At 34.5% G+C, this 72,089-nt stretch overlaps 5 protein-coding genes and 2 long non-coding RNA genes across 11 annotated transcripts; 4 read left to right on the forward strand and 3 right to left on the reverse strand.

The window, feature by feature from the left end:
- Window positions 1-11,990: 11,990 nt before the first annotated feature.
- On the forward strand, window positions 11,991-21,757 carry LOC145126745 (SPX domain-containing membrane protein At4g22990-like). Of its 3 annotated transcripts, none has more exons than XM_079062050.1 (11): window positions 11,991-12,116; window positions 16,522-16,599; window positions 16,693-16,813; window positions 16,938-17,252; window positions 17,874-17,978; window positions 18,057-18,514; window positions 19,375-19,673; window positions 20,390-20,553; window positions 20,657-20,847; window positions 20,936-21,069; window positions 21,363-21,757. In XM_079062050.1, exons 2-11 carry the CDS (start codon window positions 16,547-16,549, stop codon window positions 21,599-21,601), a joined length of 2,079 nt encoding a protein of 692 aa, XP_078918176.1. In that variant the 5' UTR covers window positions 11,991-12,116; window positions 16,522-16,546; the 3' UTR covers window positions 21,602-21,757. The 3 variants fall into 3 exon arrangements, with proteins under 3 accessions (XP_078918176.1, XP_078918178.1, XP_078918177.1); XM_079062052.1 differs by having other exon boundaries at window positions 20,987-21,069; XM_079062051.1 differs by lacking the exon at window positions 11,991-12,116 and adding an exon at window positions 15,779-16,092.
- Window positions 21,758-23,113: 1,356 nt separating this feature from the next.
- LOC145125002 (ATPase GET3A-like) lies at window positions 23,114-26,691 on the forward strand. Its single transcript, XM_079060490.1, has 7 exons — window positions 23,114-23,718; window positions 24,080-24,204; window positions 24,546-24,696; window positions 24,764-24,874; window positions 24,941-25,079; window positions 25,175-25,290; window positions 26,330-26,691. The coding sequence occupies exons 1-7, from the start codon at window positions 23,449-23,451 to the stop codon at window positions 26,504-26,506; spliced, it is 1,089 nt and encodes a 362-aa protein (XP_078916616.1). The 5' UTR covers window positions 23,114-23,448; the 3' UTR covers window positions 26,507-26,691.
- A 15,211-nt stretch (window positions 26,692-41,902) lies between these two features.
- Window positions 41,903-43,559, forward strand: LOC145126396 (uncharacterized). Its single transcript, XM_079061771.1, has 4 exons — window positions 41,903-42,112; window positions 42,195-42,545; window positions 42,617-42,833; window positions 42,913-43,559. The coding sequence occupies exons 1-4, from the start codon at window positions 41,903-41,905 to the stop codon at window positions 43,557-43,559; spliced, it is 1,425 nt and encodes a 474-aa protein (XP_078917897.1).
- A 2,926-nt stretch (window positions 43,560-46,485) lies between these two features.
- LOC145125935 (uncharacterized) lies at window positions 46,486-48,234 on the reverse strand. Its single transcript, XR_013716224.1, has 3 exons — window positions 47,301-48,234; window positions 47,087-47,225; window positions 46,486-46,955 (listed from the first exon to the last, which is right to left on the reverse strand). It is a non-coding gene; the product is annotated as an uncharacterized LOC145125935 (long non-coding RNA).
- A 6,088-nt stretch (window positions 48,235-54,322) lies between these two features.
- Window positions 54,323-56,214, reverse strand: LOC145123837 (uncharacterized). Its single transcript, XR_013715352.1, has 2 exons — window positions 54,905-56,214; window positions 54,323-54,823 (listed from the first exon to the last, which is right to left on the reverse strand). It is a non-coding gene; the product is annotated as an uncharacterized LOC145123837 (long non-coding RNA).
- Window positions 56,215-57,486: 1,272 nt separating this feature from the next.
- Window positions 57,487-61,608, forward strand: SSE1 (shrunken seed protein (SSE1)). Of its 3 annotated transcripts, none has more exons than XR_013716141.1 (8): window positions 57,487-57,873; window positions 58,263-58,320; window positions 58,758-58,983; window positions 59,561-59,826; window positions 59,955-60,205; window positions 60,337-60,404; window positions 60,494-60,725; window positions 61,360-61,608. XR_013716141.1 is itself a non-coding variant. In XM_079061162.1 (8 exons), the coding sequence occupies exons 1-8, from the start codon at window positions 57,805-57,807 to the stop codon at window positions 61,419-61,421; spliced, it is 1,062 nt and encodes a 353-aa protein (XP_078917288.1). In that variant the 5' UTR covers window positions 57,487-57,804; the 3' UTR covers window positions 61,422-61,608. The 3 variants fall into 3 exon arrangements, 2 of the variants coding, with proteins under 2 accessions (XP_078917288.1, XP_078917289.1); XM_079061162.1 differs by having other exon boundaries at window positions 60,494-60,555; XM_079061163.1 differs by having other exon boundaries at window positions 57,813-57,873; window positions 58,263-58,336; window positions 60,494-60,555.
- A 7,853-nt stretch (window positions 61,609-69,461) lies between these two features.
- LOC145125067 (uncharacterized) lies at window positions 69,462-71,598 on the reverse strand. Its single transcript, XM_079060559.1, has 2 exons — window positions 71,359-71,598; window positions 69,462-70,727 (listed from the first exon to the last, which is right to left on the reverse strand). The coding sequence occupies exon 2, from the start codon at window positions 70,723-70,725 to the stop codon at window positions 69,610-69,612; it is 1,116 nt and encodes a 371-aa protein (XP_078916685.1). The 5' UTR covers window positions 70,726-70,727; window positions 71,359-71,598; the 3' UTR covers window positions 69,462-69,609.
- Between the last annotated feature and the right edge of the window lie 491 nt (window positions 71,599-72,089).

A 72,089-nucleotide genomic window follows, 5' to 3' on the forward strand; every position in this document is an offset into this window, starting at 1 on the left:
TTATATAATTTATTTTACACAAAACTGTAAAGATAGTTATGTGGTTCGTAAATTTTTTTAGATAACGGACGTGTTTGATATGGAGTTTTTGGAAGCGTTTGAGAGTATCTAGCTTTTGACAAAACGCTATAGTTTAAACAAAAAACTTCGTTTGACAGTACGAACGTTTAGCTTTTAGTTTAAAGAAAACGTTCCAAATCTAAAAGCTACTTCATGTAGCGTTTAACAAAACACTACTGAGCTTTTGACATCAATTTCAATAATTACCCTTGAAAATATATTTATTTATTTTTAATCAATTATCCTTTTATGTAATTTTATATATTTCAAAAACTTCAAACTACTTTTTTCAAACACTCATATAACAAATAAAAGATACAGCTTCTCGCTATCAGCTACCCGCTACACGCTACCAGCTACCTGCTACACGCTACCAACTACCCGCTACCAGCTATCCGCTTTCAGCTAACAACTACCCGCTACACGTCCAAAAATCTTTGGATTTGTAAAATTTAGTCTTTATTTAATAATTTAATGTGGATATGGTCTTTAAATGTTAAGATTGATGAATTGATGTTTTGGCCCTCCAATTATATATTTTTATTAAATATTTGACATTATTAATATTATTTATTTAATATTTCTATAAAAGAGCTATTTGATAGATAAGAAACATCATGGAACGAGGGAAGAAGCGGCGCTACTTGTCGTGGTGGTGCGATGTTGTGCTATCGGCGACGACAACAACCAAAGAAGAGCATCATGGTGGATCATCGAAAACCATCTTCGATTTGCTTGAACACCGACAACCATCTCCGATCCTTTTGACATCTGCTTCCCAAGTCACCATCTTCCACACACACTCTCTCTGTCTCCTGGTATATATACGAATAAAAAATATCATTTTGTATTGTATCGTTAGTCAGTGCATCAACCTGATTTTTAGGTAAACCATTAGTTTTCATGCTTGATTTTGTTTGTTTTTGCTTGTTTTTGATTCAATGTTTGTTTTACTAATTGTTTTGTTAGTTGATTTAGCTTCAATTCTATCAATTTCTTTTATTTTATATTGTTATAATTGCCATCCTGATTTAATTTTGGTTAAATTGATTTTGATTGCTAAAAATTGGAAGTCTAGATTGTTGACAGTGTACTTTGTTAAATTTGATTTATATATATTAATATGTTGGGTGTTGTTTTTGGTTCTTCCATCTATGTTTATCGGAGAATGAGGAAGTGGTGGGTGGGTTGTGATGGCTGCCATTGGAGGAGGGGAGTGGTAATGGTGGCGATAATGTTCATGGTAAAGTAGTATGGTGAACGCGGGAGGGAGGGATTGTGGGTGGAGAAGATCACCAAAAGTATGGGCAGAAAAATGGTGGTGTCACCGATTGTCAGAGTAGGAGGAGGTCAACATGCGAGAGAATTGATGTTGTGAGGTTGGTGGGGGCTGGGAGCCACAATAACATTAATTTTTCTTTTTCTCCAACTGAAATATAAATGAATAAAAATTGGCACTAGAGAATGTGAAAGGGTTGCCATTAGAGGAGGGGAGGGGTAGTGGTGGTGATAATGTTCATGGTAGAGTAGTATGGTGAACGCAGGAAGGACGAGTTGTGGTGGGAAAGACCACTAAAAGTATGGACAGAAAAAGTGATGGTGTAACCGATTGTCAGAGTAGGAGGAGGTCAACATGCGAGGGGGCTGGGAGCCACAATAACATTAGTTTTTTTTTCTTCAACTGGAATATAAATGAACAGAAATCGGCACCAGAGAAGGTAAAAGGGTCGCCTGACTAATGTTGTGGTCGAAGGAACGAGAAAGAGAGTGTTGTTGAGGTGGTGAGTCAATGAACATAGTGTTGGATTAGGTGTCTAAGCCCATAACTATAATTGGTATGTACTTGAATTGATAGCAGCACAGTCCTTTTGGGTTGCCCTCAACCTAGCAACTGGACAAGGAAATTATGAAAGGAGAGATATTAATTTATAAGATTAATTAATTAATATATATATATATATATATATATATATATATATATATATATATATAATGATTTATTAATATGTTAATGGATTAATATATTAATTAGAAATCATCATGTTTAATTAATTGTTAGCCAGAAATTAATCAGAATTGATTTTGGGGTTAAAAGAATTAATTATAAGGTGCAGGGACTAGTTTGCAATTATCTAATAGTTGAGTGGAAGGCTCTAGAACCCCCTTGGAAGAGGGTGGACGAAATCTTTAGGGGAAACCCTAATAATTTCGTCCATAGGGGCTTGGATAAGGCCCTTGGGTTTGCTTAGGCCCTAAGCAAAGGATAACTAGGGTTTCCCTTAAACCCTAGATCCCTCAGCTATATAAGGAGCCTCCTGGTTCATGTTTTTGGTCACTCTTTCTTTTGAAGAAACCCTAAGGCCGAGATTTTGCATACTCCCTCTCCCCTCTCTCTTCTACTTTCCTTCTTGCTGGTTTGGGTGTGATTCCATTAGAGGCATTACACTTGTGGTGCTAAAGCTTCCAAGAAGATCAAGATCAAGACTAAGGGAATATCAATTGTTTGCTATAACAATTGAAAGGTATGTAAACCCTAAACCCTAGTTTGTTAATTTCGAAATTAGCCTCTCTCCTCTAGGGTTCTTGTTTTGCAATTCAAAGTTGTATGTTCAATAGTTAAAACATAGATCCAAAGTAGGTTGCATGTGAACTTAGGAATTGTTTCTAGTTTATTTGTTTTACCTAAAACCCATCAGTGGTATCAGAGACTGGTTGTTTTAAATTGAATTGCTACAATTGTTGAATTGCAAATTAGGGTTTATAGCTATTAAACCCTAAAGGAAAATTTTTCGATTTCTAGGGTTTTGGATCAAAGGGTTTTTTCGAAAACCCTAGCCTCCAAAGAACCCTAATCGAAATTAGGGTTAGGGTTTTGAAAACCCTAGCCTCCTCCCTTATGAATTTCGAAATATGCTAAGAGGATAACTAGGGTTTCTTGTTTTTGGATAATTGTTACTTAATTAGATTAATTGGATAATTATCCTTACCCTATTTTTCGAAATTAGAGGGATAAGGATTAAGATTAATTTAATTGATTAATTTAATTAGATAATCCTTACAAGATTTAATAATTTGATTAATAGTTAATTAATAGATAAATATTAAATCTAGTTAATTGGTTTATTTAAATTTGAATTTAACAGCTTAAATTTCGAAATTTATATAAACCCTTGAAGTTTTAAAAAGTTTTAAAACACACCTTATATATATATTATAATTAAAGGTTTAATATTATATGTATAAGAATATGGTCAGTCAAATCGCTAGTATGCCTCATTCACGAAGCTAATCTATAAGGGGGGTATAAGGAAACTGCCTATAAAATGGTAGTTGAATGGGTGTCCACTCTCACCCACCGCTTCCTTGATTAGTGGAGGGTCGTTAGCAGAACGGATTTGATAGGACAACTACTTCTCATTAAAAGTATAATGACATTAAAAGTACTAGAACATTATTTTCAAAAATCCCAACTCTAGTTACTTTAGGAAAAATGTGAAAAGTATGCTAATCCATGAAATTGCACATTATGCTTTATTGGTCGTTAGTGGAGCGTGTGTGGTTAACCAGCACACTAAAAGGCACTAATAAAGAGTAGTAATGGGTATCTCATAATTGTCATTTTGATGGAGCGTGTGTGGTTTACCAGCACATCAATAGTTAATGATAAAGACAATGAGGTTACCAAGCACATTTGCATGGTTATTCACATCTTGTTTGTGATCCTCGGCATCCCAGTCACAAATAGAAGAGCATAATCTGAGATTAAAACATGCCATTGAATAGTTTCAATGTATCTCAAAAGAATTAGGAATTTCACTTCGTTTGTTTCGTCTAATGGTGGAATTGGTGAATCGTCATTCACCTACCTTTATGAAATTTGCACTTGGATCTCGGCATCCCATTTCTGAGTTGTGAATCTTCATAGTTGGATCCTAACCTTGATATTATATCTTTGGGTTATTTTATTAAGGTATCTTGAAATCTAACTAAAACTTTTTTTTCAGATGTCTACTCCTGGAAACACTTCTGCTTCGTCCTCCTCCAACCAAAACTTCTCTTTGCTCAATATCTGCTCCAAAGTCGTTATGGATGGCTCAAACTATAACGATTGGATGCGCAACATCAAGATGGCTCTTCGTTTCGAGAACAAAGAATATGTTCTTGAAAAGGAGCTCAAAGAGCTTGATGAGAATGAAGCTACTCCTGAAGATCTTGCTGCCTACAAGAAACATTACGATGATGCTACCAAAGTGGCATGCATCATGGTGGCAACTATGTCCCCAGAACTGCAAAGGTACTATGAGGACTACTGGCCTTTCGAGATGAACAAGGACCTTATGGAAAAGTACCATAAGCGAGCTCGTCAAGAAAAGTTCGAAGTAGTCAAGTCACTCATGGCTTGCAAGATGAAAGATGGGGAGTCGGTTGTGTCACATGTGCAAAGAATGCAACGCTACATAGAGCGTTTGGTCAAGCTCAATATTCACTTTGATGAGGAATTGGCCATTGACATGGTCTTGAACTCACTTCCTGAATGTTATGGTCAGTTTATTCTAACTTACCATTTGAACAATACTGAGCAGACCTTGGCCCAATTGTACAACTTGTTGCAGACAGCTGAGGCAGGGATGAAGGGTAAAAGTATACCCTCCACACCTACGAGTGCCCCTGTTTTGGCTATTGGACAGGGAAAGGGGAAAAAGAGGAAAGGTCCTCCCAAGCAAAACTGGAAGAGCAAGGCTCAAGCTGGGTCGTCTAGTAATGGCCCAAAGGCTAAGCCCAATGGTTCCACTCCCCATGTTTCTGATCCAAAAGAGGCCGTTTGCTTTTACTGCAATCAAAAGGGGCATTGGAAGAGATCTTGCCCACAATATCTGCAAGATATCAAGGATGGCAAAGTGAAGCCATCTTCGGCGGGTATTTACACTATTTCTGCTAATAACTCATTATCTTCTCGTTCATGGGTCCTTGATACAGGATGTGGTTTTCATATCTGTTCTGATTTGCAGGGACTAAAGGAAAGTGAGGAGATAGAGCGAGGAAGGATAAACTTGATCATGGGAAACAGAAAGTCTTCACCAGTAACCAAGATCGGAGTTTATCAGCTTCTGCTTAGTAATGATGTTAGATTAGATTTAATAAATTGTTGCTATTCGTCTGAGATGACGAGAAACATTATTTCATTTCATGCATTGTTCAGACAAGGTTTTACATATTCTTTTAATGATTTGAATGGTTCAATTTCTGTTTATAAGAATGGTGTTTTTATGTTTGAAGCTTTGCCTTGTAATGGTGTGTATGAACCAGTGACTTGTGTTGATAGCCTAGGAAATAGTGTACTTAATATTGACTTGTCTAATAGTGTAGACAAGGCATGCTTGTGGCATTGTCGTCTTGGACACATTAACAAGAAACGCATAGCCCAACTCCAAAAGGATGGAGTGTTGGAATCATTTGACCTAAAATCAGATGATATGTGTGAATCTTGTCTTTTGGGAAAGATGACAAAATCACCATTCACAGGGTCTTGTGAAAGAGGTGAAGGTCTGTTGGATCTCATACACACAGATGTGTGTGGGCCATTCAGATCAACTACAAGAGATGCTAATCGATTCTATGTGACTTTCACTGACGATTATAGCAGGTATGGATATATCTACTTGATCAAGCATAAGTCAGAAACTTTTGAAAAGTTCAAAGAGTTTAAGCATGAAGTCGAAAATCAATTGGGCAGAAAGATAAAGATACTTAGATCCGATAGAGGCGGGGAGTATCTTAGTATCGAGTTTAACGACTATCTGAAAGAATGTGGGATAGTCTCACAATTGACTCCTCCTAGGACACCATAGTTAAATGGTGTAGCTGAGAGGCGCAATCGAACCTTGTTAGACATGGTTCGTTCTATGATGAGTCGGGCTTCGCTTCCCATTCACTTCTGGGGGTATGCCTTAGAGACAGCCGCCCACATCCTCAATCTTGTCCCTACAAAGAAGGTTGCCAAAACACCTCACGAAATGTGGACAGGGAAAGTTCCCTCGTTAGCACACATTAAAGTCTGGGGTTGTGAAGCTTTCGTAAGACGAGAGACTCACGACAAGCTAGCAGCTAGAAGTGAGAAATGTGTTTTCATTGGTTACCCAAAGCAGTCTTTTGGATATTTGTTCTACAGGCCTAGTGAGAACGTGGTCTTTGTAGCACGAAGAGGAGTCTTTCTTGAAAGAGAGCTCATATTCAAAGAGGACAGTGGGAGCACTATTGACCTTGAAGAAATTCAAGAGTCAGCCAATGAAGGAACCTTAGATGACACTAGCACTCAACCAGAGGAAACAGTTCCTGTTGAACCAATCGATAACTCATTACCTCTTAGAAGATCCACTAGGGTGAGTGTGCCACCTGAGTTGTATGGTTTTCATATTACTTCATATGGTGACACATTCATAAGTGACAGAACACTGGTAAACTTAGATGAACCAGTCACTTATAAGGAAGCAATGGCAGGCCCAGAGGCTTCCAAGTGGAAAGAGGCAATGGACAGCGAGATTAAGTCCATGTATGACAACCAAGTTTGGAATTTGGTTGACAGTGCACCAGGTCGTAAGACAGTTGGGTGTAAATGGATCTTCAAGAAGAAGACAGACATGGATGGAAATGTGCACACATTCAAGGCTCGACTGGTTGCAAAAGGCTTCACTCAAACCCCGGGGGTTGACTATGATGAGACCTTCTCGCCAGTGGCTAAGATTAAATCTATTAGGATATTGCTCGCCATAGCTGCCTTTCATGATTATGAAATCTGGCAGATGGATGTCAAAACTGCTTTCCTTAATGGGAAGTTGGCTGAAGATGTTTACATGAGTCAGCCAGAGGGTTTTGTTGATGCAAAGTTCCCCAATAGAGTGTGCAAGCTTAAGAAATCCATTTATGGATTGAAACAAGCATCTCGCAGTTGGAACCTTTGCTTCCATGAGAAAGTCAAAGAGTTTGGTTTCTCTAGAAGTGAAGATGAGTTATGTGTGTATATCAAGGCTAGTGGGAGTATAGTAACTTTTCTGGTGTTGTATGTCGATGACATATTACTCATTGGTAACGACGTTCCAACCTTGAAAGAAGTTAAGTCTTGGCTTGGAAAGTGTTTTGCCATGAAAGACCTTGGAGAAGCTGCCTATATTCTTGGGATTAGAATATTGAGAGATAGAAAGAAGAGACTAATTGGACTTAGTCAGAGCACATACTTGGATAAGGTACTAAAGAGGTTTAGTATGGAAAATTCCAAGAAGGGAGAGCTACCTATCCAGAGCAATACCAAATTGAGTAAGACTCAATGCCCGAGTACAGATGTTGAAATAGATGACATGAGTCGTGTACCTTATGCTTCCGCTGTCGGATCGATCATGTACGCTATGACATGTACTCGCCCTGATGTGGCATTTGCTTTGAGCATGGTCAGTCGCTATCAGGGAAACCCAGGTAGAGCTCATTGGATAGCAGTTAAGAATATACTCAAGTATTTGCGAAGGACAAAGGACTAGGTCCTTGTGCTTGGTGGCAGTGATACTTTGAGAGTAGATGGTTACAGTGATGCCAGCTTTCAGACGGATAGAGATAACTTCCGTTCTCAGTCGGGCTGGGTGTTTTTACTGAATGGAGGAGCAGTTACTTGGAAGAGTTCCAAGCAAAATACGGTGGCTGATTCTACTTGTGAATCAGAGTACATAGCAGCAAGTGAAGCGTCGAAAGAAGCAGCTTGGTTGAGGAACTTCATCGGGGATCTCGGAGTTGTTCCAACCATCCAGGAGCCTATGGAACTGTTCTGTGATAATGAAGGAGCGGTTGCCTTGACAAAGGAACCGAGAGATCATGGTAAGACCAGACATATCGACAGAAAGTACCATTTCATCAGACATAGAGTAGAAGAAGGCCATCTTATAGTAAAGAGGGTGTCATCTGAAGATAATCCAGCAGATCCTCTCACAAAGGGTCTGAGTAGGGCTAAGCATATTCAGCATGCTCGGAGCATAGGACTGAAAGATGATATTAGTTTTAGTAGTTAGACTAGTTTTTGAAACTTGTAACAAAGTAAATGTAATTGACTTTTGGTGATTAAATAATAAAGTATTATTTATAAGTTTGGCTACTACCTTTTGTCAATTGTTTATTATTGTGTTTCATTTTTGCATGTTTTACTTCCTGAATAATGAGATTATTCAAACTCCACAGTCGCTCGTACTCTTGGAAGTAAGTAGTGAATTAAGACTGTCATGAATTGGATTGCAGATTGTCTAAGGATAGACATGGCAATAGAATTGCTGCAACGTTCATGAGTACTCAGAAATTGAGATTTGAGTATTGGATAAACCCTCGCTCAGAATATTACTTCATGGAATTCATCACGAGTAATACTGAGACGATAATATCTTATAATCTTGAAACGAAGATATATGAGTTGTAATTTACAAGTCGGTTGTGCATTGGTGATACGAAAACGCATCAGTAACTTGGTGTTATAAAACGTATTGTCATGCATAATTTGATGAGTAAAAGATACAAGCATATGAGTCAACGTTTATTCGTTCCTTTTGCCCTAACAGGAAAAGCGATATTTGTGGGCCCCTCGATGATTTGGTGTTGACTTATGTGCTGGGCCCAGCCAGGACTAAATTGATGTGTTCGATTAGAAGTCCTACATCATCACAAATCAGGAATCGGGAAACATAGATTCTGGACAAACAGATTGATTACATTCCATGTCTTTTGTCTGGGGATATCAAGCAGAATGAAGGGTTATATGATCACTTATCTTAGGACACGTAACTGACTGGGTCAGAGTTCGGCAGCAGCTTTTGGAAGCTACAATTTGCTGGTCAAATTTAGAAGGCATATTAGCAATTATAGTTACAGACTTATCCAAGTGGGAGACTGTTGGATTAGGTGTCTAAGCCCATAACTATAATTGGTATGTGCTTGAATTGATAGCAGCACAGTCCTTTTGGGTTGCCCTCAACCTAGCAACTGGACAAGGAAATTATGAAAGGAGAGATATTAATTTATAAGATTAATAAATTAATATATATATATATATATATATATATATATATATATATATAAATGATTTATTAATATGTTAATGGATTAATATATTAATTAGAAATCATCATGTTTAATTAATTGTTAGCCAGAAATTAATCAGAATTGATTTTGGGGTTAAAAGAATTAATTATAAGGTGCAGGGACTAGTTTGCAATTATCTAATAGTTGAGTGGAAGGCTCTAGAACCCCCTTGGAAGAGGGTGGACGAAATCTTTAGGGGAAACCCTAATAATTTCGTCCATAGGGGCTTGGATAAGGCCCTTGGGTTTGCTTAGGCCCTAAGCAAAGGATAACTAGGGTTTCCCTTAAACCCTAGATCCCTCAGCTATATAAGGAGCCTCCTGGTTCATGTTTTTGGTCACTCTTTCTTTTGAAGAAACCCTAAGGCCGAGATTTTGCATACTCCCTCTCCCCTCTCTCTTCTACTTTCCTTCTTGCTGGTTTGGGTGTGATTCCATTAGAGGCATTACACTTGTGGTGCTAAAGCTTCCAAGAAGATCAAGATCAAGACTAAGGGAATATCAATTGTTTGCTATAACAATTGAAAGGTATGTAAACCCTAAACCCTAGTTTGTTAATTTCGAAATTAGCCTCTCTCCTCTAGGGTTCTTGTTTTGCAATTCAAAGTTGTATGTTCAATAGTTAAAACATAGATCCAAAGTAGGTTGCATGTGAACTTAGGAATTGTTTCTAGTTTATTTGTTTTACCTAAAACTCATCACATAGTATTTGTGACTCTACCACTATAATAAACAAATAAAAAATATATAATTAGAAAGGTAAAACAGACATTTTATACACATTTAAACGTCTTTCATTAATAATATTAAAATTAAGGATCAAAATTCATAGGGGGCGTTGAGGAGAGACAAAGTGGGCAGCCGCACATGGCCTAATTTTTTTTATTATATATTTTTGTTTAAAAATAAAAACTTATAATAACGATAATGACCCATTTTTTCTGACTCATCCAGGGGCCTTTGATGATATTTGATTACTAAGGACCGACCCTGGATCAAATCCACAACAAAACCCTTAAATAAGAATATTTTTGCAAGTGGAATCAATTTTGGACATCCTCCAAAGAAATATGCAAACAAGATAGACCATTTAAGCATTTTTGGTCATATATTTATTTGTTTAGTTTGAGATAAATTGTAACCTAAACTAATAAGAATATTTTTCATAAATGAGTTGAAACTAACTCCTTCGTATATATCATTTTGTTAATTTAATGTGGAATAACTTTCTGTTAACATAAAAAACGGTATTTTTACAGGCGAATAAAATATGAAAAATTCTTTTGTCGTGTTATATTTTTTTATATTAATATTAATGCATGACAATAGAATAGTTTCTTTTGTGAGTGTATGCTTTTATTTTCGTTTGGACAAGTGTACAAGAGACAAATATGATGCAACAAAAAAATTTCCCAAATTTTTTTGAGGCATGTGAATATGTGATATATAAATAAAAATATAAATCAATAAAAATATTGATAAATTATTATAACCCCGACTGTTTCCTTTGTGGTTGCCATTAAAGTGAACAACCTACATTCCCATCCACTCGTTACTGAGTTTACTCGGTCATAACTCCAATCCAAAAACGATACTTGAACTTTAAAAAGATGACTGCTCGTAAAATTTGGACCTCATAATTATATATTGTTTAAACACGGAGGATCTTAATGAATTTCTTATTTATATAGATATGGGACATATCGAATATATAATTAAAAACACCTTAACTAAATTGATGGTTTTATTTAATCTACCTCTATATAGCAAAAGTATAAATGAGACTTCCTTAATGAGGGTATCTGAGCCAGCTTTTGTGTACAGACTAATCCCCGCTGCGAACATGAGGCTGTCTTACGTCTTAAAGTCATTGCAGACGAACCTCTATGGTCACATCAACTGAGCCGTGTTAAAATTTGAACATTGGTCAATGTGTTACTCACCATATCTTTCATATTTCTTACCAAATCACCACAACCCAAATGGTTTAAATGGATTATATTGACTAGTCTTGCTCCTTGTAAACATTGTCACGCCTTTTTTTTGTCATTAAGTGTTACACTTTGTATTTTGGATGGATAACAATCGTTGTAGGTTGTGGCTACATAATCTGAAAATACCCCTTTATAATCACAACAAATGTTGGAAATAGCTTTAAATAATATCTTATTAATCAAAACTAGAAAAGATTCCCCGGCGTTGCCGGGGTCGGAAGGTATTGCTTTGTAAAGTAAAGTAGCATGTTGGTTGCTTTTTGTCCGTTAATGTGAGGGTAATTTGGTCTTTTCAGGTAGTAGAGACTGAATTTGTCACCATGGGTAAACCATATGGACCATTTATGTAATTTTGGCGGTGGTGGTGGTGGTGGTGATGGCAGATGGTGGGTGGGTTTATGGTATTGGGTGTGTATTTTCTAATAAATAAAACATTAATTTAAAACCAAAAAGAGAATGTTAAATCTGGTAAACCACAGGGACCAATCGTGTAATTTTATCTAACAATAATAATAATAATGATGAGGGACCATTTCTGCCAAAAGACTAAATACTAATAATATGTAATAAAAGGCGAGGGTTATGAAAAATTCAAACCAAAGTGAAAGAGTTGTTTGTGAACAAAAGCATAAAGATGAAGGGTCAATGTTGTAAGTTGGAGGACCAAAATTGATAAAAAAGGTGCGACTTTACTGTTAAAATCTTTCATAACTTTAATATATATATAATAATTTGGATAAAAGTATTTATATTTAAGTTTTAATAAGTACGTAACTTTTCTTATAAATATTACCTATACCATAATTATTTTGATACAAGCATATCTAAAGGGACACTTCCACTACCCCTCGTTCTATATTATATATTACTCTTATTCATCTTGTTCATTTATAGTTTGTGGTGAAGCTTTAAAAGACATACAAGCTCTCGAATTTCCTCAAAATCCCCACAAATTGTAAGTTCAAATTGTTATCTTTATTTATTTATATGTATACATTTTTATACCAGAAGCAATTCAAATTCTGTATATATAATTAGTTTTATCAACCTTTTTTTGTTTAGTGAGAGATTGACTACTTAATTACAATCTTCTTTCTTATACAAATACGTGTTTTCGATTACTGAAACTTCCATGTTCCTAGGTCTTTGTGAAAGCTCGTGTACACGCCTATTTAGTATTTACCTATAATTTCTTTTAATATTTTCACTGATGCATCAAAAACATTAACCACACATATATATCTTTTTTTTTTTTTTTTTTTTTACTTAAATACATAACGTGGATGAAAATAATTGATGTCTCACTACCACATAACAGTATTGAAGTGGAGATGTCACCTCAAACGACGACATTTTAGCGGAATGCATGAACGTTATTTTCATGGTTTGGAAAAAAAAAATCATAAAGAATATTCACATGGGTCTACATTGATATGGAGAGCACATATTCATTTAGATTTTCCACGGACCAAATAAAAAACTTTTAACTGTAAGAAAAAAAAAAGTTTTAGATAAAAATGCATCAATATCTTTTAATAGCTAACATAATAAAATATTCCGATGATTATTTAAAACAACAAAAGTCTAGTGATTGATGTGTACAATCTCATATATGATGTCTACGGTTTAAAACTAGGTTTAAAATTAGTATGAACAAAATAATATTAGTGGTCTATCATTTATCCCACGTGAAGAGTCTGGATCTGATTCGATGTGAGTATCTCGTTGCAATTTACCTCTAATTTTTATAGATAAAATGTTTATATCAAATAGTAATATGATAGCTTTTATATACTGAATTAGGATTAATATTGCCAAAAAAAAAACGATCAACTATCTATTCTAAATTTTTGATCAGATATTTGGGAGGGGATGGACGAACGCAGATGGGTTTATAGGGCAATTTGTTTTCTTAGGGTTAATGTTAAATCGCAAATGAGTAACATTTTTTTTTTATTATTATTTATAAAATATCATTGTTTCAGTAAGTACCATAAAAATATAAGAATTCTTTTGATTTTGTTCATTAAAAATTAATGAAATAATGGTATTTTCATAAACACAATTTTCAGTTGCTTATCTCACTACAACATTAACACCCTATGGCGACGACGAATTCGGGCTCTATACCAACGACAAGTCGTCGGCATAGGGTTAATCGCCACCGGTTAACTACCCTACACACCCAAAAATCCCAAATTTGTGGTAAAAATCATTACCAAACAACAATAAAAAACGAAATAGGGGTAGAAACAACCTTGGATAGGGTTAATCGCCGGTGATTTGAATTGGGATGCAATTTTCGTCACAGGAGAGTGTAAAAGAAAGAACAGTTGTCGCTGTGTGCAAATGAAGGACGCCTGCGTATCTTTTTTAGGGTAAACCCCTATGCCGACGACATGTCGTCGGTATAGGGTCCACATAAACGACGACGTTGCGTTTTTTGCTGAAATAAAAATATATATAAAAATTAAAAAACCTGTGCCGACGACTTGTCGTCGGGATAGCCTTCCCCAAAACTACGTCGTTCTGTTTTTCTGGCACATGGAATAAAAATAAATGGAAAATAGATTTTTTTGATACCTATACCGACGATATGTCGTCGGTATAGATTTTCAGATTACCGCGAACATTTTCGTCGTTCCCGCCAGACTTGTGGCGACGACTAGTCGTCGGGATAGGGTGACCTGTAGCGACGACTTTTGTCGTCGGGATAGATGTCGTCGGCATAGCTTAGTATTCTTGTAGCGTCTTCACGACTTCACGTGTCATTTCTTTATAAATCAATGATGTTTTATATGAAGAATAAACCAGTTTCTTACCCTTTTATAACATTAACTATTTTATGTTACTATAATTCATGATAATAAGTTTTTATAATACAACAACAAAAAAAAAAGACAAAACTTCAAAAATGGTCCCTGTGGTTTTCGAAAATATCAAGTTTAATCCTTAAGTTCAAAAAACCTCACAGATGGTCCCTGTGGTTTCAAAACTTTTAACAAACAGTCCCTTAGCCACATAAAAGGACTAATATGCCCTTTCTATTTCTTTTTAGAATTAATTTTACCTAATCCTATTTTAAAAAATAGAAAAACAAAATAAATAATTCATTGGGCCCACCTCCTCTCTCTCTCTCTCAACATAAAAAAACGCACATCGTCTTCTTCATCTGTTTGGGGATTTGGAGGAACGAACAAATCGGAAGCGATGAGAAGTTCTGATGGTGGTCATTCAAATCGCGAGGAGAGACAGAGTCGTCGATCTCCGGCGACCCTCTGAGGCTTTAACTTGCATCATCTCCGGTTGAGAGCTAAGGGAACAGGTCTCCGTCTTCGTCTGTTCGGAGAAGCTGAAATCACGAATGGAAGGCTGCGACCAGGAAGCTCCGATGGTGGAGTGTGGTTCTGCAGTAGTTAAGCAGTCACAAGGGGGGAAAAGGCGGAGGCGGCTATAATGGTGGAAGAGGGAAGAGCAGTCGTTTTTCCAATGAGCTCCTTCTCGGCTGATAGCTCACTCATCGGAGTTGTGGCTTCAAATCACCAACAGTAGGCGGAGAGAGGAGGTGCTGGAGGTGACGGAGAACCAAGTGAGGATGGCTGGGGAGTTGTAACAGCTCGCTAGTTTATCGGTTCTTCTTCCTCTCACTTTATCGAAGCCAAAATTGAGGACCACTGCAAACGAGGGGATGTTTTGAGTTGTTGATCGATAGGGAAGAATGAGGGAGGAAGGAGAGAAACTGAAACAGGGGCGGCAGCCTTGGTTCGTCGGATTCTTTCCTCACGAACACCCCCACCTGCTGTTGTTTTCCATTCTTGCTTCTCCCTTCTCGATCAGACGAGGATCGAAGAACCTCCCTCGATTTCCGCCTTCGCTCAATTTCTGCTGGTGTTATTGCTTTTAGGATTGATTGTCGGAGCAGGAGAGGGAAAAGGGGGGTTGTTGGTTGACAAACGGTGGGTAACGTTGGTGATTCACATTTGATACAGGTGGTTCTATGGCGGAGTAGTGGTGATGTTTAAAAATCATGCTGGGGCTATGAACTGATGTAAATGAAGTGCCCGTTTTTTTATCAGTCAAAGGGTGTTGGGGATTGAGTAGAAGAAGATGACAAAGACTTGAGAGAGAGAGAGAGAGAGAGAGAGAGAGAGAGAGAGAGAGAGAGAGAGAGAGAGAGAGAGAGAGAGAGAGAGAGAGAGAGAACAGGTGGGCCAAATGAATTATTTATTTTGTCTTTTTATTTTTTTTAAATAGGATTAGGTAAAATTAATTCTAAAAAGAAATAGAAAGGGTATATTAGTCTTTTTATATGGTTAATGGACTGTTTGTTAAAAGTTTTGAAACCACAGGAACCATCTGTGAGGTTTTTTGAACTTAGGGATTAAACTTGATATTTTCGAAAACCACAGAAACCATTTTTGAAGTTTTGTCAAAAAAAAAAAAATTATTCACCAACAAAAAAATAATATTAAAAAATCACACGTCAACAAAATTAATTATTTGTTTACATCCACGTCACTAAACATACACACATGCATCCACATTAAGAAAAAGTATAGATGTAATATCAACATTAATATGTAACAAGATACAATTCGTTGCTTCAGTTAGGTTTTTACGTACAGGATTTTAAAAATAAAAATAAATGTTTGAAACTAAAGGGATATTTGAAGGTTGGTTTTTTAGACATTAATCATTAAATGATTAGAAACGGTTTTGATTTTTTTTAATACGTGAAGTGGTTTCCACCGCCCACCGGCGACACGTATATTTCTCTGATGAGATTCCGATGGCAAATGTGGCACTGCTACTGAACTACTATACAAAATCCAGTTTGTTTCTATCTGAAATTTAACTTTGAATTTCGATGAAAATTTCCTTAAATATGAGGAAACAATTTGATTGTTACACATTTTCAGTCTTAATCGGAGGTTAGTTGTTGCTCTTAATTCGTTCATTTACGCTTTGATTTCTTCGTTCGACAACTGATTCTATTGCTTGATCAAACACAAATGAGTACAAGCTCAGTGTATTTAAATCAGAAAATAGTGACAAATCGTTACTTGTTTAGCTTTCATGCATTACAAGCTTATTAACTACATAAAAACAACTTCATCATCGGCTGCATAAATTGATTTGTTTGTGTTTGTACAGAAACTGTAAATTTTCTATGGTTTTGATCCATAAAATGGAATCACATTCATCGTTTGAATTTTACTAACATAGTTGATTGAATTTCTGAACCATATTCTGCTTTCTGTTGTAATTTGCAAATCCATTTTGGGCAAATTTGGGGAAGTGCTGTTTTCATGCATTAGAGAGTTGTAATCTATGGATTAATCTGTGTTTATATTCTACAGAAGACTGTAATTTGTGTGGTCAACAATGGTTGCATTTGGGAAAAAGTTGAAGGAATTGCAGATCCAAGAATGGAAAGGGTAACGTTCTTCCAACCAATAGGTCTAAGATGTGTTAGTTTGTAATATGACATTATGACATGATAGCTTGTGTATTTGTCTATCTATTTTCAGATATTATATTGAATACAAGTTACTAAAGAAGAAAGTAAAGCAATATGCTCAACAAAACGAGGTTGTAGTCCAGGATCGCGATTATGTTCTTCGTGATTTCTCTCGAATGCTTGATGAACAGGTGTACGTTATTTGTAATTTCTATTTTGATATTTTCTAACCTAGAAACCAAAAGAACTGGAATTTTACATAAATATACCAAGTTTTGATTTCTTCAAATGCTTGATGAGAATCTTGTGATTCAGATTGAGAAGATAGTTCTGTTCATATTAAGAAGACAAGGTCAACTCGCAACCAGGCTATCAGGTCTTGCTGATCATGGCGATGAGTCCCTTTCACATGGCCCACATCATGACTCGATTGTGGAACTAAGAGAAGGATATAGAGAAGTGGGAAGAGATCTTTTGAGGCTCTTGTTCTTTGTAGAAATGAATGCTATCGGTTTAAGAAAGATTCTTAAAAAGTTCGATAAGCGGTTTGGATATAAGTTCACTAATTACTATGTCAAAACTCGAGCAAATCATCCTTATTCTCAGCTACGACAAGTTTTTAAGCATGTGGTATAACACTAACACATACATTAAGGCCTCGTCTCTTATCTCTTACACATGACATGACATAACATAGAGCTTGTACTGTATTGTTTGACATGCATTGGACTGACAGTGATGTCAATGAGACAATAATTGCAACTTTTTGTTCCATCGAGAAAGGTGCAAAAAGGTTGAACATATCTCTCATATGTTCAAAAGACAAAAATAGCCCCAGAAAGTCTGTCATCCAAAATTGCAACTTTTTTGTCTCACCCAAAAAGGTAGCAACAAGGTTAATGCAAAAAGACAAAAGTAGCCATAAAAAGCTTGCCACCCAAAATTGCAACTCTTAGTCCCACACAAAAAGGTGGAACAAGGTTGAACAGAGGCTAATATCTCGTCTGTGCAAAAGACGATAATAGCCCTAAAAATCTTGCCATTCGAAATCACACCTTTTTTTTTTGTTAATGAGACATAAATTGCAACTTCTTTTCCCACTAAAAAAATGGAATGATGTTGAATAGAGAGTCGATCTTAACCTCTTGTTTGTGAAAAAGACAAAAACACCCCTAGAAAACTTTCCCAGCCTAGTCTGCAAAAAGACGAAAATGCCCATACATTACTACCATATGCTACCTACATGTACAGGGTATATCAGCAGTTGTTGGATCAATATCTCGGAATCTTGCTGATCTCAAAGATGATCACAGATACTATGCATCAATTTATGACCACCCGACTCTTCATATATCGGTATTTGTCAAAAAGTTTCTCCATTTTGTAAGTTTCATAAAAAATTTACAGTTTCATTTTTTATTTAATAAATTACAGGACCCTATCATTGAATCAATCGAAGCAGCTGAGAGTCGACTAATGAACTCAACAGATTTCCTTCAGTATTTGGGAAAGCATGCATTTATCATGCAAGATGAATTGCCATTCCCTTCATCAGAAGAGAAGAATACGAATGAAGGATATCATTTCATGTCACTTCTTTTGAACTTGGTGAATACATTTTTGTATATGGTGAACACATACATCATTGTGCCAACAGCAGATGACTACTCTCTCAGCCTTGGAGCTGCAGCCACTGTTTGTGGTGTTGTGATTGGATCAATGGCAGTTGCACAGGTCTTTTCTTCAGTTTATTTCAGTGCATGGTCTAATAAATCATACATCAAGCCTCTTATTTTCAGCAGCATTGTCCTTCTTATGGGGAATACTTTGTATGCCCTGGCTTATGATCTTGACTCCATATATGTTCTTCTTGTTGGACGCGTGTTTTGTGGGTAAGCCATCTATTTCTTCTAGGAAATTTGTCCTTTATCGTACAAAAATGATTTGTTTATTGTAACATTCTACTTTAGTTTCTTCCTATCACAACATTGTCCATCAAAAAATCTACCCAATTATAACAATGTCATCTCAACAGAATTTTCTTTTAACAACTATAACAAAAAAACTGAAAATATAAAAAAATTGTAAACCACATCATCTGGATGGCCCATATAGCATAATAAGAAATTAAAGCAGGATACTATAATACACACACATATATGAAAGTACATTGTTCTTTCTTGCATTTAGTTTTTTCTTGCTGTAAAGATCATCTTTAAAGTTATTTTTTCAAAACTTGAAGAAATCATATTAATTCGACATATTTTGCAACAAAAATTAGTCTTTTGACCTCAAAAGTCAATATAACTTAAAAGGTTAGCTGGTGTTAGACTGTGATTAGCATTTTTTTTTTAAATGTTTAAACGGTGTTATGTATAGCAATATACTTTAATTAACTTGTTTATTGTAGCATTCCACTTTCATTTCCACATTGTGCTTTAAAAGATATACAGAATCATAGCAATATCATGCAAATAAAAAGCAATTTTCACTGATACTGTAAGAAAAAAACTGAAAGGATAATGCTATAAATGGGATTTTTCAAAGTACAATGCCTTAATAAGAAACAGTTTGAAAGTACAATGATCTAATAGAAAGTAAGATGCCATAATAGACAAATATATGAAAGTTTTACACTGTAAAGATGAAATATTTTTTAAAACTTGAAGAAATCACAGTGAATTGACTTTATTTTGACCTTGAAAGTCAAAATAGTTGAAGAGTTTGACGAGTGGAATTGGTTGTTTGTTAGATTGGGATCAGCAAGGGCTGTAAACAGGCGTTATATTAGTGATTGTGTGCCTCCAAAACTAAGAATGAAAGCATCTGCTGGTTTTGTGAGTGCTGGTGCACTCGGAATGGCTTGTGGGCCCGCTCTTGCTTGTCTATTTCAAAGGAAATTCAAGATCTTTAAACTCACCTTCAATGAAGATACTTTACCTGGATGGTTCATGGCATTTGCATGGTTCATCTATTTGCTTTGGCTATGGTTGTCTTTCAGAGAGCCTCTACTTGAGAAAGAAGAGATCATCGTGCAACACGTAGCATCTGGTAATGTTGTTACAATATTGGTCAAATTGATGGAAATAGCAACGTACTCTAAATTGTACTCAACAGGTCACTAAACAGCTAATGTGTTTTCAGTTATACAATTGGGATCAAATATACTTGGCAAACCGGTATTAAATCCTACATGGCATCATTTGGAAAAAATTGTTCAAGTAGAGTTGACATAGCATGCATGAACAATGTTTAATGTAATTGAAAACACACTAGATGTTTAGTGATATATAAGTACAAATTAAAAATTGGGGACTTAAAAAACAAAAAGACAATAGTTAGTGGCTTATTAAGGGTCTGTTTGATAACCTCTGAATGGTTCGATTCAGAGATCACCTCTGAAACGGTCGACATTCAAAGCGTTTGATACAGCCTCTGAACGACGTGTAAATGGTTAAGGAACCCTACCATCTCTGAACCGTTAAAAGGTTAGCACTAAATGATTCAACTTTATTTCTTTACCCATAATAGTAAACATACTTAGCTTTGTTTACCAATTATGAAACGTAAGCACATTGCTATTATGGGTAAAAACTTACAAGTATGTGTCTATTATGGGTAAAAACCAAAGTGCATTGCCTATATTGATATCCCAATTAAAGTATATTTCTATTTTTTTTGTTACATATTCTATCATCTTATAATGCCACTCTGTACTTAAATAAACATGAACAAATTAGTAGCTTTATGCATGTTGTTGCTAGCAGATACCATTGTAGAAACTGGTGTCTTGGAGCCATTACTTTTGGGTTCAGAGAAAAATCAACAAGATGAAGATGAGCAACAAGAATGTGATGAATTATCCAAGGAAAGCCGTGAGCCTGTTACTTCTATAATGTCTGCATATCGGCTTCTTACTCCATCTGTCAAGGTATATATATAATATACCTTACCTTGTCTGTGCAAAAGACGTAAATACCCTCCTCATCATACAAAATATTAATACATTATACATATATATTGCATGTGAACAGGTTCAGTTGATTATATACTTCATGCTAAAATACGCGATGGAGATCTTACTTGCTGAATCAAGTGTCATCACATCTTATTATTTTATATGGTCAACAAACAAAGTTGCCATGTTTCTTGCTTGTCTTGGGTTGACTGTTCTTCCAGTCAGCATCTTTGTTGGAAGCTACATCAGCAACGTATTTGAAGAAAGGTAAAAACTTATAACTTCCCAAAATCAACATAAACTTATGGGTTTACGTTGTATATGTGTATACGTTTTTGTGATCATATATATGCAGACAAGTTTTGTTGGCTTCGGAGATAATGGTATGTTTGGGTATTGTTTTAAGTTTTCAAGTGATCATCCCTTACTCCGCACCCCAATATATTCTCTCGGCTATCCTCACATTCGTGTCTGCTGAAGTTCTCGAAGGTACATACATGACACAACATGTTGAATATTTGTTTTGCAAAAAATTAAGTTTTTATATTATCTTAAATAGAATAAATTTTAACTGTAGATAAATATTTTTTTAGTAAAGGTTCGATTGTTGATGGAGTATAAACAATTTGGAAAGTTTGGGTTGTATATTTGAACGAAAGTAAAAAATAGTTTTCTAATAAAAGTTTTTTTTTTTTTTTGTCCACGAGTGGTAGGGTGTTTGGGCCTTTGGGGTATATAATATGAGTAATCGAGTATCATGAAATTTGATATGTGATTTTTAGGTGTTAACTTGTCGTTACTATCTCGGGTGATGTCATCACGTCTATCTCGTGGGACATACAACGGGGGACTACTATCAACAGAAGCGGGGACACTAGCCCGAGTGGTTGCAGATGGGACAATTACAGTAGCAGGGTATTGGGGTATGAGTAAACTTTTGAATATCACTCTACTCCCTTCCCTCGTCATTTGCATCTCCACCATAATTGCCACCTTGTCAATTTACAACTCTCTTTATTAACCCATCAACCTTTATATTATGCCAGTCGGCAGTGGCGGGTCATATATAACAACCTTTCAAATTTCAATCATATCCTTTTTGTTGTAACTTGTAATTAAGTGTAAATAGTAAGATCTCAACTCTTGTTAACAAAAATAAACCATGTATGAATTATGATGTATGTAATATATATATATATATATATATATATATATATATATATATATATATATATATATATATATATCAGTTGCCTTTTGACTCTTGAGTGCTATGCAAATATTGACCTGGCCTTGTTTGACTATATGTAATGTAAATATGTAATTATATTATTATAACTTTTTGTTTCCATTGGGATGTTATAAGGCCCAGTGAGTGTGTGTGTGTGTGTGATTACACATAGTAACTAGTAAGACCGCCAATATAACGAGTGTGTACTAAGGATTTTTGCTTCTTATGATTTTACAACGTTTGTCATAAAGACATGTATAATTTTTAACCTCATAACGTATACCAAATCGAATATTGTTATTTGAGCTATGTGTTCAATCAACTTTAAATTAATAAAGTATGGAAAGAATTGTGGAATATAATTACCATTAATATTAACCAGTGAATTATATGCATACTTTTTTTTTAGCAAAAGTTAATCTTATCCTTGAAATGACTATTTCCAAAAAAAATCACATGCTACATCATTAACTTTTGGCCTTATTAAAGTGTTTTGGCCTTATTATAAGTGGCGTTTGTTTTGGAAAATGTAAAATGTCTTCTGTCTTTTTTTTCTATATATGAACCAAAAGTATTTTTCTATGTTTTTAATTTTCATAAAAAAATGTTTGTTTTTTAAAGTCTTCATAAAAAGGAATGGTGGTGGTGGATGTGTTGGGAGGAGGTGTTGTGGAAAAAAGATATCTAAATGTGGTTAGAACTTTAAAAATATTTTCCAAAATCAGAAGTTAATTTTTTGTTTTCTGAAAAAAAAAATCAAAAATATGTTTTTATATTTTTTGTCAACTGAAAAACAAACAATATTTTCCTCGAAGATTTTTCATCACCCAAATGTAAGAGGCTAAAAAGACCCTTTACCAAGAAAAACATCACCAAACTGGCCAATTGAACTTTAATATTTGTTGTTTGATGTAACTATGTTTATATTGTAGATATAATTTGTTTGATTCAACCTTATTTATGTTTTTATTTTAACTAAAAGCTATGAGTTCATTTATTTGACGGGTTAAAAATAAGTTACAATCTATGATGCATATTTCCATATTTTTTTGCAAAAATATTTTATGTAATGTCACACAAACAACTAGGTGTTTCATTAAAATACCTAGTTTTTGAAATTTTGATAAGTTAAGCTCATGCAATTTTTTAAAACATATCTAAAAAGTATGAAAACATATTAAGATTTTTCAAAAGCAAGCACACCAATTCGTATAGTATCATTTTTCGAATTTGCCGCTAAACTTTCAAGAATCCATCATTTTACGTCATTTTAACAATTTAATACAACGACAATGTCCCCAAACAAAATCAAAGACTTCTACAATTGCGTTAACGGTTAGATAGAACCCAATTCCTCTGTTTCTGAGCGAATCCCATCACATTTCTCGAATCGAAATCCGTTGTTTTTGTACGAATCCACCAAATCGCCAAGGTGATCTAACTCAGCAAACCCATCGTCTCCAAAAACAAAAAAATACAGAGTAAATGTCCATGATAGACATTTGTTATTCTGATCTCCTTCTCAAACTAATTTCACATCAAATTCGTCAAACCCCGCAACCAAACTCTCTCCCCGGTTCCCAATTTCTAGGGTTTCTGTAAAATATTTCAACAGAGAGATAGATAGAGAGAGCGAGATGGAAGAAATGGCCGGTAGAGATAATATGCCGGAAGGGACGATGCGAAATGTACTGGACCAAAAAACTCTGAAGTGGGTTTTCGTTGGTGGAAAGGGTGGTGTTGGAAAAACTACATGTAGCTCTATCCTTTCAATCCTTTTGGCTTCAGCCCGATCCTCTGTTCTCATAATCTCAACTGACCCAGCTCACAATCTCAGCGATGCGTTTCAACAGAGATTCACCAAGGCCCCTACATTGGTTAATGGGTTCACCAATTTGTATGCTATGGTTAGTCTTAGCTCCTCTAATTTTTTTTGGTTTTGGAATTTCTTGGGGTTGGTCTTGGTCAGTTCCTAAAAGTAAGTAACTTGTTTACATGATTGATGCAATTATGGGGATATATGGATGTTCGATTTGAAGTGATTATGTGATATCAGATAATCAATTATAATAGAACTTGGTAAATAGATAATAGGGTTGAATGTGTTAAATGCAAACCTATCATTTTTCTAAATTACAAAATGATGAAACCACGTTGCATGAAATGTATGTTGCTAGTATGCATAAAGAAAGTACGTTGCATAAAAATGAGAATTAATGGGCTTAAAGTAGGTTGCTATTCATGTGCCCTTTAACGTTTTGTTTTTAGGAGGTGGATCCCAATGTGGAGAATGAAGAAGAAGAAGGTTCAGATGCAATGGACGGTTTCCTTTCAGATTTAGCAAATTCAATTCCTGGAATCGATGAAGCTATGAGTTTTGCAGAGATGTTAAAGTAAGAGCCCTCCATTATAATTCAATAATAAAAAAAAAATGATAAACATCAAATAAACTACCAAGCAGACACCAGCCATTTACTTATAGACAGTTTATTCAGTTTAATTCTTACGTATACAACACTTTATTCACATACATCATCACCCATTCAGTCATTTTAACCATATATGACTTAATTAATGGGAAAGAGAAAGAAACTAGCCCTTAGAAGGTTTGACATTCAATTATGAAAGGAAGGAACCTTAAGTGGAATGTAGGCATTATGGTAATTTCGTATAAATTACAAGGGTATATATGTACAAGGTTAAAACTTTTAATATTTGTAAATTATAACCCAAGGTTGGTGCAAACAATGGACTACTCGGTGATAGTTTTTGATACTGCTCCCACGGGCCACACACTTCGGTTGTTGCAATTTCCATCAACATTGGAGAAAGGTCTTGACAGAATGATGAGCTTAAAGAGTAAATTCGGTGGCTTATTGGGTCAGGTATAAATAATTAAACTTTTAAATCAAAATTTAATGTTTTTTCTTCACTTAATTTGTTTAATGGCAGATGAGTCGGTTGTTTGGTGTTGGAGATGAGGTGGGTGAGGATGCAATTCTTGGAAAGCTTGAGGGTATGAAGGATGTGATTGAAAAAGTCAACCGACAATTCAAAGATCCGGTAAAAATTCAAAAAGTCAACCGACAATTCCAAATCAAAATGTTTGACCTTTTTTTTTTGTGATAGGATTTGACAACTTTCGTTTGCGTATGCATCCCTGAATTTCTGTCGTTATATGAGACAGAGAGATTGGTTCAGGAACTTACTAAATTTGAGATAGATACACATAATATTATTATTAATCAGGTGCTTTTTGATGAAGAAGGTACATATGAATACAATGTTTAATTTTTATTTTGGGTAATAAGTTTTACTTTTAGGGTGTGTTGTTAATTGTACCTTTTTCTAATCATATTGCAGGTGTTGAATCCAGGTTGCTCAAAGCTAGAATGAAAATGCAAGGAAAATACCTGGATCAGTTCTACATGTTATATGATGATTTCCATATTACAAAATTGCCCTTGTTGGCAGAAGAGGTGTTGTTACTTTTCCTACTTTCTTTATATATAGTGTAGCCATAAATTTTCATTTTCACACCGGTTGGGTGCTACTCTTTTCTTACTAAAAGTCTAACGAAATGAGTAGTATATTCTCTATTGGGATATCTCTAGACAAATGATAAGTCTTCAAATTTCAGAAATTTTCTGTAAGCAAAATGACTGATCTGCCCTTAAAAAATAATTGTTTTTGAAGATCACACACTCTACGTGTTATACTCAATGTATTGATCTCTAGTTCTTTTTTTTTTTTTTTTTTTTTTTGGGATATCAGAACATAATGATATGGTTCCTAAGTTGGAAACTTTTATGCAAAAAGACTAATCCACCCTTGAAAATAACCGCTGTTGACCCCCCTTGATGTAAAATCTTGCACCAGTTCTCTCTCAATTTCTTAATCTTTAATGAAGTTTCAACTGTTACTCTTTCCTTTTTGGATAACCCGAGCATTATGTTTTCCAAGTAGGAAAGTTTTTGAGCAAAATGACTAATCCACCCTTGAAAATGATCAACATCGAGTCCATGATGAAATCACACATTCTACATGTCCACTCTAACTTATCGACTTCTTTGAAAGTCTCAAGCTTTACGCTTTCTTTGTGGGACATTCCAAGGTAAGTTGACATGTTTCTGAAGGTGGGATCTTATATTTAAGCAAAATGACGAATCTACCCTCAAAAATAATTACTGTTTACCCCTCGATAACATCACACATTCTACATATCTATCTATTTCTTGATCTTTTCCGAATGTCTCAACTGCTACTCATTTCTTACTAGTATTCTCCCTATCATTTTCCTCATTCGGAAACTGTTTTTAAGCAAAATGACGCATCTACCCTTGAAAACGAACCGTTAAAACAACCCCTAATAGATTACATTCGATATATCTTCTTTCAATTTCTTAGCTCTATGATTAATGCGGGGTTGTTTTAACGATATATTCTTTTGATCTAAGCAAAATGACTAATCTACCCTTGAAAATTTTGACTTTTAAAGATTCATTTGATCAATAATAGGTTTGTGGAGTGGAAGCTTTAAAAGCGTTTTCAAAGCACTTTAGACAACCATACGACCCTTCGATTACTCGAGGGACAGTAGAAGAGTTGGAGCTAAGAGTTTCAAGGCTACAAGGACAACTTAGAGATGTGGTATCAGAACTAGAAAAGGCCAAGAAAGGCAAACAAGTACTCTGAAAAGACTTTTCTATCCTTTTTTAAAGATATTTTTCCTTCTCATAAACATATATATTCAAATTTCTTTTCGTTTCTTCTCCCCAAAATTTTAGGTTAGATTACAATAATTAAAATCCCTTGTTTCTAAGTTGTAAGGTTTCTAACATACAAAAGGGTACATGTTTAATTTTATATATTTTATGGTACATGTTGTAAAACACCAATGTACCTTTTTATGGGGTACAAATTGAGTAAAAAAATAAAATTTAATTGAAGGTAAATATTTGTACACAACACAAAACCATATGTTCATGTATGAACATATGTATGTCACTAGTGACCCATGTTGATAATACATGTTCTTGTATGAACATATGTATGTCAGTTATGAACATGTCCATGTTCATAAATGAAAATGTTCATAGTCATTTTCATGCGGTTATGTGGTCCTTTAATTTGATTGTATGTTAAACATGCCCCCCTCAAATTATTTGCGAAGTTTTAATCATGCATCTTAACCGGAAAAAAAAACAATCAATGCGGGCTATGAAACAATGCAATTGTATCTGTTTTTACATCAGTGTGGTTTGATAGGAGTAAAGGTGGAAGATGATGAAAAATACTATAATATTCTTTAAGAAAATTTCGTGTACCACAATCAATGCTCCTTATATCTTAGGGCATCTACAATGCATTGAACTCCATAGAGTTTAATGAATTGTCACATCATTTTTTTTCATTCCATATAACTCTATCAATTTTTTTCTACAATGTATTGAACTCTACAAAATTCAATAGAAAATTATAAAAGCTAATTTATAGTATATATTTAAGAATTAAAAACTTTCCTTTTTTCATTAAAGAGTTCAATGGTTGAACTCCAATCCATTGAATGCCCAATGTGACATCTCACTATGATAGAGTTTAATCAATTGAATGACAAATAGATTTGTCACCTCATTCAACTCTCCCATTGAACGCACAATTGTGGATGCTCTTACAATGATTGCTAATATGTAAATACACCGATTGCAACTGAGAGTGTTGGATCTCAGATTTTCCGGGTCTCGATGAAGGTCTCGAACCCGACGATTTTAAGGAGATCTAAAACTTCGTACCTAAAATACAACACAACCTGTTCTTTGGGAACAGGTCGTGGGAGAACTCTATATGGTTAAATTAGTTGATGATTGTAATTCGAGTTTGATCAGTATGAGAGAGAGAGAGAGAGAGAGTTTTTTTAGCATACCTCGAGTTGTATGTTTTGAGATGTATATATAGTTGAGAATATCTTTACCTTGAGAGGAAGGTATATATTATGGTACACTTGTATTTGGATGGAGTATATATCCGACGACTGTTCCTTGGGAAGGAGCATAAAGTTGTACCTTTTTGTCTTGGAAAGGAGCAACCCGAATGGTTGAGGCTGAAACTAAATGGTCGAGGCCGAACCTGGTTGGCTGAGGCTGAACTTGAATGGTCGAGGATAAACCTGAATGACAGCTGTTGAGGCTGAACCTGAATGGCCTGATTGGCTGAGGCCGAACATGAATGGTCGATGCTGAACCTGATTGGTTGAGACTGAACTTTAATGACCGATGTCGAACCTGATTGGCTGAAGCTGAACCTGGATGACCGAGGCCGAACCTGATTGGCTGAGGCTGAACCTCAATGGCCGAGGCCGAACCTAATTGGCTAAGGCTAAACTTGAATGGCCGAGATCAGATAGCATCCACAATCCATAGATAGCATCCACAATCCATTGAATTTCTGAGAGAGAAAAAAATTAGAATTGATTTTTATCTAATAAAATATAGAAGGACCACTATAATTCCATTAAACTCTCTTTATAGAGTTGAATGATAATGGAAATCTCTCTCTCTCTCTCTCTCTCTCTCTCTCTCTCTCTCTCTCTCTCTCTCTCTCTCTCTCTCTCTCCTATTAAAACCCCATTGTGGATGCATATTATTGACACCTAAAGAGTTTCATACATACTTTAATCATTATATTACTCGTAAAGTTGTAATTACAAAAAGCATCATACCAGATGACCAAACAATATTCTTGTTACATCAAATATAACAAAGTAATACTATAAAAATACGATTATGTCCTTTGATTGATTTAATATTTCAAGATGACTGAAAAACAAAGTAAACAATGCTCAAGGATCTATTTGCTAGGGGTGTGTTCGACAACGAGCATTTGAAAACTTTTAACTTTTAACTATTAACTTTTAAAACACCTCAAATTAAATAAAAAGATTGAGTACGAGCTTAATACTTTTATTTTAAACAAAAACTCGTAATGCAAAAGCTACTTGAAGTAGCTTTTTGTAGGATGTCTAATCAGGTTGTGTCGTGTTTTTGTATCGGAGGATACGACGCGATAAATTTCTATATAATACGAACACAACACGAGATGATGTTATGTTTTATTTTTCTAGTACGAAACTACTCAATTAAAACACGTCATGATAAATATAACATTAAATAACTATAGTTTATTTAATTCATACTTAATTATACTGATACACAAAGGATTGGATTGAATGACCGATTACAACCACAAGAACACAAATAATAGAAAATATTTTATTAATCAAAATCAACTATTAAAACTCAAAGACGGCTAGCCCATTTATAATCAAACTAAAACCCTCATGTAACGTGCTTAAACATGAGAACACATGTAGGAAAAACAATACATGTTTATACCTTTCGCGTTTGATACTTTTGGTTTTCTTGCGCCAGGAGCTCCTCAATACAGTCCAGACGGGTCATGCATAGAAAGATTATAACCTCAAGATCTATCTATGGATGTGGTTCTTGTTTGTGGAAATAATCCCCCTTAGGGTTTGCATTGTATTCTCATCAGTATTTATACAAGATACAATATATAAGATACATAAAGGACCCTTATATTATACATGAATACGAAACCTACACTAAAATAGATAAATAAATAAATAGGTACATTAACACTCCCCCTCAGTTTGAGCAGGAGGTTCCCGAAGGTTTAAACTGTCACGAAAATCCAAAAATAGAGGTGTAGGTAGTCCTTTGGTGAAGATATTTGCAAACTGATGAGCCGAAGGAACATGCAACACGCGAACCTGACCAATGGCAGCACGTTCCCTAACCAAATGTAAGTCTATTTCCACATGTTTGGTTCTTTGGTGCTGAACTGGGTTAGAAGTTAAGTACATGGCACTCACATTGTCACAAAACACAACCATTGATCGAGTTAGAGGGCACGAAAGTTCAAAAAGGAGATTTTGGAGCCATGCGGTTTCAGCAACAACATTAGCTACCCCCCGATACTCAGCTACGACACTAGACCAAGAGACAACGTGTTGACGTTTGGAAGACTAAGAAATAAGATTATCACTAAGATAAACGCAAAACCCAGAGGTGGACCGACGTGTCGAGGGACAGCCAGCCCAGTCAGCATCAGAATAAGAAACCAAATGATCGACATGAGACGGAAGAATGAACAGACCATGATGAAGAGTACCCTGAAGATAACGCAAGATACGCTTAAGAGCTAGAAAGTGGGGTTCACGCGGATCATGCATGTACAAACATATTTTTTGAACTGCATAAGCAATATTTGGTCGAGTAAACGTCAGATACTGAAGTGCCCCGGCTAGACTTCTATATAGGGTCGGATCAGAAACCGGATTTCCCGAGGAAGAGAGTTTTGGTTTGGAGTCCGTAGGAGTGCTACACGGGTTGCAGGAGGTCATATCAGCTCGGGATAGAATCTCCTTGGCAAAGGCAGTCTGAGACAAGAACAGACTATCTGCAGAACGAGTAGCAGTAATGCCGAGAAAAAAAGACAGAGGACCTAAGTTCGTCATAGCAAACTCAAACAAGAGTCGAGTAATGACTCGCGTGATGAGGGATGGGCTAGAAGCCGTGAGAATGATATCATCCACATAAAGAAGGAGATATATGGTCTCTGAGGCACGGTGGAAAGTAAAAAGAGAGGTGTCCGAGCGACTACTAGTAAATACGAGCGAAGAGATATATACATCAAATCGGGTGGTACCATGCAGGGGGGGCTGTTTGAGACCATATAAGGCCTTATGTAGGCGACACACATGGTGTGGATGAGCTGGATGAACATAGCCCGATGGCTGTTTCATATAAACCTCTTCGGTCAAGTCACCATGAAGAAAGACATTTTTAACATCAAGTTGATAAATGGGCCAGTGACGGGAGACAGTAATACTGAGAACAGTACGAATGGTAGCATGTTTCACAACCGGACTAAAAGTGTCATCAAAATCTAGACCAGGTTGTTGAGAGAAACCTTGAGCAACTAATCGACCTTTGTAACGGTCAAGGTTACCATGAGAGTCAAATTTGTGACGGTATAGCCATCGACAACCAACAATGCTGGCATTGGGAGGACGAGGAACAAGATCCCATGTATTATTGTCGATGAGAGCCGACATTTCCGCATCCATAACTAGTTTCCAATTGGGATCAGTCATGGCCTGAGCTATGGATCTAGGGATAGGAGAGATGTCAGAAGTAGCAGAAAGATTGAGAATAGTTTGTGGTCGTAGAGAACCAGTACGAGATCGAGTAGTCATGTGATGACCAATAGGCGGGTTAGGAGAAGAAGGAGGAGGAAAAGGATGAGAAGTAGAAGGAGGAGGAGGAGGAGGAGAAATAGGAGTGGAATCCATGCGATCGGGTTGAGGGGGAACCGATGAGTATAAGAGAGAGGGAGGGGTGTCATCATCAGTAGAAAATTGTTGATAGTCAGAGTTGGAAGGGGCATGGTGAAAATCAGAGTAAGGAAAGTGATATTCATCGAATATGACATGACGGGATATGATGACACGCTGAGTGACAAGGTCTAGACATTTATGTCCCTTGTGGTATGGGGAGGGACCAAGATAGACACATGCAGTGGATCGTGGGGAGAGCTTGTGGGTAGAGGTGGAAGATGTGTTAGGATAACACAAGCATCCAAACACACAAAGATGATCATACTTTGGAAAGAAACCAAAAATAACTTCAAAGGGTATCTTAAAGGATAGAGTGGTGCTGGGAAGGAGATTCATAGTGTGAACAACTGTGAGGAGGGCTCCAGTCCAGAATTTAGGTGCAAGGGAAGCTTGGAAAACGAATGTGTGTATGATATTGTTTATGGTATGAATGGAACGTTCAGCTTTCCCATTTTGCAGATATGTGTATGGACATGAGAATCAAATTGTGATACCATTCGATTGAAGATAAGTGAGTAGCAAATGGTTGTTAAATTCTTTTCCATTGTCACATTGAAAGGCTTGTATGTCAGTTTTAAATTGGTTTTTGACATACATTCTAAAGTTGCAAAAAATAGTAAAAACTTTAGATTTGGCACGTAATGGAAAAACCCAGAAGAAATGAGATAAATCATCAAGAAACAATATATAATATTTAAAACCACTTAAACTGGGAATTAGAGAGGTCCATAAATCCGAATGAGTAAGTTCAAACACACGAGTAGTTTTAGACAAAGAGGAAGAAAAAGATAAGCGACAATGTTTTCCAAGTTGACAAGCATGACAAAGTGGAATTTTATTAGTACTACTAGAAATAAAATGACGCGACTACAAAAACTAGAGAATGTAGTGATTTATGAACATGGTTTGGCATGCATAATTAAAGAACACACAAGGAACACGGTGATTTCGGTGTTTAAGAGATGTATTTGAATATGTATGGTGTTACAAAAGTGATCTAGATCTAGTCTACATAAATAACACACACTTACACACTCAACTTTTACACCTCTCAAGCACACCTCTACATGTGGAATAAACCCACCTTATATAGAGGTGTTTACATGTCTCTCTCTCACACTCTATCTTATGAGTCATAAGGCTAATACACATTATGCAAGTGGGTCTACAAAAGTCAACACATTACAAAGTCATACATGGATAACTTTGTACCCCAACATTCTCCCCCTCAAAGTTAGGAATGGATGACACACTTCAAATCTTCCAAAATCAAGCAACTACGCGATCCGAGCCTCAAGGGTGACACATGTCGAAATGAACTTCAAATCTTCAATTCTTCCATGATTCTTCAATTTGGGCTCTAGGATGTGAGACCATACGAACCGAGCATCAACGAATGATTAAGAGCATCCCAAAATCCAATTAATCACCCAAAAGTTGAGCATAAAAACACACCTCGAAAATCTTCAATAAAACAAAACCCATTTCGAAAATAAATCACTTCCGAACTTCCAATCGCATCATTTCATAATCTTCAAAAATTCAAGGTCACTTCGGTCTCCAAATACGCGTAATATGAAAATTCAACGTCGAATTTCCATATAAATTTCTCCCCCTTTTCAAAAATTCAAGGTCACTTCGGAATTTTTCATGTCAAAACTCTCCCTTAACATGTGGCATAAACTTTGTGCTTTAATCCGGAAAATCCAAAAAATCTTCAATTTTTAGCTTCGTTCACGGATCGTCTTTGACAAATTTCTCAAAAATGGGTAGAAATTGTCAATTTCAAAATTCTGCAGTTACCCGGTGCGCCCAAAACAGCCAAAAATGTAAAACTATCCCCCTTTTTCGAAGCTGGGTAGAAAGTGTCAATTTGCATAAACTGCAGGGGCCTGAAATGCATTTTCTTCAATTTTTCAGCAAAATCAGTCCTTCTTCGAAACTGGGCAAAAACTGTCAAATTTTCGAAACTTCAATGTCTGATTTCGAATTTTTTTTTTTTTGCTTTTTGTCCCAAAATGTCGAAAAACACCCCAATTGTCGAAGTTGGTTATGTTGTGCCAAACTGTCGAAATTTCGGGGACTATTTTTGAAAATTCTTCATTCTTGTTCAAAACTAACAACATTGTCCAATCTTACGAAAAACTGCCAAAATAACAAAACTTTAAGGGCCATTTACGAACTTTTGACTTCTTCTTCTTCAATCACCTTTTAACGAAACTTCATCTTCACCATATGTATTCATCACTTCGTTAGAAATCCATAACCCATTCTAACAAAAAATTTTACAACACCATTTTATCGAAAACGAAGGCATGCGAAGCCGCTGAATCTCGTCTGAATCATTCAACCACTGAATCAAGATTTCGTTATTACAAATCTTCGTTAACATTGAATACCAATTCCTGTTGTGTGCAAACCAACTATCGACTCCAGTATTCTTCTTATGTCCACCAACAGGAAATCAAACCCATTCGACAGTTAGTTAAACCCAGTCAACCATTCATGATTCGTTCCCAATTCAAGTTGTGTTCGTCCCCAAATTATCGAAAATCAATTCATTGACTCCAAAACTGAATCGATATCAACATCCAAAATCATCGACAACATAGATGAGTTCATAGCCTTCCCCAACCATCGACTTTAACTTGCCAGCTTTCGTTCATAACACCAAAAACACGACTTTGACTTATCAACTCCAAATCGATCAGATAACGAAGCCATGGCAGCCAAACCAAATCATCTATCAATGATATGAACAATCGATCACCGTTCTTCAATCAATCATTCTTTGACTTTCGTTTTTCATCCATCCAAACCATCGATTCCTCTCATTTGATCCTTGACACCGATAGCTTCAAAATATTCGAAATCGTTCAGACTCCAGTTCGTCAATCGACATCGACTTCAAATCAAAAATCGATCATCCCAAGATAGCTAATTCAACATATCAAGTAACAAAATCGACTTTGATTCCTCCAAGACAGCCATTCGATTTTCAAAATCAGACAACCAATTTTCGACTTTAATATCACATCAATCTAGGTGAAATCGAAATTAACTTCCTAGATTGAAATCTATTTCAAAACCATTTGTTTCATTCGATTCCAGACTCAAATAAGAATCAATTTTGACCTTTTTACTCGTGTTTGACTTTTCATTCACACATCGACAATCTTCAAATCGATTTCACATGCCGACAAACACCAAACCCAGTTTTCTTCTATCAACAACATCATATTCATCGATAGCTCAAAATCAAAATCAAAATTAATATCAAGAAATTGATTAACATCTGATTTTGATTCTGATGTTCCAGTCGAAATCAATTTTAACCATCAAATATTAAGACTCGATCGAATCACAGCGAGAGAAAATGAAGACACATGAACTCCGATCTTGAAGAAAATCAAGAATGTACAACATATGTATGCGTATTGTACATAACGAAAAACTGTGAATGAGTATATCAAGTCAAAATAATGAAATGGGCTCACATAAAGAATGAATAATGAGATTGGAATTTGGACTCATGAAATGATGAACAGTATTCGATATTGTTTGGGCTCGAGTTTGGATTAGTGAACAATAACTGGACTAAAACTGAATTGAATCAAATAAAATTGATGAACAGTAACCAAATTTTGACATTAGGCTCCAAAATTGTTTTCAAAAATGATTTTGTATTTGGTTTGAATTTGATCTAAACAAAAATAATTGGATCAATCAATGAGGTTGAAACGGATTAGATCCAATGAATCAAAATGATCAAAAATCAAGAACGCAACGCACGAATTCAATGAAATTAAGAGAGATCATAGAAAGAGACTCACCAAAAATGCTCCAATTGTGACAAATTTTGCCAAACCGAGAGTCGTTCTTCAAAAAATCATGTTGATCTTCGAAGACCCGCTCTGATACCAAATGTAGTGATTTATGAACATGGTTTGGCATGCGGAATTAAAGAACACACAAGGAACACAGTGATTTTGGTGTTTAAGAGATGTATTCGAATATGTATGGTGTTACAAAAAGGGATCTAGATCTAGTCCACATAAATAACACACGCTTATAGACTCAACTTTTACACCTCTCAAGTACACCTTCATAAGTGGAATAAACTCACATTATATAGAGGTGTTTACATGTCTCTCTCTCACTCTCTATCTCATGAGTCATAAGGCTAATACACCACATGCAAGTGGGTCTACAAAAGTCAACACATTACAAAGTCATACATGGATAACTTTGTGCCCCAACAGAAGATCCTGGATGACCTAAGCAGCGATGCCAAGTGGGAAGAGATACTGCACTGAGAGCTCTGTCATGGACGGGAGGAACGGTAGACGGAGTGCACGGGTACAAATCACCAATACTGTCACATCGCTGAAGAAGCTCATCGGTGTCATGATCCTTTATAGAAAAACCAAAAGGATAAATAGAAACAAAAAACCGATTGTCAGTAGTAAAACGACGAACAGAAACAAGGTTTTTAATTATTTGATTTGACACAAGAACATTTTTAAGAAAGAATTTATTTTGAGAAAAAGGAAGAAAAGTTTGACCAATGTGAGATGCCAGAATAATTACACCGTTACCAACCATTATGGATTTAGAAGTACATGGTGTAAGAGAAAGCATACTACCTTGATTAAAATTCATGTGTGAGCTAGCTCTCGTGTCCATGTAGTGTTGATTATCAGGCGATGGTTGAATCGACATGGCTTGAAAAATAGATGATAAATCTATAGGTTGTTGTTGTGAAGCATAAAAATGTGATCCTTGTGTTGGAATTTGTCCCATGGGCTGTGGAAGAAAAGCTGTTGAATTTGGTCCAGGTGACACCGAAATGGGCTGCCCAAAAAACACAGCTTGCTGGTGAGATGGAGTTGGACCAGCGTTGGGCAGATGCTGAAGCAAAGGGGCCGGTTGTTGCTGAAGAAGATGGGCCGGTTGGGTCTGATGAGCAGGGAAGAAAACACCAACAGCATGGGGCTGTTGAGAGAGCCCAATAACCGAATTTTGCCAATTCCATGGAGCAGAAAAGTGATTTGTTGTTGGACTTTTACCATAAAAAAATTGAGATTGATGATTCTGAGCATTCTGACTTTGTGGTGGTCCCATAATTCCTGCAAATTGAGTGTTGTGACTTGAATTTGTGCCTGCAAGATGGTTAGTAGAAGCAGAAAAACTCGAATTACTCCCCCCTAGGTAGTGACCCGGTTATTATTACGATTTTTATTCCATTTATTTTTTGATTTCCCGGTTTGGTTGGAAACGGAATAAAGAGCGGTGGTGGTTGTGTTTGTCGGGTCATGCATAGGATCGTGATGTTCTTCGCGGTTTTCATGAACTAACAACATGTTTTTGGCCTCTAAAAAAGACGGGAAAGGTTTTGTATTCGTTATCACATCCACAATGCTTCGGTAGGAGGATGGGAGACCACGAAGTATTTGCATCACAAGTTCCAATTCAGAAATGTCAGAGTCGACATCCTGAAGGGTATCTGCGAGATGTTTGAGTGTATGACAATACTCATGAATGGAAGATGCACCTTTTTTTGTATTGCGAAATTATTCTTGTAGTTGGAGCATCCGTGACATCTTGTTATTAAGAAAGTACTCATGTAGATTATCCCACATGTCTTTAACGGTGCGGGAACAGTTGTAATGACTTGTAACACAGAAGGGTCACAAGTAGATTAGAACCAGGATTTCACCCTAGAGTCAATAGATGCCCAATCTTCATCATCTTTACAGGTTGGTTTGGATGTGCCAGTTATATCACCAAGAACTTTAGCACCTGTACAAATATCTTTGAAGAAACAACACCACAACTTGTATTTAGATCCATCAGAGTTTAAAACTGAATTGGTTATAAACATTGGTGACTGCATAAACAAGTTGTTGGGCAGTGGGAGCAATGGTGCTACTGGTGGAACTTGACGAGGTCATGATTAACTGAGAAAACAGTTAATAAACAGAAGTAAAAAGATGTACTAATAACTAGAAAACTGACCGTGAGAGAAGGAATTGTAGTATAACTACTTGTACGCACCACACTGTTGTGATTGGTGGTGAGGCAGCGGAAGGAGTATGGATTCTTGGTGGAAGGCGCAAAGTCAGAAGATGCAAGAAGGCAGCAGCAAGACGGAATCGATGACAAGAGGCTGATCGATTGTAGTTCTGCAGATGAAGGCCTGATGAGCGGGAGAAAAAAAATTGTGATTGCTAGGCTTTCATGCGCCGTACATCGTAAGAGCCTGATACCATGTTTGTGGAAATAATCCCCCTTAGGGTTTGCATTTTATTCTCATCAGTATTTATACAAGATACAATATATAAGATACACAAAGGACCTCTATACTATACATGAATACCAAACCTACACTAAAATAGATAAATAAATAAATAGGTTCATTAAGAGTTCTAACAAAATTAGTTTCGCTATTCAAAAAAAGTTAGCGGTGCAGTTTGTTGCCCGTTTACCCGCTATGCCGATGTAAAACTTTTATCATATAAAATGAATTTACATTTTAAAGAAAAAACAAATATTTTATGATATTAAAAAACCCCTAATACGACTCTTAATTAGGACATCAATCATCAAAATTAGGAGATAATATAAATCTAAAGAATTTATCCAATTATAAGATAGATTCCTAATAAAGATAAATCCCAACAAAATAAATTTTTAAATAAAATAGCCATAATAAAATTAAATCCTTGATGAGGCAATTACTAATCTAGCCAAATTAAGGAAGTGATTAGCAATTTTTAGCCAAAAATTAGTAAATGTCCAAATATAGCCCACGAAACCGTAGGTTTCTATATTCGTCTACTGTTTCGCCAATTCGTCTACTGTTTCGTGTTTTGTATAAATTTTTTTTATTATTTCTAAGATACAAAACTGTAGGTTTTTTAAAACCTACGGTTTCCTCTCGGTTTTGCTACGGTTTCCCAAACCGTAGCCTACGGTTTTGGGAAAAAAATACGTTTTTTTTAAAGTCTACTGTTTTGGGGTTTAATCTACTGTTTTATCAAAAAAGCTACGGTTTTATTTTTTTTATTTATTATTATTAAATTTTTTGTTATATAGAGTATTAAAAAGAGTGTTTATAAGATGTAGAATTATTTTAACAATTATTTTGTTAAATTTTTTTGAGAATTAAAAACAGTAGACTTTAAAAAAAATTAAAAATAAAAAAATAAAAAAATAAAAAAATAAAACCGTATTTTTTTGTGATATAGAGTATTAAAAAGAGTGTTTATAAGATGTAACATTATTTTAACAATTATATTGTTTATAAAATGTAGATTTTTTTTTTGACAATTATTTTGTTAAAAAATATTTTTTGTAAAATATAAACTAGTTTTTTAAGAATTAATACAATAATTTTTTGCTAAATTGTAGATTATTTTTGTGAATTTGTTGACTGCTTTTTTTGGTAAATTTGACTACTTTTTTGTTAAACTTTGCTATTTTTTTTGTCAGAGTTGATTAATATTTTGCTAAACTTGATTACTTTTTTGTCAGAGTGGACTACTGTTTTGTTAAACTTGACTACTTTTTTGCCAGAGTGGACTACTGTTTTGAACATACCCTATATATATTAAGTATTTCATATTATTGAAATTTGGGAAAACTGCAATAAAGTCCCTACATATTTGTCTCATAATCGATTTAGTCTCTATATTTTTTTTATTCAATTAAGTCTCAAATACCGGTAATCATATTCAATTTAACCCTTTGACCCTGTCAACAGGTCATCCAACTTTCAAAAATTGCATTTTTGGCCCAGATTTCAAAATTTATTACAAATTTGGTCCAAAATTTACACTTTTGGCCCATATTTTAAATTTTGTTATAAATTTGGTCCAAACTTTACCCTTTTTGCCCAAATTTTAGAATTTTATTATGAATTCATCCTAACATTAGTTTTTTTACAACTTTTTTTCTCAAAGAATTGTTTATAATATGTTTTTTCGTTATAAAATCATATTTATACAAAAAAAAAAACGTATTTTCAGATAAAAATCTTATATTTTCTATATAAAAACATTTTTTAAAAAGTTTTTTGTATATGAAATATCTAGTTATAAAAATAGGTATTTATTAAGTATATAAATATATACAAATCCGTTTCTATAAAAAAATATATATACAAAAACATATTTTACAAAAAAAATGTATACAAACACCTATTTTATCTATATTTTTTTTATAAAATCGTGTTTGTTTACATTTTTTTTATAAAAACGTGTTTGCATAATTTTTTTATATAATACGTGTTTGTATACATTTTATAAAATGTATACAAACACGATATTATAAAATATATACAAACAAATTTTTGAGAAAAAAAGTTGTAAAAAAACTAGCGTTATGATGAATTCATAATAAAATTCTAAAATTTGGGCAAAAAGGGTAAAGTTTGGACCAAATTTGTAACAAAATTTAAAATCTGGGCCAAAAGTGTAAATTTTGGACCAAATTTATAATAAATTTTGAAATCTGGGCCAAAAATGTAATTTTTGAAAGTTGGATGACCTGTTGACCGGTTCAAAGGGTTAAATTGAATACGATTACCGGTATTTGGGACTTAATTGAATAAAAAAATATATAGGGACTAAATCGATTATGAGACCAATATGTAGGGATTTTATTGTAGTTTTCCCTTGAATTTATTTCGTATTTTGAAAACTGCACTTCTCTCTAGCTTCTTTATTCTCAAATTACGGATGGAAGATGGGAGTTTGTTAATTCCCAATTATCACATGTTTGGCCACCCGAATACAATCCGAGAATGTTTTATTTAGGTGTTGAATTTTACGAAACCAACACGTTCACCGAATTTGTTCATTTGGTGAAGTGCAAGATGGGTCTTCCTGAAGAATCAAAAGTCAGTCTGGCTTATCAACATCCAGAACAACTCTATTATTGTGGTATTGTTGATGATCGTGATATCAAAAAGCCGATCAAGGTAATAAATGTCGTTGGAGATAAATATGTGTCTGTCTATGTGGTGGTTGAAGAAGGCGTTTCGCGTAACGAAGTGGATGATAGAGGAAAGGCATCTGCAGCTAATTTATAAAGTGGAAAAGGGAGCAACAACCCAATAGGTAATTTTAAAAGTCCAAGTAAAAGTCAATATCATAGTGTCGTTGAAAATGTAAATGTAGTGCCTGTAGTGCCAGAACCGATTATGTATGTTACACCGGAAAATTATAAGTATATCGGTGATAATGATGTTGGTACATATGTTAATGATGTTGGTGTAAATCATTACTTTGACCAAAAAAAAGCACTGGACGTGGTGAATAAGGCTGGTAATGAATCTGGAAAACAAGAAGTCCCATTTTTGCATGATGGTGAACTAAAAGGATATGGCGAGATTGCGGATTGTGACAAGTTGGATATATCCGACCTAGAGAGTGATTCTAACGGAGAAGAATTTGATGATGAACCTAAACTTATTTATTCAGATACCATGTTTCATGGTATGCCCCCATTGCCTTCGTGTCCTGTAAACGATGATGTGAACATTCCATGTCAGAGGGTGGATATAAATGAAGAGATTAAGGTTCTAGACATTTTTGATGACAAAGAGTTGCTCAAGCTTGCAATTGGAAGACAATGTATGGAACAAGGTAAGCAGTATAAGACTACTAGATCGAGCAAAGAAAGGTTCGAGGTGGTTTGTTTGGTAGAAAATTGTTCTTAGATGGTTAGGGCAAGGGGAATCAAATCGACTACTGCTTTCCAAGTCACAAAAGTTGTTGACCAACACACTTGTTGTGCATCAAACATGGAGTCTAATCATCGACAATCAAAGAAAAAGGTACTCGGCCACTTTATCGCTGAAGTATTGGCCGGAGATTATAATAGAGTTTATCGGGGTAATGAAATTGTGAGGGACATCAATTCGAAATTTCCAATCAATATCTCATACCAACAGGCATGGCGGGCAAAACAATATGCGTTGTTGATGTTAAGAGGTACCAAAGAGGATTCATTCACCAAACTACCAGCGTATCTGCACTAGGGATGGCAAAAATCCCCATACCCGATGGGGAACCCGAAACCCGCATCCGTTTTGACTGGGGAATCCCCAAGTTGACCGGGGATGGGGATGGGGATGGGGAATCCCCGAATAAAAAAGAGTCGGTGGGGATGGGGATGGGGATACCCTTAATCCCCGACCCTAGACCCGCCCCCGGATATATATTAATATATAATAATAATACAAAACATATATTTATTGTACAGTTTACAATAAATAATACTTGATCCAAGTAACCTAACTCATGAGTAATTACTTGGTTGAAATTACACATTTTCTTTTTCTTTTATTTAATTTAAACTCGTGTATAATTTTTTTTTCTATTTAGTTTATCTACTTTATCTCAAATATCACTCTGATAATTTTTTTCTAGTTCATTTTCTATGTAGTTATGCAAATTTGGTAGAAAATTTGTTTATATTTTTTGTGCAATCTATGGATATTTTTATATTTTGTAAAATCTTTAAACTTATGTTGGTAAAATTGAAATTTAGAGTTTTCCTTTATGTAAAACTTTTCATATTAAATAAGGGAAAAAAATCCCCAATTCCCCGCTGGGGATCCCCAGTCCCCATTGGGGGTGGGGGTGGGGGTTTATTTATATTCCCCGATGGGGATGTGGATGGGGATGTGGATGGGGATGGGGATTGGAATGAGAATTCTAGGATGGGGATGGGGATTGGGGTCTCCTGTATTCTCTGCCCCCGTTGCTATCTCTAATCTGCACAACTTGGTCAAGCATAATCCAGGAACTGTTACTCAGATAAGAACAGATGATGATGATCGGTTTGAGTCCGTGTATATCGCGCTGGGTTGCTCGGTAAGCAGTGATAATTTTTTATAACAAATATAACATATGAATCCTAATTGGTATTTGTTAATGCCATCAAAAATAATTGTAGGTACAAGCGTTCATCAAATATTGTAGGCCGACCCTAATAATTGATGGTGGTCACCTAAAGGGTGAATTCAAGGGTACGATGTTGCTCGCAGTGACAATGGACGGTCAAAACCAAATCATGCTTGTTGCTTATGTCATATGCAAAAGTGAATGTACGGAGACATGGTCCTGGTTCCTTCGAAAACTACGTGAATGTATAGGCAACGTGGAAGACCTTACATTCATATCTGATAGGGCTCCATCCATAGCGACGTCAATTGCAAATATATTTCCTCACGCCCATCATGGAATATGTGGTATCCATTTGTATTTCAACATTTCAGCAAAATTTGGAAGCAGCGATACAATACACGCATTATTTTAGGAGACATGCAAAGCTTATACTGTTAAAAATTCGATAATGGGATGAAAAAAATTAAAAAGGTAAATGATCGTGTATGGGAATACCTACAAAACATCAATCCAGAAAGATGGGTCAGGGCACATTTTCCTGGGAATCGGTATTTTCTTATGACATCAAATAGTGCAAATTCGATAAATTCAATGTCAAGATTTGCAAGAAAGATGCCAATATTGATGTTGATTGAGTATTTCCGTGCAACAATGCAACAATGGAGTTTTCAGAAACGTAATGTTGCAGGTACTAATATTTTATATATAATAGTACTTGAAATGTTATTTTACTACTCATATGATATGAAATTATGTCTATTTTTTAGCTGAAGAAAAAACAACACTCACCCCATGGGCTGAAACGATTATAGAAGCAAATAAGAATGCTTGTAATAATTGGATGGTGTATCCTATCTCAAATAGTAGATTTGAAGTGAAAAGCTCTACTCACAAAAGTGTCATTGTTGATTTCCAACAAAGAACATGTACATGTAGGCGGTGGCAAATAGATGGCTTACCTTGTGGCCATGTCATAAAAGTGCTCACAATGAACCGTTACGAAGACTGTTCGGAATTTGCTTTAAAAGCTTACTTTACAGAGACGCTTAGGAAAACTTACGAGGAGTCTGTGAACCCCTTATTAAGTCCATCTGAGTGGGAGATCCCCGATGATTTGATGATTGTGAAGCCATCCATAATGGAGAGACATCAGTCGGGTAGGCCAAGAAACACTGGTCGTATTCCGTCGCAAGGTGAGCGTCCCATACGACAAGAATGTTCTACATGCGGTCATTTTGGACACATGAGGAACGATTGTACGGGTAGGGGATCGGGGAGCGGATCTGGGGGTAGGAAAAAATCGACACAAAAGGGCATAATGACTGATGAATTCGCATCCGGGAGCGGATCACAGAACGAAAGCGTGTACCCTACTTTTGATTTCAACAACACATTTGATTTAAATTGTCCTTAGATTATTGTAGGAAAGTAATGAATTCCCGTATTTGTGTTTTGTATTGCTTGTATTAAACTGCAATTCTGACATTATTAATTAAATCTAGTACCCCACTTATTATCTACTTTATTCCATGAAAAATAAAACACAAACATAAAACATTATAGAAAACGAGATACACCAGTAGTAAACATTACATAACACATTTCACATATATGAGCCTTCTACATGAAATATTTGTTATTTTTAACTAGAATTTACTGTTCAAAATGATTAAAAGAGCAAATTTACTGTTCAGAATGAAATAGTAGTCAAATTACAATCATATGTCCGAATTTCACTGTACAATAAGACAACACATAAAACTTTGACATTCACTGTACGATAAGACAACACTTAAAGTAGTAGTCAAACGCTAGTAGACAGTAGTCAATACTTATAAAATAGTAGTCAAATTACAATCATATGTCCGAATTTCACTGTACGATAAGACAACACATAAAGTAGTAGTCAAACGCTAGTAGACAGTAGTTAAAACCTATAAAATAGTAGTCTAATGGCAGTATATAATCCCTTGAAGATATATTTACCTGTCAACACTAATAAAAATTTACTTCTCATAAACTAAAGAAATAACAATTTGCAATTGTGGGGCTCAAGGTGTTATAAGGACCTCAAGAACTACCAACAACCCTGGACGGTTGTTTTACGCTTGTCCTAAAGAGGTATTTGGGTTGTCCTCTAATTATTTATATTATAATTTTTTAGTGAATATTTACACAATATACATAATTTTTTTGATATTTATTTATCAACCACCACAATTTGGGTTTATTTGTTGGGTGGATGATGCAAAAGACAATAATTCGTTGATAATTTCTAACTTAGCTTGATCGAAGAAGAAGCTTCAAAGCAAAATACTGCACTTGAAGATAGCGTTACTTTGTAGTTGGATTTTCTTTTTTGGTGTTGTTGTCTACAAGTTGTAAAATGTAAAATGTAATGTATGTTATTATTTGTAATGGTTTGTGTTTCCATCTATGGTAACTTGTTGTGCTATGATGGTAATCCAAGCACATATCAGAATGCCTTCTTATTGGGTGTTCCATGTTAGTGGTAAAATATGATCCATCTTTTATGATACAAACTAATGTCATATGGCAGAATTGTTATATAGACAATTAAAGAATCTTATAGGGCGCATATAGTACAGGCTATTCTGTGAAATAAATTATTTGACATTAAAACACATCATAGGTATCTAGTTTACTGTTGGAAATAAATTACTCATTAAAATACAATTACTTGACATTAAACACATCATAGGTATCTAGTTTACAATACAATACTCATTCAAATACATTAACATAATTAGATTACTAAACATAGGTAAACCATATACTCTTATAGATTTTTTTCCTAACCAACCACTAATAAAAAGCAAAGATACATATATATTACCTAAAAATTACAAATAAAAGACATACATAGACATATATTCTACCTTAAAATTACTTCAACAAACAAGCAAATTATTAAAATACTACTCATCTTCTTCCCACATCGGAAACTCATAAGGATACTCTTTTTTCATAGCAATGACTTCCTTTTTTTTCTCCAAATAGTACTCACGAAGTTCTAATTCACTCTTTAGATTTCGAAAAATTTCTTCACTAGAGCGGATCGAACTCTCGACAGATTGGATTTCTTGCCTAGTACTTATAATCCAATTCCTTTTACGGTCAATATCATCCCAGTAGTTGTCTAGAAGGTTTCGTTGGAAACGATAATCTTCAAAAGCCTTATCCACATCAGCTTCTCTTTGTAACAACACTTTTTTCACTTCCTCATCCATCTTCTCCCCTAATATAGGAAGATCGACGTGGGGAGGGGGATTGGTTGAAACGTTATTGGAATTTGACTCCAAAGGAGACTTATTTTTGGACGTAGATGGTCAATTAAATTTTACCAGGATTCTTTTCACCTCCTCTGATATTTCTGTCATTTTCACACTACAATTTTTTTTATTGTTTCTTTGATTTTTGAATTGATAACAAATTTACATTAAATATGACATTAGATAATAGTCAACGACTAGAAGATAGTAGTCAAAACCTATAAAAAATAGTCAATCGAATAAAATAGTAGTCAAAACCTATAAAAAAGTAGTTAAATAACAATCATGTGTCGAATCTTCACTGTACGATAAGACTACACATGAGGTAGTAGCCAATGGCTACTAGACAGTAGTCAAATCCTATAAGAATGTAGTCAAATTACAATAATGTCTTGGTACGATATGACAACACCTAATATAGTAGTCAAAAGCTATTTGTCAGTAGTCAAAGCCTATAAAAAAAGTAGTTAAATTGTCAATTATATATAGAGACTTAAATGTATGCGTCTGAGATTTACAAATCATATATTAGTGGTTAATCTATAACCTTCATACACATACAATCATGTCCACCTCTCAAGAAAAATGGTGGTTGATGCCACAAGAGAAGCGATTGCAAATGTTAATAAAAGAAGAAGAGATCAAGAACGAGATTAAAGGCGTTGAAGAAGATAGGAAACGGTTGGATAACTTACAAGCCGATATTTGGTCTAAAATGAGGTCGGTTCAAGACAATGAACGCGACATAAAAACTACAAGGGTTTGGGTACGAGATGCAATAGACTACACCAACAAAGAAGAGGTTAAAATGAAAAACATACAAAAAAATTACGACTGAGTGATTCAAGAAAAAGCAAAATTTCCAAATGATTTTCCAGATGTTTGAATTTAATAATTCTTGATTAATCAAGTAGTAAGTTTATGCATTATTTATGAGTTTATCTATGTAATAAGTTTTATATTTGCTTGTTTATTATGATTAATATATATAATATGTACTATTCTCTTGCTAGTTTGTTTATGTTTAATAATTAGGGGACATTTTGTTAACCAATCGTCATGAAACAGTACACATTGAATGTCACTAAAAAACATACAACTCGGACTTAACTAAAAATCGTCTGTCTAGAAGATCCATAATATATCATGCCCATCCTATAGCGAAACTGAGTAGCAGCAACAACAGGTGTCATCGATATACCAATAGGTCGACCTGAAACAAGCTGCTCCATGAACATCATCATAAATACACCGCACTCTCCAAACATCCCTTCTTGTTGGGGTACGTCCGTAACATCCGTAACAGTGATGGATGCTTTCTGAACAGACAAACCTATGTGGTTCCAATAGCCAATTTCCAGCAGAATGTGGTCCATAAGCTCTTCAAACCGCACAAAATCAATAATCTTCACGGAGCCAAATAATCGGAAGTTGTCGTACAAATTCAACGACAGCGTGTCCATCCATAACTCGCCAAGTACCCAATGATGTGGGTTGATGCATATTGGAAAATAAACCTGTTTTAACACACAACCGTTGCAATTAATTACAGCGTTTAATTAGTGTAAGTGTTAGCACTAACTAAAATTATCAAAAAAATAAAAACCGAAAAATTTATAAATATATTTTTTTAATTACTGAAATATACCTTCAAAGGAATAACAAAACCTGATAGTGTGTACACAATCGCTTTTGTTGGATGGTTGGACATATGATCCTCAAATTTCTTAAACATACCCGACAATCTAGGGTATATTTTAGTCCATAGATAACTCCCCCACGAAAACCTATATTATAAGAAAAAATATTAGTTAAACGTATAAAATTTAGTATTTTATTATAAATATTAAATTGACAAATACCTATTCCATTGATCCAAGTTCTCCACCACCCACAAAATTCTTTGGTGACTTTATCATTGAGCTCCTTTCCCAAAAAACCTTGATTGAGCATATATAGCAAAATGGCACGGACACCGTCGTGAGCCGATATATCATTGAACCGTTGATTCAAGATAAGGAGCTCTAAATCTTCTACAAGTAAAGAAGTGTCCGTGCGATATGGGAATACTCTGGACCGAAATGTATTTTCACCATATCCGTGTTTATACATGGTTGAAAATTCGATCCTTGATGTAGGACACCGGCCCATGTAAAGTCCGGTCACAAGACAAAACTCCTCGGGCCCAAATGACAGTGTACGTCTAGAAAACCTAAAATATAGACGCTCAGCTGCGTCCGTTTCAACAGTAGGACGCAACATATGCAGTAACAGCCCATGAATAAGAAGTCCGTCTCCGAACTGAGCTGGTAGGTCCAACAAGTAACCGAAGCTAGTTGTTGAAAAAATATCGCGCACGGGTCCGTTCAAGCCACTCAAAACTTCATGCAATTTATGGCATGAAGCTTTGACAGATAAGTGACCCATCATCGTTTTGTTTGGAAGCTACAAAATTAAATAAACATTAAGGTTAAATAAAGTTTTATAAAAGAAAAAAAGTGATAAACAATTAGAGAAAGCACACAATATAAGACTTAATCATTTCATATATTCTATTTACTTTGTATAAAATACCAAAGGAAATTAATTGACAACATTTTTTTGTGTTTTCTATACTAATAGTATACCAAATATAGCATTGTACTTAGAAAATGGTGTGACAATAACATATTTTATAACAAACCCAAAACTACCAAAACAAAATGTTATTTTGTCAATACAATATACTTCAAAGTATCTACTCATTATAAACATAGAAACTTCTTCAAATAGATAGTACATTGCTATTGTATACTATAATCGAGACATAGAAAATAACATACTTTTTCACAAAATGCAAACATGGAATCATAATATATATACAATCGTTAAAATTTCGTGGAAACATTTTTTTTTCGAACAAAAATGAAAAAATATATATAAAACCGTAGGTTTTAAGAAACCTACGGTTTTATATACATACCTACGGTTCTTTTTTTTTTTTCAAAAAAAAATCACAGCATCAACAAAATATTCAAATGTTTATTTATTGGTTATAAACTTTTAAAAAAAAACGGAAAAAGAAAATAATAAAACCGTAGGTTTTTTGGAAACCTACGGTGTACAAGCTTTTACTGCACAAACTATGCATTAAATGCTTGTACACTGTAGGTTTCAAAATAACCTACGGTTTCGCTATTTTTTTTAGTTTAAAAAAAATCATGAAATTATACTATATATCAAATTCCGATCATGTTGGATCAAATTTAAAAAAATAAATAAAACAAAAAAAAAAATACTTCCGGTGCAACGAAACGAAACTGTAGGTGTACAAGTCGACACTGCACAAACTGTGCATTGGGCACTTGTACACCGTAGGTTTCGTATGAAACCTACGGTTTTTTTTTTCCGATTTTTATCAAATAAAAACGTAACGCCATATACAAAACCTACTCCTAATCACGAACACGGTAAAATTTTGATGAAAAGTAGACAAACCTGGTTGTTCTTCGGGTGCTCCATTGAGAGAAAACAGTAGGCAAACAAAAAAAAAACAATAGTGAAAAATGACCTAATCTGAAAAATTAACCATTATATACTTTGGGCTAGTGGGCCACGAAAAAGTAAACGGACCGTGAAAACAATATTCCGTTACCACGAAATAGTAGATTTCAAGAAAAAGAGTAGTCAATGCACGTTGACCGCAGTCAACTGTATGTTGACTACTATTTGGTGGGCTATTTTTGGCTAAGGGGCTGTTTGATTAACATCTGACCGAGTCGAGTCAGACGTTTTTGGCTGACTCGGTCAGCTGATGTTGTTTGATAACCCAAATCTAAATAGCTGACTCGGTAAGAGATATCTGACTGGAAAAGCTAGGGAAAATTGGCTGACTAGAAGCGTTCCAAATATACCCTTGACCTAACGTTTCTTTTCAGCGCCTAAAAAAAAACCCTCCTCCTCCTCTTTCAGCGACAAGAACAATTAAAGCACCGAACGATCTCAGGGGCTGAGATTGACGAGCCTGCCCTCCACCGATCGACAGCCTTCCCTCCACCGATCGACACCCCTCTTCTCATTACTCATCAGGTACGCTGATCTTCTTCTCTTTCACATATGTTTGCTGTTTTTTTATCCGATTTTTTCTACTTTGTTCATGTTTGTTCTTAATAAATTTTTTTTTCTGATCTATATATGTTTGTTGTTAATGAAGCATTGTTTGCATTATGAGAATTTTTTTTCTGATCTGCATATGTTTGTTGTTAATGAAGAACTGTTCCAACATAGATTACGTAAACTGAGAAGAAAAATCTTTTATTGAAAATATTATGTGATTCTCCCTAATCTATTCCTAATTAACCTAAACAATCAATTTGAAACTTGTGTTTGTAATCATAATTTATGATTACAAATATAAATCATTTATAATTGGTATGAGAAAAACATGTGAAGACCATGTGAAAACATATGGTGTTCAAAAAATTAAAAGGAACATTTTGTTGCAAGAAGAACAAACACTTGAGAAACCTGATCAAATCAATGTGAATAGTATTTGTGAAGACTTTATGCAAATAAAGTAGTTATTAACTTGCTGCATTGTTCTCTTTCAAAAAAAACTTACTGCATTGTTATTATCCGCAATAATAAAGTAGTTACTGGCTTACTGCAATAAAATCAAATTACTTAATTGTCCATGAATCTCTTTTATGAACTTGAACCATAAAGCATTGTTATTATTCACAAATCTGTCATTTTTCCAAATGTAAGGCTATGAAGATGACTTTGTTGGCGGTAATTGATATGTGGGGATACGTTTGTTTTTTGAATATTATGTTTTTTTGAAACTTGAATATTGAATATTATGTTTTTTTGAAACTTGATTATTAAATATTATATTTTTTTGGAAGGCAAGTTAATTAGATGTAAGAATTATGAATTGAAAAATGGTGTTTGTGATATCTTTGAAGTAGCACAAAGCTATATTGATATTGAAAAATCAAATATTGTTTGTGCATTTTTGGTTTACATTCAAAAGCTAAGAATGGACAAAGTCAAATTTTTTGACGATTCACTCCATGGAACGTACCTGTTTCAATAGACTCTATGTTTTTATTATAGACATGTCACATTTCCATAAAATATGAAATTAGAAATCAGATTTTTTTTAGGATGTTGGTTTGGAACGAGAGTGAGGACAAAACTTTTCTTGATGCATGTATCCATGAACTAACCACTAATGGTCGTGAGGGTTCTGGGCTTAAGGCAAGTTCATGGAAGACAATACGCGAAAAATTGATAAACGAACACGGTAAAGAGGTTGATCAGAAGCAAATGAGAAACCACTTTGACTACTACAAATCAAAGTATGTTGCTTGGGTAAAACTGAAAAACAAAACCGGCAATATATATGATCCTATAAAAAACAAATTTAATTTGACCGATGAACAATGGAAGGAAGAGGGGAAGGTAATATTTTTATAATAAATACTAGTATGATTATTTTTTTAACATATACTAATATTTATAAAAATTGTAACAGTTGAACAAGTTCGTGTTGTCATTGAAAACTAAACCCCTGTTGTTTCCTGAACTTTGCACCCAACTATTTGAAGGGTCGACCTCAACCGACTTTCAAAGTTGGGGGCCATCTTCTACACTCCCTCGTCCTGTAGAAGAGTTTAGTGCCCATGATTTTGATGATGATGTTCCAATGGAAACCTCAACACAACATGTAGGTGCAAGTGAAGAATCTTCGGGGCGTTCAAAAAATACGGAAGTTGGAAACAAAAAAATTGGTGGGAAAAAAAGAGATGCAAGGGCATTAGAAGTTGAAGAGGAGATTGTCAAGCTTGCAAGGTCGTTAGTGGAAAAAAATGAAAGAATTGAAAAAAGTGAAATGGATAAGGATGTTGATGCGTGTATGGAGAAATTGAACAAAATGGAATGGGGAGAAGAAGATGAAAGACACAAGACTGCTCTTTTGCTATTTGGTGAAAGTGCTGATGTTAGAAAAGTTTGGTTACGACTTTCACATACTAGTTGTGAGTCGTGGGTGATGGGTGCGGGTAGGAAGTATGGTTACCTTTGATGGGTGCGGGTAGAAAAGTTTGGTTATTAGTTTTTTGTTGCACGACGTTTTGTTATTTGCATGACTTTTGGATCCTATGTTTGATACTTTTTTGGATGATACTTTGGATGATGTTATTTGCATGTCTTTTGGATGTTATTGGATATTGAATATGACGTTTACTAATTTTTTTGGTGCATGATTTTTTTTACTTTAACATGTTACCTAATTGTTTGTAACAGGTCAAGTATGGTTTCTGATGGTGAAGTTGTAGCTTTTCTTTTACTTGTGTTTTATTGGTTGAGGTCAAACCGACGCAGGCTAATCAGAATTCATAGAATTAGAGATAACGATTCAAGCGGGTATGCGTATACGCAAGATTTGATGTACGGAGACCCTACACAATGTTACGATATGATGCGTCTTACACAAGAGGCATTTGCATTATTATGCAACCATTTTACCCAAAAAAATTGGTTGCAAGCTAGTAAAACAATAAGCATTGAAGAAAAGATGGCTATATTCTTACATATTATAGGACATAATGAACGTTTTCGCGCGGTTAAGGGAAGATTTCATCACTCCACACAAACGATTCATCAATGTTTTCACGAGGTCCTAACTGCAATGATGTGTTTTGCAAAAGAAATTATAGTACCAACAACTCCTAATCCAACAAGACATAACTCGGAACGATATAGACGGTTAAAAAATATTTTTTCCGGTGCAATAGGTGCATTAGATGGAACTCTTGTACATGCGGTTGTACCCGTTGATCAACAAACTCGTTATAGGGGACGAGGAAAAGGAGAATGTTTTCAAAATGTTATAGGAATTTGTGATTTTGATATGATATTCACCTTTGTTTGGGCTGGATGGGAGGGTATAGCACATGATTCAAAAGTTTTGAAAGAAGTTGCATTCAACTCGACTTCTGGATTTCCATTTCCTCCACCGGGTTTGTAATCTTTATATAACTTTTATTATCTATCTTTTTTATATAATATGTGTCACATTCATTTGCAGATAAATATTACCTTTGTGATGCCGCATATACAAACACTCGTGGGTTTATGGCTCCATACCGCAATACTAGGTATTGGTTAGCCGATTTTCGAAGAGGCAGACCTTTAACTAGAGAAGAAAGGTTCAATTATGCTCATGCACAACTTAGAAATGTTATTGAGCGTGCTTATGGTGTATTGAAGGCGAGATTCCCAATCTTAAAACAAATGGCTCCTTATCCTTTTATAGTGCAAAGAGACATAGTCATTGCTTGTGTCGCGGTCCATAATTTTATAAGGAAATACAATATAGAAGATGACTTGTTTAGAAATTTTGAGGAGGACACTATGGTTACTCCTGACGTCCAAGGTGGGGGAATTGATAGAGAAAACATACAAGGCATAGAATGGGGTCCAGAAGCCGTTGAGTATATGCGTGTTTTGCGTGACCAGATTGCAAATCGACTACTTTCACCTACTTTACATTAAATTATTATCTTATTTTAAATTTCATTATGTTTTTATTTGGATATTAAATGATTTATGTTTAATTTACATTTTGTATGACATTTTTTATTTGTGTGTAATTTACATTTTGTATGACAATATGTATGTTTTTATAATTATTCAGCAACTTAATTCATCACTATATATAACAGCAGGGTAAAATGGTCATTTTTCATCACTCAACACATTCAGTCAGATGTACAATCAAACAACATGATTTCTTACTCAGTCAGGATTTCTTTCCCAGACAGACATTTCCCAGTCAGCACTTTCTCAGTCAGCAACTATCAAACGGGGCCTAAGACTCATTTTTTGGCTATTTTTTGATAAGTCATTAACAATTATGGCTAGATTAGTAATTTTCCAATCTTTGATTTGTCTTTCAAATGTCCAACATCATATATAACAGAAGAAAACATGACAACACATATGTTCATACCATGTTAATCTCATTTCGAATTTGAACAAGAACACTAACCCGACACGACACGATGTCGTATTTTTACAATAGGCACAATCATAAATTCAAATTTTAATTTCGTCATAATTTCGTTTCGTGTCGTGTCATCGTTTGTCACCCATAGTTTTTGGGGAGCTTTTAAATGTTAGTTTTATGTAATTTTACACTTCTAAAAGCTTCTGACTAGTTTGTCGAACACTTCTACACAAATAGAAGCTCCAACTTCCGGATTTAGTTAGTTTGTCAAAAACGCCCTCGATGTATACACTTAATTGAAATTTATTTGTAATTTAAATATTAATAATATGTACATTACCTACCACACCACACCCAGGTCTCGTTTGATAGTTTCTGATTGAGAAAGTGTGGAAAGATCTGTCGGGGGTAAGGGGTAAGAAATCCTGACTGAGTAAGAAATCATGTTGTTTGATTGTACATCTGACTAAATGTGCTAACCGATGAAAAATGACCATTTTACCCTGCTACTCTACACAGTGATGGAAGAAGATGGAAGAAGTTGCTGAAGAGTTATAAAAACATATATTTTTAAGCACAAATTTGATTCAACATTTAGAACAAAACATACATATAATACTTTTGTACCCAAAATACCCCTTCTACCTACAGTGTTTAAACATGGATCTAGCTAATTCCACTACCTGTGTAATCATGATTACAAAAGGGGAATCAATCAAAGTTTATGAAAATTGGTCATTTCAAAGTTCATATGATATGGCAGTTTATATCATACCATGGTCAAAAATCTTGAATCCCATTAAGTGAATCATACTCTCTTTAAACATCTCAGACCACCCAAAAACAAGCTCAATGGTAATTTTAATTTCTGTTTTTGTTAAACTGAAGATGTATAGGATACACATTGATTTAAAACTGCAGTCCAAATACACAAATGCACAACAAATATCATCTACATCTTAATTTCTGTTTTTGTCAAATACACACATTGGGAATATGTTGACCTTTTATGGTCAAATAAGACCTTTTTCAAAGAAGACGAAAATCAAGATCTAGGAAGAGTACTGGGTTAAATTACCAAACAACTTTAACAAAAACAAAGCTTTAATCTTAAAAAATAACATAAATGTATGACCCATTTCATTGCTAAAGTCATAATATCACCAACTTTCGATGATACAGAAAGGAAGATTTGGCCACAAAAGTCAACCAATTATATTGAATTGGGGAACAAGATTTTGAACTTACTTCTTCATACGTTTCACCCTTGGCTCTCAAAAGAACAAGAAAAACACTTATCAGCGATTCATTGGCATCTTGCAACAGAAAATCAAGAGACTCCTCCGCCTCTGCCTCCTTTAAGTTCTTTCTATCAATCAACGACTCAATCAGCTACACCCAGCAAAAATTAAACAATTACACAACATATAATTAAAGAAAACATTAACCCATGAACAAAATACAAGTTAAAACCTGGGAGAAAGACGTTGTTTTGGAAATCGAAGTGGTCGTCGGTTTCAGAAGTTGCGTCTTCAGAAGCCCTGCGCTTTACCTCAATTTCATGAAATCGATTTTATGAATCGAATCCATACAATCGAATAAAGAGGAAGACGACCGTTGGTGTTGGAAGGAACTGATCAATCGTTTGAAGAAGATAGCGAACATGCGTCAAGGGGGCAAGGGTAAATTGCGTCCGCTTCTTTTTCTAGCGGACCAGCGGACCGAATCAGATCGTTCTTACCGAGTCAGACGCCAAAAGTTTGGATCAACAAACACTTTTTGCTGACCGCGTCCGACCCGACTCGACGCATATCAAACGGGCCCTAGTCAACATTTTTGGACTTGTTCTACTTTTATGCTTTTATATTAAAAAGATTTTCAACTAATACTTAAAAGCTTATGTTTTTATGATTTACAAAAAAGATATGAGTAAAAGGTATTTATATATTGGGAAACGTTCAAATAAAAACTACAAAAATATTTGGAACCTTGAAAAACGACCATTCAATAGTATTAGATCATAAATACCGTAACATGGTTTGCGTATTAAGTTGTGAAAATCTGTAAAAAGAATATGTCACGGTATTCATAGTTTAAAGAACCGTGTTAGAGTATTCACTTACACCATGTTTTTGAGTTTTTTTAGGGAAAGAAATGGAAGGATTAAAAGTGGATAACATGTTCTCCAATTTTTGTAGGAAGGGAAAAGAAAGCACATAATACGAAAATCTTAGTTTTTTTATACACAAAGTCATTCACCCAATTTTGGGTGGATTGGGAGGGAAAGCAGATAATGACCGATTTTACCCTTACCTCTTTTCTCCACCCGAGAATTCATCTTCCTTCTCACAAAAATTCATCTTCCTCTCACATTGACCCACACCATAAAACTTGTTTTTCATGTTCATTCTCACAACTTCTTCCTTAACACTTCCAATGAACATGGTGAGGGTTGAAATCACCATCTTCTTTCCTTCTCACAACATACTCCTTGTCATCAAGACATCCTCTTCTTGAACCATCCTTCTCCTTGGACTTACCATCTCCATCTTCTCTCTTTCCTCTTCTCTTTATGATGAAGCTGATGAATCTTAACCAAGGATAAAAACGTCATTTAATCGTGAAATTTCTCTCCATCCCCTTGCAATTTGAGAACACCTATGATAATTCTTTTTGTCATTCCATACCTCTCTCTCTCTCTCTCTCTCTCTCTCTACTTTTTACATTCAATAACAAGGCGTTAAACTATGAATGGTCGGTTGTTCCTAACCTTTTTACGGTTCTTATTAGATCTTTTGTGTTTCTATATTTTGATTGGGTTTGATGTAAATATAACCTTGGAAACTTTGCGAAATATATCGATAATCTTTAGATGATTTTCGTTAATTTATCCTAAACATTTGACAACATACAAAGGTCCGAAATATGTTGCTTTTTTAAAATTGGGGTTCTAATCAAAACTCTAAAATTCATTTATCTTTACGTGTTATTATATATATCCTAGTCTAATATACTCTAGTCTAAATATCCATATTTATTAACTAATCATTTCCATCGGTTTTACTATTATTTAAATGTTTTAACTATTATAAACATAATATTATATTTGTTATATTACTATAATAGTATAAATATAATTATAAAAAAATATCTGGAACTAATACTCTCCAATCTTGTGTCTCTTGTAATGATTGTAAATATAACATAACAAAAGTATATAATTTAAAAAATGTTTCACATAGGCAGAAATGAATTATATTGTAACAATGTGTCATTAACTATTATATAGTTATAAATGAATTATATTGTAAGCTTTTACAAATCATAGCATTACTTTTTAGAGAAATTTACAAATTTAGCCACATTCCTTAATGTCTTTCACTAAATAGACAAAAAAAAAACATTTTTCATAAAATAGCCAACGAAATCATAAGTGATTAAGCTTACTTGCGATTTCAACCTTCGTAGTTGCTATCTCAACTGGGCTACGAATTTGGCCCATTTTTGGCTCATGGGCCGAAAGTATATAAATCTCAAAATCTGGAATAATCCTTATTTTTACATTTTCAACTTCAAGAAATTCTCTCAACCTTCTCAATGACTCAAAATCAATATTCACCAAAAAAAATATATAAGTACATCGGAAATCGCAGATAAATAAAATAAAATAAAAACAATATATGAGGAAATCGCAGGTGGCCCTAGGCTATCTGCGATTCCAAGAAAAAAGTCTTTTATATGGGATGAAACCACCGACAACTACAGTGGCTATTTTTAGAAAAAACTTGATTTTTTTTTTAAATGATTAAATCATTAAGATATTTAGCTAAATTTGTAAATTTTTTAGCTTTTCATATTCAATGGTACGAAAACACTAGCGATAGCACATTTATGTTGTGGGTGAGATATTCGGCGCATTACGAATGCGGCGCCTAAATCAATTTTAAGTAATAAATTGTATAAAATAGATTAGGGTGTAACTGTAAATATAAAATAGATTAGGGTGTAACTGTAAATATAAAAACCCTTATCATCCTTTCAAGGCTATCTTATGCATACGTCATCAATTATTCATCACCAAAGACATAAATCAGCAAATCGCAACACCAAAAGAGGTTTGATTCCTTTCTGGTCCTTTTTCGTCTGGGTTGATCCAAATTGACCAAGCATTCAGAAAAGATTCCACTTTGAGTATTTCGTTCATGTGGTTATTTTGCACAAATACTTCCTTGAAACGAGACGTGATTGAATCCCTATAAATTCGAAGTCAGACTGTTGTTTAGTTAAGAATCGAGCAAGAATTGACTTTTTAGTCACTCAAGGATCGAGGGTTTTGACTTGGGGGTTCAGTTAGATACAGTTTCTTCGAAGCTATGGAGGCTTATAAAAGATGGGTCCGGAGGAACAAGGAGTATGTTCATTCGTTAGAGTCTCTTGCTAACGTAAGCCTACTGAATATCTTGTAATATAAATTTTTTTCTTCAAAATTCATCTGTTCTTTGAGGCTTATTGATAGTTGCTTTTGCGATTTGGGAATTGTAAATCGTTTTTGATAGTGTGTGTTATAAATCTACAACATTTTGTCCCAAGTTTTAGTTGGGATGGAGTACAGACTACAGATGATGATAACAGGTTTCTCATTAAGGGAACGGAAAATTACTAACTTTTTAGTTCGTTTAAAACTTCTTTTTTTATTGTAAATCATTATGAACTATTTCCCTATTAGGATTTAAGGTATTTAGTTATTTATTTTTACATATTATGCTATTGTTCTAAGTTGTTTTGTCATATAAGGATTTAAGGTATTTAAAATACGCCATTCACTGTTCAGGGATTGACATGGCTTCTGCCAGAGAGATTTTCCGAGTCCGAAATCGTACCAGAAGCAGGTTTTGTGATATTTTGGTAACATTTGCCTTCTTTTTTTTATCATCTTTAAGGCCAAAACAGAACAGATTGTAATAAGTTTGTCATACATTGGACTGACAATACATACAAGTACATGTACTGTGTTTGTACTACATTGGATTGAGGCTAAGAGTGTGACTGTTGTCAATTACATTGGATTGAGGCTAAGAGTGTGACTGTTGTCAATGGGACAAAAAATGACAAAAGTTTGTCGCACCGAAAAGACGTAAATACCCTCCTCATCCTCATCATCCAAAATATCCCTAAAATCTTGTTCTGTACAGTAAAGTAAAGTCCAATCCCGTTCCATGTAACAAAATCAATCCAAAAATAACATTTTTTTGACACATGAAAAGTCAAATATAGATGTTTAAAAGTCAAAGTGGACTCTTTATGACTTTTTTTTTTTGTTATGCAGTAACATCGATATTGGGTATAGTGACTGCTGTGAATGAACATATAATTGAAACGACTCCAACAAATCCATCCCAAATGCATTCAAGACATATGGAGGCGTCTTCTTTTCCATATTCTTTGTTTTTGACTCTGATGAAAGATGTGGAGACTTTGGTTGAAGTTGTGGCACAACATTTCTATGGAGATGACAATAGATGGAATTTCCTTGCTGTTACAGAAGCCACAAAGTAAGTAGTGCCTCTCTATGACCAATTTCTTATTGAAAAAGTCAACATTTGACTTTTAAGAGAGTCAAATCTAGTTCTTTCAAGACTCAAAGTTGATATGCATTCTTTCATAGATTTAGCATCAGATCTTTGCATAAGTAGTGTTTCATACACGCTCTGATGTATTATTGATAATTTTTCGAAATTTAAAAAAATTGTTTTGAATTTTCAAAGTCAAACAGTGGACCGTTTGACCTTACAATGTCAGCTGTCAAACTTGACTTTTTTTTTTGCTCCAACCCAACACCAAAACATATTTTTACACCAAGTTTGGTGTTAAATCAACTACAAATCACTGTTTCTTACACCACATTTGGTATTAAACTTTCCTTTTACTATCTGTTCCTTCAACTCTGAATGTTATGTATTTTTAGTTCATTATATGTATAATGATACTTCATATGTTATTTGTTACTTTGTGTCTTAATGTATTATCCTTGATTAGGATATTTATAGTTTATTATATGCAAAATTCCAAAGTTGGTGTTAAATTTTTTCCTATGTATTGAACAAAATTGACTCTTTTACCCATGATCAGGGTACTAGCTAGATTAGCTTTATTGCGAAATAGTGGGTACAAGATGTTATTGCATGGAGGGGAGACAACGAACGATGGGAATTCTACAAATGATGGGGAACAACAGGGGCGTTTATTGCAGCAGCAGGGGCAAAATGGTCATTTCACTCCTCAAGGAAGAGCTCTCTCTGCAATGAGTAGGTTCGGTGAAAATGCCCGTATGCTTTCCGATCCAACATGGTTTCGCAGGGTCGAACATCATCAACGTGCAGTTATGGAGCTTCCAGGTAATTTTCAGTTTCTTTTAGGAATTGGTTTAAATTCAAGAAATAGCAATGTTGTAATATATATATGAAAGTTTTTGTTACTATTTCTTGTATTTAGCAATTTTAGTTGTATGGCTTATGGCTTACAGAAACGGAAATAAAGAGACCTACAATGTCGAGTTTTTTGTCGGAAAAGGGTATTTCTGGAAGTTTATTTTTGATGGGGGAAGTAATGTTCATTGCAAGGCCGCTTGTATACGTTCTTTTGATAAGAAAATATGGAGTCAAATCATGGCTTCCGTGGTTGGTTTCTTTGTCTATTGACATCATCGGGATGACTTCATCAATCACATGTCAGAAAGACCCCGAACTTCCTCTATCCGATCCCGAGAAGGACGAGGTAAACATATCCTTAAAAAGTTTTATGCAGTTTGCTATGATGAAGGGTATTTTAGTCATTTGACAAATAGTCAAAGACTTGAAACGGTTCCCTTCTACTTACTAATTTGTTCCGGTTTGATTAAAATGCAGTTGAGAAGGCGGAAATTGTTGTTGGCACTTTACCTCATGAGAGATCCGTGTTTCGCGAAATACACACGGTATAAATATGATTTGTAAAATCGTTTTATTTTGTTTGATTTTTGAGATGGGATTTTGATTTGGAAATTGGTTGGCTTTGTATTGTCAGGCAAAGACTCGAAAGCACGGGAAAAACATTGGAGCATGTCCCGGTTGTTGGGTTTCTTACAGGTTTGTTGTTTTTGAATAACCGATGATGAGGATGAGGAGGGCGTTTATGTCTTTTGCACAGAGCGAGTCCCAGTCCCACATTTTTGGCGGGATAAAAAATTGCAATTTTAGTCATATTGGCATCAATCAAAAGTCCGAGTTTCACTTTAACGGGAGCCGAGCCAAATACAGTACAATCTGTCTACTCAAAGTCAACTCTTTTTACATTGAAACTCTCACACATCAACTTTTTAATCATTAAGCCTTTTTTTTAATGGGTTTAATATATATTAGTTGATAATTTTTTTTTGTAAATTAAGTATAAATTTTCTTAAATCATATTACTATTATTTATCATTGTTTTTATTTATATATTTAAACTTATTCTATTTTCATTGTTTAAAAATCTTCTAGTTCTTTTTAACATGTACGGATTACCAAATATGTGGAAAACATCGAGTCAAATTTTTTACTTTACAAATTGTGAGAACAACTAAAAAAGGTATATGTCATCCATTCTTTTACCATCTTAAGTTAAATGACAATCTCCATTTAAAAAAACAATCAAAAAAGATACATGGCATCCATTCAATAAATAAATTATGTTTTATAGCTCTTTTTTATTTTACAATAATAAAAGTATATCGACATACATCACATATACTTGGTAAATCACAGTTTTTATATATGTACAATTGTTTTATACAATAAATATTAATAAATAAATTTTTGTCAAATATCAATAAAATTTGACTAAGGGGTGTTTTTTTAGTAAATTATGTGTTTATTTAGCCAATCCCTTTGTTATTTTCTTGTGTTTTGCAGCAAAGTTGATTGAACTTTTGGTTGGAGCCCAAACACGTTACACCTACATGTCTGGTTCTTGATTCATGAATGGAACAAAATTGTATGTTATGTTTTTCAAACTAGTTTAAGCAAACATTCGTATGATTTGCTTTGCTTGTGAAATTCGGAGAGGATGATGTATTCGAGGTAATCCATGGATCATTGTATTGTAAATCTATCTTATACGTACAAGTTATTTGTTGAAATCATCGGGTCTTCTTGTTTTCATATTGAAATGGCTGCAATGTATGTTTGTAATTTCGTAAAACAATAGCAACATTTTTTTTTACATCATTCACCCTTTTTGTTTTAACTTTTATGAGATGTTGCATCCCTTGCCATTCTTGAGATTTGGCAGGAATAGGATAGTTAACATGAAAACATTCTCAAGTTCAATATCATCCTTTAAGTCCATAATGTTTGTAATATCCCAAAGCAGTAGCAACATATAAAACAATTCTAGAACAAGAAGATCAAAATGCAGTATGTTTATGTACTGTTGGTCTAAATGCATCTTTTTGTGTTGTTCTTTCATGTAGTGGACTAGTGTCTAATTTCCAAGTAAGGGGTGCAATAAACAACATTCTGTTAGAACTACGTTTGGTTCTTATGACGAATCTCTACTATTTCATATTCTTTCATAATTGATTTGAAATTACTATTTTATCCTTAACTGTTTTTTTATTATTTACTTTTTTAATTTAAATTAATATCCAGAAAACTGAATCAGATCTAACATTACCATCCGCTACATCCCTTCCACAACCACCACCACCACCGGATGCCCCATCATAAAAATAAAAAAATAAAAAATCTGAAATCTAAAATTTGTCATAAAAAATCGTCAAGAACCATGGATGAAGCTTGAAATCTGAAATCCATTATGTTTGTTCATCAAGGTTCGGAAGGCGATTCAAGAACCCACACACACACACATGGTTTCGGTCTTCCCTGAGGCTAGCCCTTGCCGAAGCAAATTAGGGTGTCAGTTTCAAAAATGAAACCCACACAAGATTTCAAATTCCATTTATGGGGTGAGTTCTTGATCTTGTTTCTCCCTAGGATTCTATGTTTGTTTTGGGGTAGTTGTTTTTTTTTTAACATTAGTTAAAAGGAAAATATAAAATCAATTAAAAAGGGTATGATTGTCATTTTAGTTGTGTAAAGAACCAACCACACAAAAAATAAAATGACGTTTGGGACCAATCTCGGAAAAGTATGGTCTTTTTTCTAACATGTCTCGAATCCAGGAAATTGATGCAACAAATAATACTAGGAAATTAGTACGACAAATAATACTATTAAGGTGGGCCGGTATATACCAAACAATTTTCATTAGTTGGGTACATATTTTAAAGTATAATGTCATATGTAAGAAAAAATTTGAAAGTATAATTTTCTAATCGTTAGAAATTTTGAAGTACAATGTGTTAATTAAAAGATAATGGAAGCATCTAAAAGAAATGAAAGAAGTTTCCAATCTCGTTCCATGTAACAAAAACATCTCAAAAGTAATATTTTTGGACACTTAAAAGGTAGAATATAGACGTTTAAAAGTCAAAGTGAACTCTTCTTAAGATATTTTTTCTTGTTTTCATTATATATGCATTATTGTCGATATTGGGTATAGTGAGTGTTGTGAATGAACATATAATGGAAATGACTCCAACAACTCCATCCTAATGCATACAAGACATATGGAGGCCTCTGGACATATATTTTCCCGCCAAAACATATTGATGACATCATGATGATGTAGACATCGATTGTGTCCAATAACTACCCTCTTTTAACACCAATTTGGTGCAACCAACATTTAACCACTTTCCTTCCTTGTATAGATGCAAGGTGAATGTTCCACGAAAAGGGTTGATAATTTATATACATGGAATTGATCGTGAACAACTCTCTATCTCTCAAGAACACAAATCATCACAAGGTATTGCGTGTTTTATAAGTTTGGATCAGGCCTATAATCCAAATAAGATTTTTTGGATTATCTCACTTCTGAATTCATGTAATCATAGAGTATAAGGGACAAATTAGAGATTTCAAAAAGGGATATAATCACGATCCAAGTAATATCCAAGTGTTATTGTTATTGAAATCCTTATATCTAACATTTTATAATGTCAGTCCTTCAACTTTGAATGTTATGTATTTTTAGTTCTTTATTTTAATAATGATATTTCATATGTAATATTTTTTATTTACTTCATGTCTTTATGTATTTTCTTTGTATAATATTATGTATTTTTAGTTTATTATATGCAATACACCAAAGTTGGTGTTATTTTTTTCTATGTAATAAAATGCTCATTTTGTAAGTAGGATAATTTGTTCGAATTTAATTATATGCGAATAATTTCCTTTGGTTATTATTGTCTAGTTATAGTCTATAAAGCTAGTGGAATAAAAAAGAAGTTGTGAATCAAATTTGTAAAAAGCTAATAAATATAAGAGTATTATTCAAAATCCATATAATTTAGAAAAAAATTATATATACTTGAAATGTTCTTTTTGGTGTTAAAAATGATGTTATGGTTTGGAGATGAATAACTTTTTACACTAAAATTTACATTATTTTGGTGCAAAAAAAGGTGCAAATATTGTGTAATGGTTTGGATATGGTTTTAAGTATGCTTGACATCAAAAGAGTCGTCGGAACTGTGAGAGTCTAATGTAATTTTTTTCAAGGCTCAAAATGGATATGCATTCATTCATAAGAGTAAATTACACGAGTGGTCCCTATGGTTTGGGGTAATTTGCGTGTTTGGTCCCTAACTTATTTTTTTAACTCGGGAGGTCCCTACTATTTGTTTTTAATACGTGCTTGGTCCCTATTGTTTGTTTTTGTTACGTGGTTGCTCCCTATCTTACCTAAAAAGATTATTATTTAAATAGGGAAAAATTACGGGGTAAGTAAGGTAAGATGAGGGGGTGGGGTTGGGGTCTGTTTGTTTTTAATAAATTAAAAAATCAGGGCAAAATAGTCTTTTACTTAAGATAGGGACCAAGCGCGTAACAAAAACAAACAGTAAGGATCTTCCGAGTTAAAAAAATAAGTTAGAGACCAAACATGTAAATTACGCTAAACCATAGGGACCATTCGTGTAATTTACTTCATTCATAATTTAGCATAAGAGTCTTCCTTAAGTTGTGTTTTATATACAATGGTGACAAAATTACAAAAATGGTCCCTATGGTTTGCCAAAAGTCACAAAGTCAGTCTCTGCTATTTTTTTTTACGAACATGGTCCATGTGGTTTCCAAAACTTGCATCAATGGCCCTTTTTGCTGACGTCGTTACTGTTCATCCGTTAGTGTAAGGGTATTTTGGTCTTTTCAAGTATCAAGGACTGGGTTTGTGACTATGGGTAAACCATAGGGACCATTTATGTATATTTTTTCTATATTTTATGTTTATGAGTTTGTGACTTTTCCACCCATTTACTTTTTAAAATATCACTTTGAACCCTTCACTTTGAACTTTGAAAAATGTTACTTTCACCCCTCTATTTTCTAAATTTTCGTGTTTAACCCCGTATTATATATAATTTGTTTTTTATTAATAACTTTCGTTCGCTAACCTAAAAAAACTATTTTTACGTGTTTATTTTCATATATTTGTCGGTATAATTCAAGGTGATCAACGTTTCGACTATAATTAGAACTTTCTTTCGTTATTTTTTTTTAAAGTTACATGGTTTTTTTTATAAAATTGTCGGTTTAAATTCGAGCTTATTTTTCGACGTAGTTTTTTTTTTTAACTTTATCTACGTTTCCTACGTATGAGACGAGTCATATATAATAACTTTCGTTTGTTAATTTTAAAAAATATATTATATTCGAGATTGTCTATGTTTTGATGTATTTTTTATACATTTTGTGCTTAATTTTATATACATCCCTACGTATCATTCGGGTCATATATAATAACTTTCGTTTGTTAGCTTAAAAAAATGTAGTATATTCGAGTTTGTCTATGTTTCGACCTAACTTTTGTTTCATGTTTTTTACGTATCAATATAGATTCGAGTTCGTCTATATTTCGACGTAATTATTTTTTTGTTTCGTGCTTATTTTTATGTACGTGTTTTTTTTCATTCATGTTTTTTTTACGTCGAAATGCAACTTTTATGACTATAATCACCAAAATTCAACTTACAAAATTTCGACGTAAAAAAACATGAAATAAAAAAAATACGTACATAAAAATAAGCACGAAACAAAAAAAAATTACGTCGAAATATAGACGAACTCGAATCTATATTGATACGTAAAAAACATGAAACAAAAGTTAGGTTGAAACATAGACAAACTCGAATATACTACATTTTTTTAAGCTAACAAACGAAAGTTATTATATATGACCCGAATGATACGTAGGAATGTATATAAAATTAAGCACAAAATGTATAAAAAATACATCAAAACATAGACAATCTCGAATATAATATATTTTTTAAAATTAACAAACGAAAGTTATTATATATGACCCGTCTCATACGTAGGAAACGTACATAAAGTTAAAAAAAAAACTACGTCGAAAAATAAGCTCGAATTTAAACCGACAATTTTATAAAAAAAAAACCATGTAACTTTAAAAAAAATAACGAAAGAAAGTTCTAAATTATAGTCGAAACGTTGATCACCTTGAATTATACCGACAAATATATGAAAATAAACACGTAAAAATAGTTTTTTTAGGTTAGCGAACGAAAGTTATTAATAAAAAACAAATTATATATAATACGGGGTTAAACACGAAAATTTAGAAAATAGAGGGGTGAAAGTAACATTTTTCAAAGTTCAAAGTGAAGGGTTCAAAGCGATATTTTAAAAAGTAAATGGATGGAAAAGTCACAAACTCATAAACATAAAATATAGAAAAAAAAAATACATAAATGGTCTCTATGGTTTACCCATAGTCACAAACTCAGTCTCTGCTACTTGAAAAGACCAAAATACCCTTACACTAACGGATGAACAGTAACGGCGTCAGCAAAAAGGGCCATTGATGCAAGTTTTGGAAACCACAGGGACCATGTTCGTCAAAAAAAATTAGCAGGGACTGACTTTGTGACTTTTAGCAAACCATAGCGACCATTTTTGTAATTTTGTCTATATTGGTGGATGGTTGCTCGTAAAACCAGAGTGATTGACTTTACCTTAACAATTACTTTTTTTTTTATACTTTCTATGCCCCATAATTTTCATCAAAAGTCAGTTCATTAATTTAATATCTTATTGAATCTTATTTGTTGAAATTTTCAAATTTTAAAGTTACAATTTCTAGCCTCATGATATCGCAGGTCTTATACAATTCTTATTTTCCGATTCAATACTAGAATCCTACTTTATGTTATAAATGTTTTTTATTTTTTTCTTTTTGGCTTTTCGTTAAAATGTTATAACTATGCACATTAAAAGGACATCAATTTACACAAAAACAAAATATAAATGGAAGTTGTGCGGATTAGGGATGTCAACGGGACCAAACGGGAGCGGAATTGTTGCCCCCGCCCCCGCTCCCGAAATCAGTTGTTGTCCCCGCCCCCGGTTACCTCCATCGCACCCGGTCCCGCCCCCGTACCCCCGGTTTGTAGGCTTAAAATTCGATATTTTTTTCTAAAAAATTGCTTTGTTTTAGGCTAAAAATACTATTTTTAATAACTTTAAAAGCTTAAAACCTAATCTTTTAGAAACTATAAAATTAAAAATCCAACATTACAAAACGACAATTCCAACAATCTTGCAAGTATAAAATACGACAAATCCAACATTACAAATATAATATACTTACATGTCCAAAAATATATGATCAATTCACTACATCTTCAATATCCATTAGTTGGAAACGGGAAAGTGAAACCTAACCTAAACCTAAAATTAAAAAATCTATTTTGTATATGTATTTTATATTAAATATATATTTTTTACTGCGGACGAGGATGGCGAAGCAAAAAGGGTAAGTGAGAACCAACCAATTCATACATATCCAAAAAAGACGGTTTTTAACATCTTGAAACCGTTCCACATAAGCAAATTCTATTGTTAATTATAAAAACAAAGACACGAATGCTAACAAATATTTCACTCATTTAGTCATTTATTCATGTGGGAAGTACCACATGTTGGCATTAAATGAAGTTGCTTTTTCTACTTGTATCACTTTCAGAATATCTCCCATATTGTGACCTTGTAATAGACCTTGCCCCCGCACTCGTTTTTCAACAACACCATACTTTAAGTTGCTAAGAAAAGATGCATATTCTCCAACTGTCTTTTCGTGTGACACCCATTTATTTCATTTCCCCAAAATCTAGTTCTTGAAATCTGTACCGATTTTTTTGAATGGGACCCCATGATATGAATGTTCTCATTTGGTTGAACGCGATCCATCACACAAATGTTGTCACCTGAACTTACAAGCTGTGAATACTGGGAGGGTTTTAAAGAGTTCTTGGTTTCAAGTAAAGTCAATTTGGGCTCTGAATTAAGTCTCTGTTCATATAAACGATCACATAAAAGATTATTAAAGTTTGTGTTTAGGGTCCCTATATATTTTCCCCTTGAAAACACATATATCAGTGAAGATGGAGGTGATGAAGAGATTATTCCATGCTCCACTACCCGCTATAGAAAACCACATTTGACATTTCAGTCGAGTACACAGGGATAGAAACACCCACCCACATATTGAAAGTGTAAAGACAAGGATAGCCCTGCCTTGTGATAGGGAAGGGTTAGTAACTCATGCCTTGTGATAGGGTTCACAAGCCAGAACACACGTACGGGGTGTCTTCTTGTCTTGAAAAAGATCAAGTAACCACAAGTTAATCCAACACAAGCCCCACCATCAAAACAAGGGAGGAGCCTTCAAAGTCTTCTAAATGGCAGATTTTCTTACAACCATGCCATGAGATACGCATCTTCATGGGTGGTTTGGACGCCATAAACATGTTGCGGTTAGAGACTGCAGTTGTCCTCCATGACTTGCAAACTCCACCGAATGAAAGATAATCAACAACTCCTAGTTTCATCATAACTAAATAGAGCAGATGATGATTAAGATCTGACCAGGGTCCCGCATCACCATTGTCACAAGTTTTGAATCTCTTCATGGTAACGTAGATGATGCATCAGCATCACGATTCTGGTTTTTTCTACTTGTCCTAGCTAGCCCTTCATTCAATTGCAAAAGAAGATTAAGTAGTTGAGAGCTTGGTAAATGCAGATTCCACAAAAGATACAAAACGTGTTTAATGGTGTGCCTGATCGAAACTGATGATTGAGAAGCTTAAGCACCTAACAACTAATTGAAGATTTGTGGCCAACTTTGGGATTTTTTGCGATCACCGTATTTCATATATAGGTTAATAATGGTTCACGAACTTTGTGGGCCTCACAAAATGGTTGAGCTTTAGTGCAATTACGATGATATGTACTATTTTATTATTTTGGGCCTCAAAAAATATTTCTATATATACTGGTGTTTTGATATATGAAAAGCTTCAAGTGCTATATAACTAAAATGCCATGCTTCCCACCTACCTTATCATGTAAATCAGAATAACTCAAAATAATTGCAAATTAGACATTTCTACCACTTTGCCAATAGTTGAAAACCATTTGGGGGATGTTCCGACATATATTGTAATTTGGGTAGTGGTTGACAAATTTTGTCATACGCAAATATTAAAGGTTATTTCTTATTATCTTTTTCTTTATGGATTTTCCTTAACATTCTATGCTAGAATGCATACACTTAAGAAAAGAACATCAGTTTGCATGCAAACAAAATATAAATGAGAGTTAGGCCCGCCACAATGAAGCAAAAGTATGAGGGAGATCAAACTGTAAATATAGATCCAACAAGCTATGGTGGTTCTGAAAAGATGTTATATATTATACTCTATAAAAACAAAGAAAAAATGCTAACAAGTCTATCACTTATCTATGAGATCAACATTCAAATATTCATGGGGGAAGTACCACATGTTCGTAGTAGAAGGGCTTGCTTTTCTCACTTCTATCAGTTCCAACATTCAAAAAAATCTTAAACCAAATTCAAAATCCACCTTCAAATCAATAACTTTTATCATTTCCCAATTCAATAGCAACAAATCAACAATACCAAAATCCCAAAAATCTTAAACCAAATTCATGCAAATCCAACAATGGTGGTTCATAACATCTTAAAATGTTCCACAAACACAAACTCTATCAATCATCTACACGATCAACATTCAAACATTCATGGGGGAAGTACCACATGTGCGTAGTAAAGGAATTTGGTCTCTCTGCTACCATCAGTTTCAGCTTATCACCTGCATTGTGACCTAATAACAGACATTGCCCACCACTCCCCCAAAACATTGATGTCACAGCAACACCATGCTTCAAGTTGCTAAGAAAATACGCATTTTCTCCAACTGTCTTTTCACGTGTCACCCATTTCATTTCATCAAAATCTAGTTCTTGAAACCTATAGATGTCATTTGGATTATCCTTTGGTCGAAGGCAATCCATCACATACAAGTTCTCACCTGAACTTACAAGCTCCATCTCATGAAATTGGGGGGACTTCAAAGAATTCTTGGTTTCAACTAAAGTCAACTCAGGCTCAGGGTTAAGTCTGAGTTCATGTAGTTCGTGTGAATTACTACTGCGGTTGAAGTTTAGGGTATATATCATCCCCTTGAAAGCACGTAAATCAGTGAAGGATAGATCTGTGAAAGAGGCAGAATCCCAATCTCCTTCACCCGCTACAGAAAACCATATTTTACTCCAGAACTTACGTATTACAAGAAAGACCCACCGATGTAGTGAACGTGAAAAGACAAGAATACCCTTGACATCTAGTTCACTAGGGTAGTTGAACTCAGTGGGGAAATCAGGGAAATGGAGTTGGTGCCTTGTGATAGGGTTCACAAGCCAGAATTCACGGCTTGTCCTTGCAAAGAAGATCAAGTAACCAGAAGTTAATCCAACACAGACCCCACCAGCAAAACGGGGAAGAATGGTTTTCAACTTTTTTCCTTCAAAGTCTTCTAAATAGCAGGGTTTCTTATAAGAACGCCAAGTCACATGCAAGGTCATGGGTTGTTTGGAATCCATAAATGGTTTCTTGTTAGAGATTGCAAATGATCTCCATGACTTACAAACTCCCCTGAATGAAAGATAATCAAAAAATCCCAGTTGCATCATGACTACAAAAAGCAGCTGATGGTTAAGATCTGACCAATGTCCCCAACCACCATTGCCACAAGTCTTAACCCTCTTCTCGCTAGATGCATCATCATGATTCTGATTTCTAGTTGTCTTTTTTGGCTTATTCATTCCTACAATTACAAAAAGAAAAATAAATGTTTAGAGATCTTGTTAAATGAAATTTCGCAATAGGTCCAAAAGCAGTTGTGTTGTAAACAGGGTCAAGCATTCATGTATATGACGAGTACAGACGCTACCCTTTTCAAATAATCGAATCTTGTTAAGGAAGTAACCTCGTACAAATGTTCTAGAAGAATAACTGCATATCTACAATATGGAAAGTAAAGGAACTATACATATTCCCTAAATAACCTAAAGATGTAACATTTTAATACAAGAATATGCGATATCTACATGCCATGATATGACGCAAAGGTGATGGGGATTAAAAACTGCAAAAATGGGACCCCTCAAAGACGAAATCTTTTGCTAATTTGCAGGAACCCATTAACCCATATGCCAAAATATCAAATGCTTCCACAAAACTATAACATTTACAGGAATCTATTAAATATTAAATACCAATGACATTTTATTGAAGTTGTGAACAGATTGATAGAATGGTTTAGAGATATAGTAGTAAACATGGAGATTAGAGAAAAAAAGCCTCCAGAATACAAGTAATTCCAAAACCAGACACTATACAACATAAAATTAAGATGTAAACTCGACACAAATTACGAAACTGAAAGATGTTCTTACCGGATTGAAACTGAAGAGTGGGGAGACTAGCTAATCAAAACCCACGATTCCTCTCCGCTGAGTTTGACTGTTGAAGCAGAAGACGAAAAGAATCAAAGAGGGAGAAATCGGGAGGGTGGGATTTTGAGAGAGGAGATGGGCAGCGGGAACGACAACATATGAAAATTTTGGAAACGATTTTGGCTCTGAAACATTTTAATTTCTCCCTCCAAGTTGTTGCGTTGTTAACGGAAGGGTAGCGTGAAAAATTGGGGACGGTTTAGGGTTTTATTTTAGGATAAAACTACAAAATGATCCATGTGTTCGTATTTTTTTCGGGAACAAGTTCAAATCTTAAAATCCTTTTCAGCAAATGTCTTTGGTTGTGCTCGACAAAACTAGATGATAACATATATCTTATAGCAAATAGCATGTAATTGGTAGTTGATAACATTTTGTTAAACGCAACGCGATGTAGTTTTTGGATTTGAAGCGTTTTATTTAAAAATAAGCTAGAAGCTTTTAGTGTCAAACAATAATTTTTGTTCAAAACGGAACACTTTATCAAACGTTAGAAGCTAGAAGTTTTCAAACGCTTCGTGTCGAAATGCATGTTAGTTTGATCCTTGCCAAAATTAAAAAATCCTGACAAAATTGAAAAATGGTCCATGTGTTTATCAAAATCATATGGTTTTTGTCCAAAAATATTTTGTGGGCATCAGTGGTGGTCTAATATTAGATACCTTATGCGT

This window comes from Lactuca virosa, chromosome 7, assembly GCF_052849685.1.
Source record: "Lactuca virosa cultivar CGN04683 chromosome 7, Lactuca_virosa_CGN04683_v6, whole genome shotgun sequence".
In the NCBI taxonomy this organism is placed as follows: domain Eukaryota; kingdom Viridiplantae; phylum Streptophyta; class Magnoliopsida; order Asterales; family Asteraceae; genus Lactuca; species Lactuca virosa.

Coding starts and splice junctions, on each gene's coding strand:
- LOC145126745 (XM_079062050.1), top strand. CDS start 16,547: ATGGTTGCATTTGGGAAAAAGTTGAAGGAATTGCAGATCCAAGAATGG. Junction 17,979..18,056: donor ACCCGACTCTTCATATATCG/GTATTTGTCAAA, acceptor AATAAATTACAG/GACCCTATCATTGAATCAAT. Junction 20,848..20,935: donor AGCAACGTATTTGAAGAAAG/GTAAAAACTTAT, acceptor ATATATATGCAG/ACAAGTTTTGTTGGCTTCGG.
- LOC145125002 (XM_079060490.1), top strand. CDS start 23,449: ATGGAAGAAATGGCCGGTAGAGATAATATGCCGGAAGGGACGATGCGA. Junction 23,719..24,079: donor TCACCAATTTGTATGCTATG/GTTAGTCTTAGC, acceptor TTTTGTTTTTAG/GAGGTGGATCCCAATGTGGA. Junction 24,875..24,940: donor ACCGACAATTCAAAGATCCG/GTAAAAATTCAA, acceptor TTTTTGTGATAG/GATTTGACAACTTTCGTTTG.
- LOC145126396 (XM_079061771.1), top strand. CDS start 41,903: ATGGGGATGTGGATGGGGATGTGGATGGGGATGGGGATTGGAATGAGA. Junction 42,546..42,616: donor GAAGCAGCGATACAATACAC/GCATTATTTTAG, acceptor AAAATTAAAAAG/GTAAATGATCGTGTATGGGA. Junction 42,834..42,912: donor TCAGAAACGTAATGTTGCAG/GTACTAATATTT, acceptor TCTATTTTTTAG/CTGAAGAAAAAACAACACTC.
- SSE1 (XM_079061162.1), top strand. CDS start 57,805: ATGGAGGCTTATAAAAGATGGGTCCGGAGGAACAAGGAGTATGTTCAT. Junction 59,827..59,954: donor TGCAGTTATGGAGCTTCCAG/GTAATTTTCAGT, acceptor TATGGCTTACAG/AAACGGAAATAAAGAGACCT. Junction 60,206..60,336: donor CCGATCCCGAGAAGGACGAG/GTAAACATATCC, acceptor ATTAAAATGCAG/TTGAGAAGGCGGAAATTGTT.
- LOC145125067 (XM_079060559.1), bottom strand. CDS start 70,725: ATGAATAAGCCAAAAAAGACAACTAGAAATCAGAATCATGATGATGCA.